Below are 71,590 nucleotides of genomic sequence, written 5' to 3'. Positions count from 1 at the left end.
CAGGGGAGGATGTTGCAGGAAGCCGGGCCAGCATGCGCAACGGCCCTGGGGCCTGGCGCAAGTTGATCTGTTTGAGATACAGAAGGAAGCCCAGGGCGCCCGCACTCCAGCGAATAAGCGAGATGGAGGAGCAAGATGAGGCTGGGAGGTGGGCTGCATCACCCATCATGCAAAACCCTCGGACTTGACTTTTCTTCTGAGCTCTAAAGAGATTTCAGCGTGACAGTGAAATAATCTGATTCTCATGTGCAAAACCCCACTCTGCCTTCTCTGTAGAGAGCAGGTGACCACAAAGAAAGAGTGGAATCAGGGAGGGCGGGGCATGGAGGGGACCATGGAGTGACCCGGGCTAGAGATGCCGAGGCTCAAACAGGTCTGGTGGCCATAGAGATGAGAAGCAGAAGTGCTGGGGACCTATTCTGGAGGTAGAGGTGACAGGGCTCGCTGAAGTGTCAGATGTGATGGGTGAGAGGAGGAACTGAGGGGGATTTCTGGGTTTCTAGACTGGTGGGTTGAAGATGGTGGCGAATTCTCTGCAGGGCCCTCCCTGGAGTCAGCAGCCTCGGGGACTGGTTGGTCCAACAAGAGACCATGTGACCTAGGCTGGTTTCCAGCTCAGACTGGGGAAGGGGCAGAGGACAGAGCCGGGGGACACTCCTCTATCAGAAAGTGGGCAGAGAGGAGGGAAGCGTACTGGAGGGGTCAGGGAGGAAGTGGGGTGAAGCCAAGAGAGTGTTTCAAGATGGATCGGGAACTGCCTGTGCAGAAGGCTGCCAAAGGTCCCGTAAGCTGAGGACAGAGACGTGTCCACCAGATTTGGTGGCAAGGACGTTGGGGCGACCTTGATGGAGCAGTTTGAGTGGAGGAATGATGACGGAAGCTGACTGACCTGGGCAGAACCACAAATAGGAGCCAGTGAACCAGAGAGAACAGCCCTTGGCCACGTTTAGGAAGTTGTAAGGCAAAGGGAAACAGAAGTGGGGCTTCGGCTGGAAGGAAATACGGAGGGTCAAGGGAGAGTTTTGTCCAAGTATGGAGACTATAATATCTTGTCTCCAGGCTGATGGCAAGGCACTGGGGAGGAACTGGTGATACAGAGGAAGGAGATTACCCAGGATCAAAGTCCTTGCTAAAGTAAGCGGGAGGGGACCTGGAGCGCAGAGCTGGCCTTCGATAGGAGTGGGGACAGTTGTCTGAGAGGCAGAAGAAGAGGAAGTGGATTTGTAGAATTAGCTATGCAAAGCCAAGGAAACCTCCTCTGATGGTTTCTATTTGGCCAATGGAGTGGAAGCAAGTTACAGCCAAAGCGGGGACAGGAAAAGAGGAATCAAGGATTAGATGTGAAATAGTTATCACAACCAAGCCCACTAGAGAAACAGAGTAGGATTTCCGGCGGGGCGGGGTGACCATTCCAAGCTGCTGATCATGAATTTGTGGTGACCCTGGCTTACCAATCTGTTGTGAATGTGTTTTCTGCTGCACACGGTGCATGTGCCAGGCATGGGCCTTTTCCCGGGTAATCCCATTAAATCAGTTGCGGGGGGGCGGGGGGGCGGGGGGTGGGGAAGAGTCAAGGCTCAGAACAACTTTCTGGCTTGGCCAAGGTTACACAGTAGAGCATGACCTTGAGCCCAATCCCCGAACATCTTTGCAGAGGCCAGAACTGTCCAAGGACTAAGTGAACTCTCGGGGTCGGGGGTTGGGGGGCGGTCGTGATTGTCCGTCATGGGTGCGAGCGGGGAAATGCAGGAGAGAGAAAAAGAGCTTTCCCTTTTCTGTGATATTTCTCTATGTCGGTGCTTGGGGCCAGTTGAGTGCAAAGGGCCCTGCGTGCTGCGTCCTTGCCAGGTCTGTTTGCTGAGTAACTGCCCTATTTCTTCGTCTCTATCTCTGTCTAAATGGCCAGCTTCTTTCAGTCCTGGGCCAGAAGTGCTAGATGTTTGAGATTAACCGCGCCCCCTCATCTCTTAATTATCCGCCCTCTTTCAACTCAGCATTACTTTCACCAAAGGGGGCTCCCCAGGGAGCAGTCAGCTTGGTGTTAGCACCAGCGAACATGTTAGAAAGTTGGTTCTGTCTTCCGGTGCCTGTTTATAGAAATTTTCCACACCTTGCTTGCTGTTTCCAGGAATTCCTGATCTTCCCAGCCAGGGATATTAATAAATAGGCCTTGAAAAGTACAAGAGCCTCTTCCGTGGCTGCAAGTACACTGAACATTTTTAGCTTTTAATCCCTAAGCAGAAAGACATAAAACCCTAAAGGTTGGGTTAAAAACAAAAAACAAAAAACAAAAAACACCCAATCAGATAGAAAGAGTCATGTATAAGAGCTAGGATTCAGGGGGAAATACTGTGATGTCACCTTAATATTTGTAATGGGTTGAATGGACCCCCCCCAAAATATGCCCAAATCCTAATCCCTAAAACCTGTGACGGTGACCTTATTTGAAAGAAAGAGCAGATAAATTAACACTCTTTAAAAAAAAAAAAAAGAATCTTTTTTTGTGTGTGGGGTTTTTTTTTTTTTTTGCCTTTTCTAGGGCCGCACCCGCGGAGGCTCCCAGGCTAGAGGTCTAATCAGAGCTGTAGTTGCCAAGCCTACGCCAGAGCCACAGTAATGCCAGATCCAAGCCGCGTCTGCAACCTACACCACAGCTCACGGCAACGCCGGATCCTTAACCCACTGAGCAAGGCCAGGGATTGAACCTGCAACCTCATGGTTCTTAGTCGGATTCGTTAACTACTGAGCCACAATGGGAACTCCAAAAAAAAAAAACTTGCTATGAGCTCATTCTGGCTACTTGTGGGGGCGGGGGGCAGTGCCAAATCTACTGACAAGTGTCCTTATAAGAGACACACAGAGGAAGAGGAGGCGGCAATGTGACCATGAAGACAGAGATTGGAGGATGTGACCACAAGCCAGGGAACACCTGGAGCCGCCGGAAGTTGGAGGCAAGGAACAGATTCTCCCCTAGAGCCTCTGGTGAAAGAATAGCCCTACTGATGCCTTGATTTTGAAGTTCTGGCCTCCAGAACTGTGAGAAAATATCATTCTCTTTTAAGCAGCCAAATCTGCGACACTTTGTGACAGCAGCCTTAGGAAACTAAGAGGCGGTCTTCCATTTCTAGGCTCTGTGAGGCCTGAGATCTGTGTGTCAATCAGAAAGTGCCAGATTCAAGGCTGAGGACAGACAGAGCCAGCACCAAGCAGCTCATGTTGGCAAGAGCAGGACAAACTGGCTCAGAGAGAATCGGCTCATCACAAAGTGGTTCAAACACTCATCAGCCGTGATAGAGCCTAACATCAAGGTTCAGAACAGACTCGGCCGCCAGAGGGAGCAGGTTCAAATCCTGGCTCCACTTCTCAGTAACCAGGAAACCCGGGATAGGTTTCTGTCATTGCTGTTGTTTTCTCTTTTTATGGCCACACCTGCGGCATATGGAAGTTCCCAGGCTAGGGGTCCAATCAGAGCTGCAACTGCCAGCCTACACTACAGCCACAGTAACACTGGATCCAAACCACATCTGTGACCTACGCCTCAGCTTGCAGCAACGCTGGATCCTTAACCCACTGAGCAAGGCCAGAGATGGAACCCACATCTTCATGGATACTAGTCGGGTTCTTAACCCACTGAGCCACAACGGGAACTCCCTGGGGCAGGTTTCTGAAGCTCTCCATATCTCAATTTTATGTCCTCGGCATAAATGAGGATGCTAATAGCAGTTTCCACACTCTAGGGTAGTTGTAAGAATTCTATGACTTAATTGATATAAAGCCCTTGGAATTGACCAGGCTGACATCACAAGTGTGTGAGTGTCTGCTGTTTGCGGGGAGGGATGCTGAGTAGTTAGGGGCTTTAAAAAAAACTTTTTGTTGAAGTATAGTTTATCTACAATGATTCAGATGTACAGCAAATTGATTCAATTATACATATATGTATATTTTTCAGATTCTTTTCCATTATAGGTTATTATAAGATGTTGAATATAGTTCATAACAGGTCCTTCTTGTTGTTGTTTTTGTTAATCCCAAAATCTTAATTTGTCCCTCCCCCCTCCCTTTCCCCTTTGGTAGCCATAAATTTGTTTTCTAAGTCTGTGAGTCTGTTTCTGCTCTGTAAATAAATTCATTTGTATCATTTTTTTTTAAATTCCACATGTAAGTGATATCATATGATATTTGTCTTTTTCTGCCGGATTTATTTCACTTAGTATGATAATCTCTAGATCCATCCTTGTTGCTGCAAGCGGCATTATTTCATTCTTTTTTACGACTGCAAGTCTGCTATTATTAAAATAACCCAAACCTGGAGTTCCCTTGTAGCTCAGTGGGTTAAGAATTGGCATTGTTGCTGCTGTGGTACAGGGTTTTTTTTTCTTGATAGCATCTTTTTTTTTTTTTTTTTTTTTTGTCTTTTTGTCTTTTTAGGGCTGCACTTGAAGCATATGGAGGTTACCAGGCAAGGGATCAAATCGGAGCTACAGCTGCTGGCCTGCACCACAGCCACAGCAACTCTGGATCCTTAACCCACGGAGCGAGGCCAGGGATGGAACCCACAACCTCATGGTTACTAGTCAGATTTGTTTCCACTGCACCATAACGGGAACTCCTGTGGTGCAGATTTGATCCCCGACCTGGTATTCTTCCCCCTGCCATGGGTGCTGCCAAAATTAAAATAAAATAACCCAAATCAAAAGAGCCACAAATGAACTATGAATGATCAAATAGATGCAAATGGGCTTAAGCTGACATAAATCACGACACACCAGTTAAAACCAGCTGAAACGAATGTAAACCTGCTCAAAACTCTTGGGTCAACCCATGCCAAAACCAGAGTATAGCCATCCAACAAGATTAGTGCAGGTCTGAGATCTGTACTCAGGTTTCATATGGGGGTCTCTGATCTCTGTGCCTGTCAGCTTGGACGGTAACAAACAGCCCTCCTTCCCCCAGGGGTGAGCAGTGACAGAAAGCAGAGGCTACAGAAGGAAGTCCACACCTAAGAGAGACCAAGATGTGTTTCCCTGTTGGAAGCCAATCAACATCTGATGTAAGAAACATATTATTAACAGAGGTCTAGCCTCAAATTCAAATATGAGCAACCAACCTCAAGCTAATTAGACTAGAAGTGGGATGTCTTGCTCTAGGATCCCAAGGAAACTCCTGAACCTCAGGGGCAAGAAGTATAGTCAGAGTCCAGGCGATCTAGAAGGTTGTCAGAACCTGAAGCTGCTCTCTTTGGCCCAGGGAAGGAGATGACTCCCCCGAGGCCAGTAGGATGGAGAGAGGGAGACCCTCGGGAGGTTGGGAGTCTCATGAGATCAAGAGTTGGAGATCTTGGAGTTCCCATGGTGGCTCAGCAGTAATAAACCTGACTAGTAGCCATGAGGACACAGGTTCAATCCCTGGCCTCGCTCAGTGGGTTAAGAATCCAGTGTTGCCGTGAGCTGTGGTGGAGGTCACAGATGCAGCTCAGATCTGGCATGGCTATGGCTGTGGTGTAGGCTGGCCATGGCAGCACTGTAGCCTGGGAACTTCCATATGCCACATGCCACGGGTATGACCCTAAAAAGACCCCCCCCCAAAATTGGAAGCCTTTGTGGGGCAGCTCCCTCCAGGGGTCACTAGGAGCTCCCCTAGCCCTTCACTGGCTCCACTCCAGCCCCAGGGTGGGGACTTTCTCCAGGGGACCCCAGTAATGCATCTGTGTCTCCTGCTAGAGGGGGACAGATGCTGGGGAGAGGCTGGGGGAGACACCTGTTTGCACTCAAAGCCTGTAGCGGGGCTGGAACCTCTAAACTCAAGGCTGGGGGAGTTCCTGTTGTGGCTCAGCAGGTTACAAATCTGACTAGTATCCATGAGGATGTGGGCTTGATCCCTGGCCTCATTCAATGGGTTAAGGATCCAGCGTTGCCATGAGCTGTGGTGTAGGCCAGCAGCTGCAGCTCCGATTTGACCCCTGGCCTGGAAATTTCCATATGCCGCAGGTACAGGCATAGAAAAAAAATACAACAGAAACCTGCCCCAGGTGTCCTAGTTACTAAGAAGTGGAGCCAGGATTTGAACCTGCTCCCTCTGGCGGCCGAGTCTGTTCTGAACCTTGATGTTAGGCTCTATCACGGCTGATGAGTGTTTGAACCACTTTGTGATAAGCCGATTCTCTCTGAGCCAGTTTGTTCTGCTTTGGCCAACTTGAGCCGCTTGGTGCTGGCTCCAGCTGCACACGGGAAAAACAAAAACAAAAACAAAAAAACTCAACGCTGGCGGGCAGCAGCCCTTCTGTAGTGACAAACAGAGGCAGGGGCAATAAGAGAGGCCCAGGGAGCATCTCCCCCAGGTCATCACACAGCTGCTCGCACACAGATGGGCTTGGGCAGGGAGAGGCATGGGGGCCAAGGGCCTGAGGGGAAGTCAGAGGCGTTCGGCATCCGTCCTGTGTGACCATGAACAGGTCGCTGCCCCAGCTGGGCCACAGGAACTCCTATCTGAAATAAGAAGGAGCCCTCCATGGTCACCAAGGGCCCTAAACTCATAAAGAGAGAGCTCTGAACACACAGGCAGGACACTCTCTGCTAGAAACCATGGCAGTATCTTTTCAGATCCACCTCCTAGAGTAATGAAAATAAAAACAAAAATAAACAAATGGGACCTAATTAAACGTAAAAGTTTTGCACAGCAAAGGAATAAACAAAACCAAAAGACAATCCACAGAATGGGAGAAAATATTTGCGAGTGAAGCCACGGACAAGGGATTAAGCTCCAAAATATACAAACACCTCGTGCAGCTCAATAGCAAAAACAAACAACCCCATCAAAAAAATGGGCAGAGGGAGTTTCTGCTGTGGCACAGTGGAAACAATCCAACTAGGAACCGTGAGGTTGCTGGTTCCACGCCTGGCCTCGCTCAGTGGATGAAGGATCTGGCATTGCTGTGAGCTGTGGTGTAGGTTGCAGACGAGGCTTGGATCCCGAGTTGTTGTGGCTCTGGCGTAGGCCGGTAGCAACAGCTCTGATTAGACCCCTGGCCTGGGAACCTCCATATGCTGCAGTTGTGGCCCTAAAAAAACAAAAAATAAATAAAAAGGGCAGAAGAGGAGTTGTTTTTTGTTTTGGGGGGGGGGGTTGTTTGCTTGTTTGTTTTTGTTTTTGTTTTTTTGCTTTTTAGGGCTGCACCTGCGGCATGTGGAAGTTCCCAGGCTAGGGGTCAAATTGGAGCTGCAGCTGTCAGCCTACACCACAGCCACAGCAACACCAGATCTGAGCCTTGTCTGTGGCCTACACCACAGCTCATGGCAACGCCGGATCGCCAAACCCACTGAGCCAGGCCAGGGATCAAACCCAAATCCTTGTGGATACTTGTCGGGTTCATTAACTCTGAACCACAATGGGAACTCCAGAAGACGAGTTCTGAGTTATGAATCAGCAGTAACAAACCTGACCAGTATCCAATCCCTGGCCCTGTCCAGTGGGTTGAGAATCCCATATTGCTCCGGCTGTGGCATAGGCTGGCAGCTACAGTTCCAATTCAGTCCCCAGCCTGGGAACTTCCCTATGCTGCAGGTGCAGCCCTAAAAAGACAAAGAAAAGGGGGGTAGCAGATCTAAATAGATATTTCTTCAAAGAAGACTTAGAGATGACCAAAAAAAAAAAAACCACATGAAAAGATGCTCAACATTGTTAATTATTAGAGAAATGCACATCAAAACTACTCTGAGGTACCATCTTACACCAGCCAGAATGGCCATCATCAAAATGTCTACAAACAAGGGAGTTCCCATTGTGGTGCAGGGGAAAAGAATCTGACTAGTATCCATGAGAACGTGGGTTCGATCTCTGGCCTCGCTCAGTGGGTCAGGGATCCGGCATTGGGGTAAGCTGTGGGGTAGGTAGCAGATATGGCTCGGATCTGGCATTGCTGTGACTGTGGTGTAGGCCGGCAGCTATAGCTGTGTTTTGACCCCTTCCATATGCCATGCAGCCCTAAAAAGCAAAAAATAAAATTAAATAAATAAATAAACAAATAAATAAATAAGTCTACAAACAATAAATGCTGGAAAAGTTACGGAGAAAACTGAACCCTCTTACACTGTTGGTGGGAATGTAAATTTGAAGACAGTATGGAGGTGCCTCGAAAAAATAAAAATAGAACTACTGTACGACCCAGCAATCCTACTCTTGGGCATCTCTCCAGAGAGAACCATAATTCAAAAAGATACATGCATCCCAATGCTCAATGAAGAGCTACAATAACCAAGACATGAAAGCAATATAAATGTCCACTGACAGAGGAGTGGGTAAAGAAGATGTGGTACATATATACAGTGGAATATTACGCAACCACGAAAAGAATGAAATAGTGATATTTTCAGCAACATTGTTGGACCTAGAGATTATTATATTAAGTGAAATAAGTCAGACAGTGAAAGATAAACATCATATGACATCACTTACATGTGGAATCTAAAAAAAGGATACAATGAACTTTTTTTTTTTTTTGCTTTTTAGGGCTGCACCCAAGGCATATGGAAGGTCCCAGGCTAGGGGTGGAATCAGAGCTACAGCTGCCAGCCTACACCACAGCCACAGCAATGCCAGATCCAAGCTGAGTCTGCGACCTACACCACAGTTCACAGCAATGTTGGATCTCCCCTCACTGAGCGAGGTGAAGGATCGAATCCACATTGTCACGGATATTAGTCGGATTCATTTCTGCTGTGCCACAACAAGAACTCCAAATGAACTTATTTGCAGAACAGAAACAGACTCACAAACTTTGGGGAAAAAAAAAACTTATGGTTATTACCAAAGAGGACAAGTTGGGAGGGGAGGGCTGGACTAGAGGTCTGGGATTAGCAGGTGCACCTGAGGCATATGGAGTGACTGGCCAACGGGGACCTGCTGTATAGCACAGGGAACTCTACCCAACATTCTGTGATGATCTATGCGGGAAAAGAATCTGAAAAAGAATGGATGTGTATATGCATAAAGTTATCACTTTGCTGTACAGCAGAAATTATCACCACATTGCGAATCAACTATACTTCAATAAAACTTGAAAAAAATGAAATAAATAGGAGTTCCCATCATGTCTCAGCAGAAATGAATCTGACCAGCACCCATGAGGATGCAGGTTCCATCCCTGGCCTTGCTCGGTGGGTTAAGGATCCGGTGTGGCCGTGAGCTGTGGTGTAGGTTGCAGACACGGTTCGGATCTGGCGTTGCTGGGGCTGTGGTGTAGGCCAGCAGCTACAGTTCCAATACAATCCCCAGCCTGGGAACTTCCATATGCTGCGGGTGCGGCCCTAAAAAGACAAAAGACAAAAAAAGGTAAATAAATAAATATATAAATACTTTTACAAACCATCTCAAAAAGAGTGAGAGTTCATTCAGGCCTCTCGTTTGTAACTGAAGAAACTGAAGAGGGAGGGAGGAATGGGGCCACGGTCACACGGTGAGAGGGCAATGAAGGAAGCTGTCCTTTCTTGTCCACCTACTATGTTCTCGATAAACCCCCTCTGAGATGAATGCTCGTCGTCCTGGCCAACGCCAATACCAGGATGTGGATGATTGCATTTCACCACCCAGCAAACCGCTGAGGTATTATCATCCCATTTCATAGATGAGAAAACTGAGTCCCAGAGGCAGGACTTGCTCAGACACAGCTCTTTGCATCTGTGTCTCAGTTCCCCCAGGGCAGAAGGGAGAATGAAGATGGAAAGCCAGAAGTCCAGGGTGCCATTGGAGGACATGTCCCAGAATCAACATTTTTTTTTTCCTCCCTTTTTTGGCCACCCCAAGGCATATGGAGTTCCCAGGCCAGGGATCAGATCCCAGCCAGAGTTGCAGCCTACTTCACAGGTGTGGGAACGCTGGATCCTTAACCCACTGGCCTGGGCTGGGGATGGAACCTGTGTCCCACAAGGCTCCAGAGATGCAGCCGATCCCATTGGACCACAGCAGAAACTCCCAGAATCTACTTTTGAGGGCAAGGCAAGGGAGCAGGGTCAGGCCCAGGAAGAAGCTGGGGGGACAGTGCCCCATCACCTCATTTTAAAACAATTAGTTTTGAGGCTTTCTGGTGGCTCTACAGGTCAAGGATTCAGTGGGGTCACTGCTGTGGCATAGGTTCGATCCCTGACCCTGCAACTTCCATATGCCACAGATGTGAACAAAAATAAAAATGAGTTTAATTTTTCATTAATACATTCTCATGATTCAAAAAATGTATAAAAAGCATACAGTGAAAAGTCTCACTCAGACACGTGTGCTTCACTTGTCCTATTCTGACTTCTGGTCCCCACCCCTATAGTTCACCCCTTTTGACTAATATCTCAGGTGTTCTTGTAGCGTTGTTTTATTCAAGTACAAAAAATGAATTTATGTTTCTAATGCCCCTTTTACATAAAAAGAAACAAACTACATATACTGTGCCATACTTTTTCCCACAAGTCACCGATCTTAGAGATTTTTATCAGCCAATAGAGCTTCCTTGTTCTTTTATATCACTGCCTAATATTTTATCATGAAGATTGAAATAATTCGTTTCACCAATTCTCTACCAATGGACATCTGAGTCCTTTCTAGTTTTTCTTTTTTTGGTATGACACTAATGCTGCAATAAACAACCGCGTATGTACATTGTTTTAATACATGCACAGGTACATTGGCAGAATTAAGTCCCAAAAGTGGACGCTGGGTTGAAGGCACTGCACTCTTTTTCTACGGCAGCATGACAGAGTGTCACAAACTCAGCAGCTTAAAACAACCCCTGTCTAGTAGTTAACAGTGCATAGATGGGTCAGATGTCCTGCCTGGTGGCAGGATGGAATCAAGGTGTTGACAAGGCTTAGTTCTCATTTGGTGCCTCAGGGGGGGAAATCTGTCTCCAAGCTCACTCCTCTGATTAGCAGAACTTGCTTCCTTGCAGTCTCTGGTTTCTTGCTGGTGATCAGCAGAGGGCCTCCCTCAGCTCCTAAAACATACCTACCTACTCTGTCATGTGGCTTCATCCAAAAGCCACGATGAGTCATTTTCGAGCTTCACATCTCTGACTTTTCCTTCCGAGACCAGCCAGAGAAGATTCTCTGCATTTAAAGAGCTCAGCTGGGAGTTCCTGTCGTGGCGCAGTGGTTAACGAATCCAACCAGGAACCACAAGGCTGCGGGTTTGACCCCTGGCCTTGCTCAGCGGGCCAAGGATCTGGCGTTGCCTTGAGCTGTGGTGTAGGTCGCAGACAGCTCCGATCCTGCATTGCTGTGGTCGTGGCGTAGGTCGGAAGCTGTAGCTCCAGTTGGACCCCTAGCCTGGGAACCTCCGTGTGCCACAGGTGCAGTCCTAAAAAGCAAAATAAGTAAGTAAATAAATAAATAGCTCAGCTGATCAGATCCAGCCCACTTAGGGTAATCTCTCTGCCTTCAAATCAATGGATTTGGGACCTTACTTACACCCGCGAAAATCTCTTTGGCCATTTAAAGGAACATAATCACGGAGTCTATATTTTCATCATGTTTACAGATTCTCCTCACCTGCAAAGGATCGCATCAAGTTGAAAGCCAAAGAGGGTCACCTTAGAGTTCTATAACAGGCGTATTTGTAATTTGGATAGATATTGCATCTGGTCCCCCTCGGGGGTTGTGCTGCGGGATTGCCCCTCCCCCACAGTGTCACATGAAGAAGACATCAAACTTCTGAATTTCCGCCAATCTGATAGGTGAAAATGGAATCTCTCTCTCTCTCTCTTTTTTTTTTTAAGGGCCACACTAGAGCCTTATGGAAGTTGCTAGGCTAGGGGTCGAATCAGAGCTGCAAACGCCGGCCTACACCACAGACACAATGACAGAAATGCCAGATCTGAGCCACGTCTGCAACCTACACTACAGCTCACGGCATGGGCGGATCCTTAACCCACTGAGCGGGACCAGGGATTGAACCTGAAACCTCATGGTTACTAGCGGGGTTTGTCACAAGGGGAACTCCCTCAACGTATTTTTAACATGTGGTTATCTTCTTATGAATAAGGCTGAGGATTTCTTCAACAGCTTAAAAGCCATTTATATTTCCTTTTCATTATGGCTTCTGGTTTTCAATCATAGAAAGGTCTAACTCCAAAGTTAATCAGAAGTCTTTCTCTGTTTTCTTCTGGTGATTTTATGGTTTCATTGTGTAGCCACAGTTCTTGGAACTAGAAGCTTCTCTTGTCATTTCCTCAGCAGCAAATGCAAAGCTGGATCCCAAAAGGCTTGGGGCTTGGTGTAGAGAAAGGCACTGCCATGTGGAGCCCTCTAGGTGCTGGGCTCCATGATCCCCCTCAGCTCTGTCAGAAATCCCAGCCGCGGGCCCTCCCTGCTCCCTCCCTCCAGCACTCACTGTGTCCTGAGCTGGCAGAGAGGGAGATGAGAGAGACCCTGCTCTGCCTGAGGAGTGAGACAAGGGCATGGCCAGACCAGGATGGAGACACAGAAGCAGGGCGGTGAGCACAGGGGAGGGAGAAGGGGGATTCTGATGGGAGCATCCAGGAGGCTCCAGGGAAGAGCTGGCATCTGAGCTGTGCATTAAGAATGAGGAGAGATGTAATAGCAGTGATGGGGACGGGAGAGGAGCTGGAGCAAAAACAGGGAGGTGGAAAAATCAGCCTGAAGTCTAGCTTGGAGAGAAGCATTGCGTGGACCATGAAGTCCTCAAGGGAAGGGACCGGGGATGACTTATCTCTGTGCACCAGCCAGAGTTTGTCAAATGAAATGAAGCAGAAGGGACGCGGGGCTTTGGATCCCAGGCAAAATCATTTTTCCCTTTACTCTGATAGTGAGAAGCAAAGACCTCCAGGAAGGAGCCCTTGGTTTGCCTTCATCTCAGAACCTGGGCGATCTCTGCGCACCACTGCCCTCTTGTGGCTGATCTGGGAATTCTCTGTGACTAGCCTCCGTAGGCAGGTCTAAACGGAGCCAATCCGGGGAACCCAAGACAGGGAGGACTGAAAAACCATGAAATTCTGTTCTCAATCTAATGGGCCCTCCGAGACCATCGTCTGACTTCATGACATATGAAGAAATCAAGTCTCAAAAAGGGTGCTGCCAGGGAGTGAGGGGGGTAAGACAGTCCTTGGTTGGCAGGCTGGCTCCACTTCTTCCTGGTTCCAGACCCAGTGGCCTCACCCCTGCTGATCCACGGTTCCCATCTCTGTCCAATGAAGTCGGGGATCTGGCAGACTTCTCTCTTCTGGTAATGTCAGGCTATTGCTCAGATCAATTCTCCCATTGAAAACAACTAAAAATGCTGGTATGCGGATGCTAGCCAGAGGGTGCAAAGTTACCAGAACAAACTGAAAGGAAATCAGAAACCTTGACAGACAACCCAAGCAGGAAAGTCATTTTCAGATTCCAGCCAACTTGAACTGTGCTCTTGCTGATGTCCCTGGGCCAGGGGCACAAAGAAAAGTTAGAACATACGGACGATCATACAGAAACGTTCCCACAATAAGCTGAGATTCCCCAAAACCCATGCTTCCTTAAGGAAGCCAACCCTAGATGGACCGGCAGCCCCAGTTGTATCTGCCGCATGGTCTGTAACCTCAAGTCTTGAACCAAGGTTGAGGTGCCCCCAGATTGTTTGTTCTTCTGGCCTTCTGGAAAAAAGAAATGAAAACTTTCTTTGGAGAGAGGGTTCGTTAACCCTAGATTTGAACAAGGTAAGCGTGCAGATTATAATAGCAAAACAATAATTAAAAGAACAGTATAATTTCCAAATCATGTAAGGGAAACGGAAGTTCCCTCTGGGTGAGGTCCACTAACCAAATACCTCTACATATTAACATCAGACAAAAGTGGGCTTTCAGGCCAGAAATACTATTAGAAATAGAGAGGACCAGTGTATAAATAATAAATAATAAGTTGAACAGGCGCTCCACAAAAGAGGAAAACCCAGTGATCGACAGGCATATGAGAAAGTGCAGAGCTTCACAATTAACCCAAAAAATGCAATTAAGACCACAATAAGGAGTTCCCATTGTGGTGCAGCGGAAATGAATCCAACTAGGAACCATGAGGTTGCGGGTTCGATCCCTGGCCTCACTCAGTGGGTTAAGGATCCAGTGTTGCTGTGAGCTGTGGTGTAGGTTGCAGGCACGGCTCAGATCCCGCCTTGCTGTGGCTGTGGCAAAGGCTGGCAGCAACAGCTCTGGTTAGAACCCTCGCCTGGGAACTTCCATGTGCTGCAGGTGTGGCCCTAAAAAGCAAAAAGTAAAAAAAAAGACCACAATAAGACACTCTTACACACTTACCACATTGGGATAATTTACAATTTGAACAATATCACATATCAGAGATTACTTGACATATAAAAAGGCAGGAAAACATGACTGGGAGTCAAGAGAAAAAAATGGGAAAGAGTGTCAGAACCACAGTGATTCACACATTGGAGTTAGCAGACAAGAATTTTAAAACAACTCTGATAATATGTTAAGGAACATAGAAGAAAAAAAGATTGACACAGTTGATATAAAATAGAAAGTGTCAACAGAGAAGTCGAATGTATTTTTAAAATAATCAAATATTCTAAAACTGAGAAATACGACACAAAATCAAGAACTTGTTGGATGTATTTAACAACAACAGCAACAATAAAAAGGATACAACAGAAGGACAAAAGAAAGGATTAACAAAGACAGTTCAATAGGAAACATCTGGGAGTTCCCGTTGTGGCTCAGTGGGTTAAGAATCCAACATGGTGTCTGTGAGAATGCAAGTTCAGTCCAGATCCTTAACCCACTTTGTGAGGCCAGGGATCGAACCTGCATCCTGATAGATACTGGTCGGATTTGTTTCCACTGTGCCACAATGGGAACTCCCTGTTAATTTTATTTTATTTTAGCCATTCTAGTGGTAGCAAATGTTTTTAGCAAACTCAGTGGGTTAAGGATCCAGCATTGCCATGAGGTGTGGTGTAGGTTGCAGATGCAGCTCGGATCTGGTGTTGCTATGGCTGTGGTGTAGACTGGCAGCTATGGCTCTGATTCGACCCCCAGCCTGGGAACTTCGTTATGCTGTGGTTGTGGCCCAAAAAAATAAAGAAAGAGAGAAAAGAAATGAAGAAAGAAGAAAGAAAATATCCGGGAGTTCCCGTCCGTGGTTCAGCGGAAATGAATCTGACTAGCATCCATGAGGACACCTGTTCAACCCCTGGCCTTGCTCAGTGGGTTAAGGATCCAGCATTGCCGTGAGCTGTGGTGTAGGTTGCGGATGCAGCTGGGATCCTGCATTTGCTGTGACCATGACCCCTAGCCTGGGAACCGCCATGTGCCATGCGTTCATCCCTAAAAAGAAAGAAAATCTCCAAGCTGAAACAGAGAAAAAATAAATGTCAGGAACAGAGCGTAAGAGGTTCTAACATTTGTGTAATTAGATTCCCAGAAATGGAGAAAAGAGATTTGGGACAGAAGACTATTTGAAGATTACTTCAAATGACTGGTAATTTTTCAAAATTGTTGAAAGATATCAATCCACAAATTCAAGAAGCTTAGTAAAACCCAAACAGGTTTCACTAAAAAAAACCCCACATAGATGTGTATTGTCAACAGGTGAAAACTGAGACAAAGAAAAAATCTGAAAAGCAGCTAGATAAGAGAAGACATATTATCTTAAAGTAACAGCAATAAGACCGATGTCTACATTGCAACAGAGACTATAAATCCAGAAGAAAATGGAATAACATTTTATTTTATTTTTGGAATGACATTTTAAAAGGTCAGAAATGTAAAAAAAACAAACAAACAAAAAAAAACCCCTGATAATCAATAATTCTGTACTGATTCTTTTAAGAATTAAGGTGAAACAAAGATATTTTCATACAGAGAAAAGTTGAGAAAATGCATTGCTGGCCAACCTGTACCACAAAAAATATGATAGGAAATTCTTCGGACTGAAGTAAAATGATCCCAGATGAAAGCACAGACCTTCAGAGAGTACTACAGGGCACTGGCAAGGACAAATGTGTGGGTAGACATAAAAGAATTGATGGAAAAATGATAATATAAAACAATAATAGAACTGTCTTATAGGGTTTGTCACATATATAGAAGTAAATAGTAATAGTACAAAAAGTGGAAGGGAATGGATGGAGCTGGACTGTTGTAAGTTTCTTGCAGTGTTAAAACAGTGGTAAACATATTAATTTATACCACGAAGAGTCTGTAATGCTGTGATGTGGGCTGAATGTGTCTCCCTCTTCGCCCCCATCTGTCCATCTCCACTCCTACATTGAATCTCTAATCTCCACTGTGATGGTATTTGGAGATGGAGCCTTTGGGAAGTAATTAAGTTAAGAGGCTAGAGTCCTCCTGGGATTTGTGCCCTTCTAAGACGAGAGGCAAGAGAGGTTGCTTCCTCTCTCTGCCTTGTTAGGACACCGCAGGAAGACAGCTGTCTGCGAACCAGGAAGAGGGCTCTCACCAGAATCTACTCACGCTGCTGCCCTGACCTTGAACTTCCCAGACCCCAAATTTCTGTTGTTTAAACCAACGGGTTTATGGTATTTTGTTAAAGCAGCTTGAACTGACTGAGATATGCAGTAACAGGTCGAGGATGCATATTTAAATCTCTAGAGGAAGCACTGAGGGAATTTTATAAAAATATATAACAAGAACCTAATAAAGAAAAACATAAAATAATAAAAATGACTTGATTATCCAAAAGAAGAAAACAGTGGGGGAATAAACGAACAAGAACAGGTGAGACAGAAAAACAAACAGCAAGTGGTAGACCTAAATCCAATTACATAGGAATTACATGAAATATGCATGGTTCAAACAAACTAAAAGGCAGATATCATTATAATGGATTCTTTTTAAGCTGAATTGTATTTCACTTATAAGAAACACTTTTAAAACACACACATATATAAAAACAGAGAAACACAAGAAAAAGCAATTGTATATATGGGGAGCTCCCATTGCGGCGCAGCAGAAACGAATCTGACCAGGAACCATGAGGTTGCGGGTTTGGTCCCTGGCCTTGCTCAGTGGGTTAAGGATCTGGCGTTGCCGTGAGCTGTGGTGTAGGTCGCAGACATGGCTCGGATCCCGAGTTGCTGTGGCTGTGGTGCAGGCCGGCAGCTGCAGCTCCGATTGGACCCCTAGCCTGGGAACCTCCATATGCCATGTGAGTGAGGCCCTAAAAAAGATAAGCAACAACAACAAAAACCCAATACCTCCCTCCATGTATTCACCTCCTTGCACAGCAACCTCTCACATTGACTCTGAGCCCTGACTTGTGATTTATCTTGGCCTGTGAGGCTTTAGCTAGAGAGATGCAGGAAAATAAGCTCTTGAACATGGGGCTTTGTTCTCTTCGAAGGCTTCGTCTTGAAACGCCAAGCCTCCATGTAAAGTGATCTCTCTACCTCGATTGGGAAACCATAGAGGTATCAGGCCAGCCTCCTGCTGTTCCCCCAGCTAAAGCATCAGACATGCATTAAGACACCTTTATTTTTCAGCCCCAGTCAAGCCTCCAGATGGCTGTCGTCAACATCAAAAGAGCTGCCCAAATCATAGATTTGGAGAAAACTACATTTCAAAAAGATACATGCACCCCAATGTTCATTGCAGCACTATTTACAATAGCCAAGACATGGAAACAACCTAAATGTCCATTGACAGAGGAATGAATGAAGAAGATGTGGTCCATATACACAATGAAATGCTACTCAGTCATAAAAGAAGAATGAAAAATGCCTTTTGCAGCAACATGATGGACCTAGAGATTATCATACTAAGTGAAGTGAGTCAGAAAGAGAAAGACAAATATCATGGTATCACTTATATGTGGAATCTAAAATATGACACAAATGCACTTATCTACAGAACAAACAGATTTGCAGACAGAGAGACCAAACTTGTGGTTGCCAAGGGGGGAAGGGGAGAAGGATGAACTGAGAGTTTGAGATGAGCAGATACAAACTTTTAGATGTAGAATGGATAAACAGCAGGGTCCGACTGTAGAGTTCAAGGAGCTATATTCAATATCCTGTGATCAACCCTCATGGAACAGAATATGAAAAAGAGGTGTGTATATATGTATAACTGAATTGCTTTGCTATAGAGCAGAAATGAACACAACATTGTCAATCAACTATATTTCAATAAAATAACATTAAAAAAAAAAAAGCTGCCCGGATGAACTCAATTCAGAGTGCAGAATAGTGCCCAAATAAATGGTTTTGACTTAAGCTGCTAGTTTTTGTAGTGGTTTGCTACACAGTAATGGATGATTGGAATGAGACTTGGACAGCTTTTTCACAAAAGAAGATACACACATGGCCAATAAACCACGTGTTGTTGTGTGGTTGTTAGGAAATTCCAGATTGAAGCCACAGTGAAAAAACATTTGCTACCACTAGAATGGCTAAAATAAAATAAAATTAACAGGGATTTCCCATTGTGGCGCAGTGGAAACAAATCCGACCAGTATCTCTGAGGATGCAGGTTCAATCCCTGGCCTCGCTCAGTGGGTTAAGGATCTGGCATTGCCATGAGCTGCGGTGTAGGTCACAGACAGGGCTTGGATCCCTCATTGTTGTGGCTGTGGTATAGGCCAGTAGCTGTAGCTCTGATTCCACCCCTAGCCTGGGAAGTCCCATAGGCAGAGGGTGCAGCCCTAAAAAGCAAAAAACAAAGGAGTTCCCGTCGTGGCTCAGTGGTTAGCAAACCATGAGGCGACGGGTTCTATCCCTGGCCTCACTCAGTGGGTTAAGGATCCGGCATTGCCGTGACCTGTGGTGTAGGTCTTAGACTCGGCTCAGATCCTCGGATCCCGAGTTGCTGTGGTTGGGGCATGGGGTGGTGGCTACAGCTCTGATTGGATCCCTAGCCTGGAAACTTCCATATGCCGTGGGTGTGGCCCTAAAAAGACAAAAAAAAAAAAAAAAAAAGATTAACAATGCTAAATCCGGGTGAGGATTTAGAGAAACTGGGAAATTCATGCATTGTTGATGGGAGTACAAATAGATATACCACCTCAGAAAACTCCTTAACAGCTTCTCAGAAAGTTCAACATTTATCTGTCTTACGAACTAGCAAGTCTACACCTAGGTATTCCCCCAAGAGGATATCAAGTCTGATTTTAGATCTGGGGTGGGAAATGCACACGATGAGAGAAGAGAACCTTGCAATGAGCTTCCTGATGATGACAAACACACATCACCTGTAAAAGTAGGATGTCAGAAAAATAAAAGAAATATGGATCTGATTAAGTCTCTGGATCCAATTACCAATTACCAGAAAATTCAAAGGCTAGAGGAACACGCTTACTGCACCGAGGGGATGCAATTAGCAATGACAGTGGGAAACTCTAGAAGACAAATGATCTGGTTTCATTAGCAAATAAATCACAAGAAGAAGAAAAAGATGGAAAGAGAACCAAAGACTAAGCAGAATTTAATGACCCTTTAAAATAAAGAAAAAACAGGCAAAGTACAAATCAGGATGCTGGTTGTTCTTAGGGGTGGAGGTGGGCAGGGGTTATTTGGGAAGGGGCACATGGAGAGTTTCTGGCGTGGGTGGCAAGGTTTTGCCTTTAGACATGAGTGATGGTTATTAGGGGAATTTGCCCACTTATGATTCGGTAATCTGTATGTTTAGTTTTTTGCTTTTGTTTTTTGTGGCAGCACCTGTGGCACATGGAAGTTCCTGGGCTAGGGGTCAAATTGGAGCCGCATCTTCAACCTCTCCACAGAAAAGGTAATGCCGGATCCTTAACCCAATGAGCAAGGCCAAGGATCGAACCCACATCCTCAGAGAGACAACATTGGGTCCTTAACCCACTGAACCACAGTGGGAACTCCTGTACATTTGTTTCATGTGGTTTTCTGTATTCGCGTTGTAGTTAACCATTAAAAGGGTTTAAAGAAATCATTCAGAACACAATGGATGCAAGTTTTTAGACGTCAGTTCCCAGAGATTCAAAATCTGAATGAAGCCTCCTAACCCATGATCTGTTAGAAACTTTCAGAGGTTTTTAGGTAACCCGTTGGAAGGTGCATTTTGAGAACCACCGGTGAAGGAATTAGGGAGCCAGGGAAGGTTTTGCAGCCAAAGGAAAAGTTGTTTTGACTTGGAAAAGTCCCTCTGCAACGTGGAGGATGGGTTGGGGGAGTCCGGAGGCTGACTCACAAGGTCAGAAGAGATGCAAAGGTCTGGCCATCAGAGCAGTGGTCCTGGGGATGGGGTGGGATGCAGAGTCGAGAGATGTTACAGAAGTAAAGCTTTAGACTGTTTCCAAATTCCCAACAGATAGCGATCTTTGGGATTTGGAGATGAGATCTCAGAATCCCAGGAAATTCTCAGGAGTTCCTGAAATCGTACACAATTCTGTATTTTCCCCAACACTTTATGTGTTTTGGAAAAATAATGATTGACCATAGTAATAAACAGTGACCATTTTTCTGCAAGAGGATTATACTAGACATTCCAGAGGGTTTCCGTTTAAAAAATCATAATCACAGATGCATGTTTTATTGTCAAGAGCCAATATAATATAACAGGATGGTATACAGAATTCCTCCCTCTCCTTAGCCATGGTTTTGCTTTCCACAGTTTCAGTTACCCACGGTCAACCATGGTCCAAAAATATTAAAATGGAAAGTTTCAGAAACAAACCATTCATACGTTGTGTGCCATCCTTAGCAACCTGACAAAATCTCTAGCTGGCCAGCTCCATCCCGATGGACATGAATCTTGCCTATGTCAGCAGAATTCTGCCCATGAGGCATGCAGTAGCCATCAGTTATCAGATTGACTGTTGTGGTATCTCGGGACTTGTGTTCCAATAACCCTTATTTTACTTAATAAGGGCCCCAAAGCACAAGAGTAGTGATGCTGGCAGTTCAGATAGGCAAAACGGAAGCTGTAAAGTGCTTCCTTTAAGGGAAAGGGTGAAAGTTCTAAACTTACAAGGAAAGAAAAAATGCTGAGGTTTGCTAAGATCTATGGTAGGAACAAATTTTCTTTCTTTTTCTTTTCTCTCTCTCTTTTTTTTTTTTTTTTTTTTTTTTTTGTCTTTTTGCCTTTTCTAGGGCCGCGCCCACGGCATATGGAAGTTCCCAGGCTAGGGGTCTAATCAGAGCTGTAGCTGCCGGCCTACGCCAGAGCCAAAGAAACGCCAGATTCAAGCCACATCTGTGACCTACAACACAGGTCATGGCAGCGCCAGAACCATAACCCACTAAGCAAGGCCAGGGATTGAACCCACAACCTCATGGTTCCTAGTCAGATTCGTTAACCACTGTGCCACGACAGGAACTCCAGGAACAAATTTTCTATCCGTGTAATTGTGGAAAAGAAAAAAGACATTCGTGCTCCTTTTGCTCTGTCACACCTCAAAGTGCAAACCTTTTGGTCACAGTTTGAGAAAAGTGAATCATTAAGGTGGCAAAGGCATTAAATTTTTTTTTTCCTTCTTTTTACACCCACATCTGTGGCCATGGAACTTCCCAGGCTAGGGGTCGAGTTGGAGCTGCAGCTGCCAGCCAACACCACAGCTTTCAGCAATGCCGGATCCCTAACCCACGGATCGAGGCCGGGAATCACACCCTCACCCTCACAGACACTATGTCAGGTCCTTAACCCACTGAGCTACAATGGGAACTCACAAAAAGGCACTAAATTTGAATGCTATGTTGAGAGTGACCACGTTCGCATGACTTTCATTACTAAGTATTATAGTTGTTCTGTTTAGTCAGTGTTAATTACCAGTGCCTACTTCATAAATTAAACTTTATCATAGGTAAGTACGTATGGGGGAAAAACATAGTACGTGGAGGGTTTGGTACACGCTGCAGTTTCAGTCACACACTAGGGGTCTTGGAACATACTGCCCTTGGATAAGGGGGGACCACTGTATTTCAATAACGTGTAAAAATGACTCTACCTCGTAGAGACATTTGATAGTAAAAAAGCATTATGAAAGGGGAACAGTAACTCAAAGTCATTGCCAGATGAAAGTTACTTAAAATATCACACGTTTACTATTAAAAAGCATCTTAAAATGAAAATTTAAAACCTGAAGTATAATTGCCTTTGATCTTTGTTTTTACGATAAATATTTCCGGTGTGGGAGAATTAATTTCATTTTGCACTGACACTGGCTAAATTAAGTGTGTTGGAGTTCCCGTCGTGGCGCAGTGGTTAACGAATCCGACTAGGAACCATGAGGTTGCGGGTTCGATCCCTGCCCTTGCTCAGTGGGTCAAGGTTCCGGTGTTGCCGTGAGCTGTGGTGTAGGTCACAGACGCGGCTCAGATCCTGCGTTGCTGTGGCTCTGGCGTAGGCTGGCAGCTACAGCTCCGATTCGACCCCTAGCCCGGGAACCTCCATATGCCGCAGGAGCGGCCCAAGAAATGGCAAAAAGACAAAAAAAATAAAAATAAAAAAAATAAATTAAGTGTGTTAAGGAGTTCCCTTAACAGTGGAAACAAATCCGACTAGTATCCACAAGGATGCGGGGTTCAATCCCTGGCCTCGTCCAGTGGGGTAAGGATCTGGCCTTGCCAAAATGTAGGTCGAAGACATGGCTTGAGTTGCTGTGGCTGAGGTGTAGGCTGGCAGCTGCAGCTCCGATTTGACTCCTAGCCTGGGAACCTCCATATGCCACGGGTGCTGCCCTAAACAGAAGAAAAAAGAAAGAATTGAGTGTGTTCAAACACGTCTTCACGTTGGGTATTGGGTCATGTTGCTTCACATAACTTTCCTCTTTTTTGTTTCTTGGCTGTGCCTTCAGCATATGGAAGCTCCCAGGTCAGGAATTGAACCCATGCCACAGCAGTCACCAGAATCACTGCAGTGATAATGTCGGATCCTTAACCACTGAGCCACAAGAGAACTCCACTTGTCTCTTTTTAATGATGAGCTGTTTTGCTTTACAAAGAACTGGAGTCGATAGCAAACATTCAAATACTAGAAAATACCAGCTAACGTAATTGGGTAGTATTTGAGTGTCAAAATTACCAAATTAAGGACTTGTTTTCCTTCCAAAACTTATTATTTCTTGGAACGCCACTCATAGATTTGAATAGAGCTTACTCATACTATATATATAAACTTATAAATATTCATTTCATCTGCAAGAATGGCTCACAAATTAGCGACAGACAGGTCCACAAACACATACTTATAACATGGCAACAGCTACAAGCAAGACTAATTACATCCCAACCAATTCTCTCCTACATGCTCTGGTCCCAGATTCCGGAAATGTCGACTTTGACCTTTGACTCCTAGTGCCAGTATTTCCTGTTCTAGCTTTTGACATGTCAGTGGATGCCTTCAAACCAGGGACTTCTCTATGCTTTAATTTTCAAAGGAGAATAATCATAGTGTTTCCTACCACCAGCAGTTGACATCATACAAACCGAGAGAGGAGAGAGGTTCAAGGAGGGAGCGGTCAGCTGTGGGAGTGGGATGGCTGCTGATGGAGGCTGCGGGGTGCTTGAGAGAAGATCAATGGCATGACCCTCCTGCTAGAAAGCACTGCTCTGACCTCTACGTGTTCTACGCAGGTAGCTGTGGTCTAGGGCACTGGTGGGCTCCACCTGCGTTGGAACCCCCGCAAACCTGTTGCAGCCTCAGCACCTTTGCAGTGCTGTTCCCCTTTCCTGAAGCATCTTCTCCCCCCCCTTCCAGACATTGGGTCTCTCCTCAAATGTCACCTCTCGCCACCCTCTCCAGGCACTCTCCTTTAACTCCTTCACCTCACCCATCACAATCTAGCATTATCTGGTTTCTTCACTTGTTTGCTACCTACCCTCCCATCCCCCGCACGGAACGTCAGCTCTACAAGAACTTTGATCTCTGTTGAATTCTAGTGTCTAGAACAGTGCCTGGCACAGAGGAGGTGTTCAATGAATATTGACTGAATGAACGAACGACTGAATGGATGGAGTAGGCAGGTGCAGATGGCTTTTTAAAGTCACCTCTCAGAGTTTCCATCATGGCTCAGTGGTTAATGAATCTGACTAGGAACGATGAGGTTTCGGGTTTGATCCCTGGCCTCCGTTAGTGGGCTAAGAATCTGGCGTTGCCGTGAGCTGTGCTGTAGGTCACAGACATGGCTCAGATCTGGCATTGCTGTGGCTGTGGTGTAGGCCAGTGGCTGCAGCTCTGATTGGACCCCTGGCCTAGGAACTTCCATGTGCCACAGGTACAGCCCCAGAAAAGACAAAAAAAGACCAAAAAAAACCCAAAAAACAAAAAAAACAACCAAAAAAAGTTACCTCTCTGTAGGAGTTCCTGTTGTGGCTCAAAGGAAACAAATCTGACTAGCATCCATGAGGATGCAGGTTTGGTCCCTGGCCTTGTTCAGTGGGTTAAGGATCCAGAGTTGCCATTAAGCTGTGGTAGATCACAGACGCTGCTCGGATCTGGCATTGCTGCGACGGTGGTGCTGGCCAGGGGCTACAGTTCTGATTGGACCCCTAGCCTGGTCACCTCCATATGCCGTGGGTACAGCCCTAAAAAGACCAAAAAAAAAAAAAAAAAAAAGTCACATCTCTGGGAGTTCCTTTGTGGCTCGGGGTTAAGAACCTGACTAGCATCCATGAGGATTAAGGTTCAATCCCTGGCCTTGCTCAGTGGCTTAAGGATCCGATATTGCTGTAAGCTGTGGCATAGGTGACAGATGAGTCTTGGATCCCCCTTTGCTGTGGCTGTGGTGTAGGCCAGCTGCTGCAGCTCTGATTCCACCCCTGGTCTGGGAACTTCCATGTGCCGCAGATGCGGCCCTAAAAAACAAAAAACAAACAAATAAATAAATAAAGTCATCTCTCTGGACTTCTTTCTCCTCATTTGTCAGAGGGGGATGAAAACTCCTCTCCAGCCCTTTTCATCAAGTCATTGTTGGACCCAGAACGGATTCCTTAGCTGAGCAAATGTGACGCAGGTTCGGCTTGGATGCAACACTGATAGTGGCCAGTGGGTGGCAGCAAACCACTATTGTTGAACCATGACAAAGCCCTGGCCATGCAGTGCTTGGAACACCAGAAGTTTAATCTCATAACAGCCAGGCTTGGTTGTTTTGTATTTTTTCACTTTTTGTTTGTCTGTTCTTCACCATCTGGGGTACAAGACTTTCTTAAACACAGTGTGTATACTTCTGCTGCCCTAAAGGGAAAACACTGAACTGCATTAGAAGTCAAATCCCTGTCTACCACTTACTGGCTAGGCGACTCCAGTGTTAGTTTCCATATGGTGAGAGTATTATAAGCTCACTGTGTTATTACGAGTCTCCAGCACGTAAAGGCTGTGGAAGGACATCATGTGGGCTCAGAAAAAAGCTTTGAGGACTGCAGGTAGAGTCTGGACCTCTAGGGACCCCCCCCCACCCCGCCACCATCTCATCCTCCAAGCCATTTCCACCTCCCTTGGCTTCCCCATTCCCACTCACCCCCACCTACTCCGCACCTGCACCCACACAGCTAAAGACAATATATCCGATGACAGGCTTCATTCTAAACTGTCCCCCACAAACCTCAAGTGGGCACCCATGCTGGCAATCCCACCCATTTCACTGATCCATTTACCCTCTCATGCTTGTTGTGACTTTCCCACTTGGCTTCTCTCCTGAAAACACCAGGACCCTCTCCTGCATCCTTGCCCCCCACCAGCTTGGTCTTGTTTCTTATTTAACTAAGGAAAAAAAAAAAACCTCCAGGAGTTCCCATTGTGGCTCAAGGGTAACAAATCCAGCTAGTATCCATGAGGGTGTGGGTTCAATCCCTGGCCCAGCTCAGTGGGTTAAGGATCTGGTGTTGCCTTGAGCTGCAATATAGGTCACAGACATGGCTTGGATCCCGTGTTGCTGTGGCTGTGATGCAGGCCAGCAGCTATAGCTCAGATTCAATCCGTAGCTTGGGAACAATATGCCATGGGATCAGCTCTAAATATGCCATGGGTTCAGCCCTAAAAAGACAAAGAAAGAAAGAGAGAGAGAAAGAAAGAAGAAAAAAAACCAGTGAGTAGAGGGCTCTGTGTTCTTCCAGTGACCTGGCCTTCTCAGTCTGTCTCCACAGAGACACTGTCCCAGTGCTCATTCGGACACACAGAACCCAACCCTTCACATTCACCCAAGGGTTTTGCTCTGCCACTCTCACCTCTCTCTTCTGCATCTTTTTTTTTTTTTTTTTTAATGGCTGCACCTGCAGCTTATGGAAGTTTCTGAGCTAGAGGTCAAATCAGAGTTGCAGCTGAAGCCTACACCACAGACACAGCAATGGTAGGTCTTTAACCCACTGAGCAAGGCCAGGGATTGAACCCACATCCTCACAGTCACTCTTCTGTGTTCTTAACCCACTGAGCCACAGCAAGAACTTCTCTTCTGCACCTTAGTTATCTTCCCCTCTATCAGTCAACACCATGAGCCTATAAACAAGCCATCATATCTCTCATCTTAAAATAAACCTTCCTTGTAAAAGTCTTAGATGCTGAGAACTATATTAACAATAATAAAGGAAATTGAAGATGATTCAAAGAAATGGAAAGATATCCCATGCTTCTGAGTGGAAGAATTAATACTGTTAAAATGGCCGTCCTACCCAAAGCTACAGATTCAGTGCTATCCCCATCAAATTATCCATGACATTTTTCACTGAACTAAAACAAATCCTAAAATTTATACAGAACCATAAAAGACCCAGAATTGCCAAAGCACTCCTGAAGAAAAAGAACGAAGCAGGAGGCATAACCCTCCCAGACTTCAGACAATGCTACAAAGCTACAGTAATCAAAACAGCATGGTATTGGCACAATAACAGACATATGGATCAATGAAACAGAATAGAGAGCCCAGAAATAAACACACACACCTATAGCCAATGAATCTTTGACAAAGGAAGTGAGAATACACAATAGAGAAAAGACAGTCTCTTCAGCAAGTGGTATTGGGAAAGCTAGACAGCAACATGTAAATCAGTGAGGTTAGAACACACCCTCACACCATACACAAAAATAAACTCAAAATGGCTTAACAATTAACTATAAGACATGACACTGTAAAATTCCTAAAAGAGAACATAGGCAAAGCATTCTCTGACACAAATTGTACCAAGGTTTTATTAGGTCAGTCTCCCAAGGCAATAGAAATAAAAGCAGGAATAAACAAATGGACCTAATCAAAATTATAAGATTTTGCACCACAAAGGAAACTACAAACAAAATAAATATTTTGTCCTATGGACTGGGACAAAATATTTGCCTATGATGCAACCAACAGGGCTTAATTTTTCAAAACATCCAACTCAATAACAAAGTCAAACAACCCAATCAAAAAATGGGCAGAAGACCTAGACATCTCTCCAAAGAGGACATACAGATGGCCAAAATAGGCATATGAAAAGATGCTCAACATCACAAATTATTAGAGAAATGCAAATCAAAAACTACAATGAGGTACCACTTCATACCAGTCAGAATGGCTATCTTTAATAAGCCCACAAATAGCAAATGCCAGAGAGGGTGTGGAGAAAAGGGAACCCTCCCACACTGTTGGTGGGAATGTAAATTGGTACAACCACTATGGAAAACAGTATGGAGGCTCCTCAAAACACTGAAAATAGGAGTTCCTGTCATGGCGCAGTGGTTAGTGAATCTGACTAGGAACCATGAGGTTGCAGGTTTGATCCCTGGCCTTGCTCAGTGGGTTAGGGATCTGGCATTGCTGTGAGCTGTGGTGTAGGTTGTAGACGTGGCTCAGATCCTGCACTGCTGTGTCTCTGGTGTAGGCCAGCGGCTACAGCTCTGATTGGACCCCTAGCTTGGGAACCTCCATGTGCCATGGGAGCAGCCCTAGAAAAGGCAGAAAGAAAGAAAAAAAAAACTGAAAATAAAATTTCCATGTGATCTAGCAATCTCACTACTGGGCAAATACCTGGACAAAACTATAATTCAAAAAGATACGTGCACAGTTCCCATTGTGGCTCAGCAGAAGCAAATCTGACTAGTATCCATGAGGACACAGGTTCAATCCCTGGCCTCGCTCAGTGGGTTAAGAACCCCACATTTCTGTGGCTGTGGTGCAGGCCAGTGGCTCCAGCTCTGATCTGATCCCTAACCCTAACTTACACATGCTGTGAGTGCAGCCCTAAAGAAAAAAAAAGGTACATGCATCCCTATCTTCATAGCAGCACTATTTGCAATAGCCAAGACGCGGAAGCAACACAAGAGCCCATCAAGAGACAACTGGATTAAGATGTACATAGGGAGTTCCCGCTGTGGTGTGGGAGGTTGAGGATCAGCATTGCCACAGCTGTGGCATAGGTTGCAGCTGTGGCTCAGATTCAATCCCTGGCCTGGGAACTTCCATATGTGTGGCAAAAAAGAGAGAGAAGATGTACATACATACAATGGAATATTACTCAGCCAGAAAATAGAAGGAAAAGATGCCATTTGCAACCACATGGGTGGAACTAGAGATTATCATACTAAGCCAGTCAGATAGAGAAAGACAAATGCCATATGACACCGCTTATATATGGAATCTAAAATATGACACACATAAACTTATCTTGAAATAGAAACAGATTCACTTATGGTTGCCATGGGGCAGGAGGGGCCGGAGGAAGGATGAATTGGGAGTTTGGGATTAACAAATGCTAACTATTTTATATCTATATGTATAACTGAATCATCTTGCTCTAGACCAGAAACCAGCACAACATTGTAAATCAACTGTATTTCAATAAAATAAATTTTAAAAAATAATTTTAAAAGCTCTCCCTCCTCAACTCTACAGGTGCCTCTTCCAGGTCCTCTCCCATTTCCTGCTCCTCTTACAACACAATTACAGCTCATGGGAAGAGGTGCTCACACCCCACCCTCTCTCCCATCCTCTCGCAGCCCCACTTCCACCAACCTTCCTTGGCCTTGAAACCAGCTGGGTAAGATCGACGACCTTCGTTTTCCCAATACCGTTCTGCCCTCACCTCACCCCCTCTGGGCAGAATTTGACACAGCTGAGGGCTCCCTCCTTCTAGGGATGTTTCTTCCCTCAGCTCTCATGATGTGTGTCTCTATGGACGCTCAGTTCCTGGATGGGCTGGGTGGCCCCAGGAAAGTCCAACCAGCGTGGACCACACACGATCCATGCTCGTATCTGCCATCCCAAGCACTGCCCTAAAATTCAGTGCTTGGATCTGACCTCACTTGAAGGTTGAATAGGCTTCTCAAACCTGACTTGTCCAAAGTGGAACTCTCCATTCTAATCCCTCCTAACCTGCTCCTCCTCCCAGCATCTCCATTTGTGTAGCAGCAGCTCCAGCCCAAAGCCCTGGAATTTCCTTGACTCCTTCTCTTTGCCTCTTAACCTCAGAAAATTCTCTCAACTTGACCTCTGCAGCCTGTGCTGACCCTGGCAGCTCTCACCACCTGCACCGTGACCATCGTGACCAGTGACCACGATCCTTTCCCAAGACTGACAGGAACCCCTCAAGGGCTCCCTGCATCCCTCACAGCCCTCACCTGCTCAAACCCACCAGGACCTCACCCACCCCCTAACTGGACAAGAGCAGCCCCCAACTCTCCTCCTGCTTCCTCTCCCAATACCTCCTCTCACATACCCTGCTCCCGCACACAGGGCTCTCCCCCTGCCTTTGAGGAACACTCTCCAGACCCTGGCCTTGGACTTGCTGTTTCCAATGCCTGGACTCTTTGACCCAGCTGACTACCTGCTCCCTTCAAGTCTCTGCTCACCTGCTACATCCTCAGAGAGATCTCCCCAGGCGCCCTCCCTAATACAGCGTTGTCCTCTGTCACTCACTTTTCCCCTTGCTTGTTTTATTTTTCTTCACAGCACGTCTTGCTTCCACTTCATTTTATCATTGATTTGTGTGTCTGTTTATACTCTTTTTCCAACTGGAAGGTAAGCTCTATGAGTGTGAATTCCTGCCGATCTTGTTTATCACGTGTCACCTGTGCCCGGAACAGTGCCAGGCATGGATGGATGGATGGATGGATCGATTGATCGATCGATTGATGGATCGATGGATGAATGGATGAGTGGATGGATGGATGAGTGGATGAATGAATATGTGGATGCATCAGTGGGTGAATGAATACATGGATGGATGCATGGATGCATGGAAGATTATCCACAAGTATATAGGACCACATCCAGAGGGCAAAAGACAAAACATACCAACATCTCTTACATCTGAATATAATTTTATTTTTCCCCTAAACCCACTCATATTCGTAATTCCAGACACCTCTGGGGAGGTAAGCGTGGATGTTTTCAGGCTATAGGAGGAGAAAAGTAAGTAACACATGATCTGAGAGCTGCAGATGCCCTTCCCTTCTCCTCAGGTGTCCAGGGAAGAAATTTCTCTAGCCCAAGGATACTGGCAGAGTCCTCTGATCTCGACCGAGATGGGGAGGCAGACGCAAGATTGGGAAGGCTGCTTCTGGCAGACAAGGCGGACCCTTTGCAGAGGCTGGGGATCAAAGAATGTCTTGTTTTTTTCAGGTGAAGCTTAAAAGGGATACACAAGGTGGGTGGCTTTAGCCCCTGGGGCCCACTCCCCCTTCTCTCCCTGTGGGAATGTGACTGGTCCTCCCGTTGTGTCCCTGTTCCCGCCCTTGTCAACATCCTTCCCTGGAAGACGACGTTCTCTTTTTGAGCTCAGAACTCTTCAAGTATTGTTGTTAAGGTTTTAGTGCACCCTGGGGACAGCAATAACTTTTGCCCTGTTTCAGCACTGGCTGGATCCATACCTTGTCCATCCACCCTCCCAACCTGGGCTCTTCTTAAAGCCAAAGCCAGCTCTGAGGCACACAAATAGCCCATTAACTATGTGGCCAGGAGTTCCTGTGGTGGCACAGCTGTAACGAACCAAACTAGTATTCATGAGACACAGGTTCGATCCCTGGCCTCACTCAGTGCGTTAAGGATCCAGCATTGTCGTGAGCCATGGTGTAGGTCGCAGCCATGTCTCGGATCCCATGTTGCTGTGGCTGTGGTGTAGGCTGGTGGCTACAGCTATGATTTGGCCCCTGGCATGGGAACTTCCATATGCCGTGGGTGTGGGCCTAGAAAAAGACAAAAGCTATAGGGCCAGATGCTGTGCATGCTCCCTGAGGATGCCCAGACAGGGGGGCAGGAGTGGCCTTTGAGTGGGCCAGGCCCAGAATCAGGGCCAACCAGAGGCAGGTGGTACATGAACTGACCTTGAACAAGAATCTGCATGTCTGACTTAATCCTCTCAACACCCCTGCAAGGGGGATGCTAAAATCCTCATTTCACAGATGGGGAAATGGTGGCTCTGATCACACTGCCAGTATGTGGTGAAGCCTGGATTCCTTCCAGCCCTGTCTGACTCCAACGCCAGGGCTCTCTGCACCAGAGTGGGTGCTCATGGTTCACGTAAACCTTTCTGGAACAATGCAGCAGCCACTAACTGGATGAAAGCAGGGACCAAAGCATCTTGAGGTTCTGGTCAAGGCCAGTTGCCTCACATTCCAGGGCATGGCCTCCAGGGGCACTTTTGTGACAAGCACAGGTTCCTTACTCAGCCCCACCCTGGGGTCTGGGGGGTAGGGAGTAGGGAGGGGGGGGTCTGCTGCCCAGAAGAGCTAACCTAGGCTTCAGGCCCACTTAGAGAGAAACAGTCGAGTCCTAGAGGTTGCCTCATCATTTCAGAGGCATCTGAACCTATGTCCTCCATGCTGGTCCCCTCCCAACCCCAAGTACATGCTGGTCCTCCCCCCAGTACATGCTGGTCCCCCCCCACAGTACTTGCTGGTCCTCCCTTCCAGTACATGCTGGTCCTCCCCCCAGTATTTGCTGGTCCTCCCTTCCAGTACATGCTGGTGCTCCCCCAGTACATGTTGGTCCTCCCTTCCAGTACATGCTGGTCCTCCCCCAGTACATGCTGGTCCTCCCCCCAGTACATGCTGGTGCTCCCCGAGTATCTGCTCGTCCTCCCCCAGTACATGCTGGTCCTCCCCAGTACATGCTGGTGCTCCCCCAGTACATGCTGGTGCTCCCCCAGTACATGTTGGTCCTCCCTTCCAGTACATGCTGGTCCTCCCCAGTACATGCTGGTGCTCCCCCAGTACATGCTGGTCCTCCCCACCAGTACCCCCCCAAAACATCCCCCCGTGGGCGCACCGAGATGTCAGAAGCGCCTCCATTCCGGCCATGTCCCAGTCTGCAGTGCGGACTCCAGCAGGCTCCTGTGGAGGGATGCGCCCGTAAACGCGTGCTCTAGAGCCGCCCCCCACTCCCCAGGAGGGAGACCCTAGGTTGGGCCCAGAAGGGATCCTGAGGCTGTGAGGGAGCCTGGAGCCAGTGGGGAAGGGACATCTGAGAAAGGAACGAGGAGAGCAGCCAAAATGATCAGTGCAGAGCAGGGGTGGGGATGGGGAGCCTTGGCCATGGGACCAAGGGTCAGTGGGGCTGCAGGGCCGCCTGTCTGCCCGCAGAGGCATCTAAGTGTCAGGGCTGTCAGAGCCGCCCAGGTGGGCCACCTTGGACTTTCCTGGGGAGAGCTTGTAACAGGGTCAACTCCCTAGGCAGAGGCCAGGGTCCAAGGTCTGCCTGACACTGTGGGCTTTGCTGGGGCCAGTGTGGGGAGTAGGGTATTTCCTGGGCCTGGGTTAAAGGATCCAGGGTTGCCACAGCTGTGGCTTGGATCCTGGTCTGGGAAGTCTGTATGCCTCGGGGTATCCACAAAAGATACCAACAAAAACAAAACCAACAAAAATTCCTCAGGCGTCTCCACTGTGCAGTCAAGTTTGAGGCCCAGTATTTTGAGCGATTATTGAATAAAATCTTCCCACTTTATAGTTGAGAAAACTGAGGTCCCATCTGCATCTGCACCTGTGATGCAACCATCAGCCACCCAAAACTCAGCCATCAGCTCCCCTTGCCAAGTTCAGGTCCTGGTGAGAGCCCCCCACTGCCCAGCCCCTTTCCTCCTCCGCACACCTGAGCTCAGGTCCCACGGTGCAGCAGATGGAGGCGGGAGGGAAGCCATTGAAAGTGGAGGTCATGACATTCGTGTAAGCGCCCATGGTGGGGAAGACCAGCCAGTCACCCACGTTCAGCTCCGGCAGCTGCAGCTCCTCCAAGAAGAGCTTGTCAAAGGCATCACACGTAGGGCCGAAGAGGATGCAGGAGAAGAGCGGTGGCTCCGGGCCGAGCTCCTGCAGGGACATGGCCGGGGGCGGGGGATGGGGGGGTCAGAGAAGGAAGAGCCCTCCCCTGCCCATCCCTCCACCCAGCTGGCAGGGTATGCCCTCTGTCATTCACCCACACTGACCAGTTCCTGGGTGGTCCCTATGTCTTAGACACTTCTCAACCCTGCCCTCATGGAGCTTGTGTTCTAGAGACATATTCCTGCCAAGTCACAGGTGCAGATGCAGATGGGACCTCAGTTTTCTCAACTATAAAGTGGGAAGGTTTTATTCAATAATTGCTCAAAATACTGAGCCTCAAACTTGGTTACACAGTGGAAACGCCTGAGGAATTTTCGTTGGTTTTGTTTTTGTTTTCTTTTTTGGCCACCCCCAGTCATATGGAGTTCCCAGACCAGGATCCCAGCCACAGCTATGGCAACACTGGATCCTTTAACCCACTATGCTGGGCAGGGGATGGAACACGTGTCCTAGTGCTACAGAGATGCCTCCGATCCTATTGAGCCACAGCGGGAACTCTTGCCTAAGGAGTTTTAACAAAGGACTGTGCAAGAGTCCCAACCCATGAGAAATTCTTTATCAATGGTCTGGACCATGGTCTGGGCATAGGGGTGTTTTAAAACTTCCTAGATGATTCGAAGGTGAAACAAAGTTTGAGAATCTCTACCTCCTAAGTTTCCTGCATCTCCAAGATTCAAGGACTCTTAGGAGTTCCTATTGTGGCTCAGGGGCTTAAGAACCTGACTAGTATCCATGAGGATGTGGGTTCAATCCCTGGCCGTGCTCAGTGGGTTAAGGATCTGGTGTTGCTGCTAGGTCACAGAGGCAGCGCACGTCTGGCATTGCTCTGGCTGTGGCGTAGGCTGGTGGCTATGGCTCTGATTAGACCCTTAGGCCGGGAACTTCCATTTTAGAGTATGGCCCTTAAAAAAAAAAAAAAAAAAGTTGAGCCAAGATTCAAAGACTCTGGAGTTCCCACTGTGACACAGTAGAAACGAATCCGACTAGAAACCATGAGGTTGCGGGTTCAATCCCTGGCCTCGATCAGTAGGTTAAAGGTCTGGCGTTGCCGTGAGCTGCAGTGTAGGTCGCAGATGCAGCTTGGATCTGGCATTGCTGTGGCTGTGGTGTAGGGCAACAGCTGTAGCTCTGATTTGACCCCTAGCCCGGGAACCTCCATATGCCGCAGGTGCAGCCCAAAAAAGCAAAAAAAAAAAAAAAAAAAAAAAGATTCAAGGATTCTGGATCCAAAAATGCAGTGATATAGAGGGGGTGTACATGGGAACACACACAGCCAAACAGATGCACACACACACCCCTACAGACTCATGGATCAGACGTCCGCCTTCCTGCACAGGTGCACATGGACAGGTCCATGCAGAGAAACACACACACAGAAGAGCGTATGCCAGTACACACGGGCACACATGCACATCCCAGTACATGCACATGCTGTGGCCATCTGCCAGAGCACTGATAACCTGAGCTCCTCCACCTCTCCCCCTCGCAAGCAGGAACCTGGCCTCTTGGGGCAGGGGGCTGGACCCAGTAGTCTCAGGTCAGGTCCAGGAGGCACCAGGACCCCACAAAGCTCTCCGAACCTTCACCACAATGGGTATCTTGGGTTCAGGATCCCGGAGGAAGACACGGAAGTCGCCGTAGTAGCCATCGTTGAGATAGTATAGCAGCTTTCGGTGGCCTCCTGTGAGCAGGCAGAGGTGAGCTCAGCCGGGTCTCAACGCCGATCCTCAACATCCGAGCCCAGCACCCCTGGGGGAGGCCTGACCCTCTGCCCAGCACTGGATAACCCGTTTTCTGCTCCAGACGTCGTGCCTGAAGCCATGCACAACTGGGGACTGTCTCCCATAAGAATGTTCCTCTCTGCTTCCCCCATAAGAATGTTCCTCCTCCTCCTAATAATAATTATAATGATAATATAACTAACATACCATGAGATATAAGCCCAGGCATCGTTCTAAGCTCTCTACATGTATTAAACTACTTAATCCTTTTAACTACACTCTGAGTACAGTTGAGAAAATGGACTTTCATCAGAAGTCACACAGGAGGTTGTGGCAGGGCTGGGATTTGTCCCCAGGACCCAGGGCTCAGGTTCTCTGCCCTCACCTTAGACCAGCTTCCCCGAGCACCTGCTACATGAGCCAAAACTGGGAGCAATAGTTTTTTCGTGACACGATTCCGTCATGCTTTTTCCTACAGATGGGCTGATTTGCCAGTTTTCTTCCTCAAAGGGGTACCCTCTAAACCACATTTTCTTATGTTATGTATTCTTTTTTTTTTTTCTTTTTTTAGGGCCACACCTGCAGCATATGGAATCTCCCAGGCTAGGGGTCAAGCCAGAGCTTCTGCTGCCTGCCTATGCCACAGCCACAGCAACGTGGGATCCAAGCCACATCTTCAACCTACACAACAGCTCATGGCAAACACCAGACCCTTAACCCAACAAGCAAGGCCATGGATCAAATCTGCATCCTCACAGACACTCTGTAGGGTTCTTAACCAGTTGAGCCACGATGGGAACTCCATTTTATTTTCTTTTTATGCTTTTTAGGGCTGCACCTGAAGCATGTGGAGGTTCCCAGGCTAGGGGTCGAATTGGAGCTACAACTGCCAGCCTACGCCACAGCCTCAGCAACGCGGGATCCGAGCTGCGTCTGCAACCTACACCACAGCTCATGGCAACGCCAGAGCCTCAACCCACTGAGCGAGGCCAGGGATCGAACCCGCAACCTCATGGTTCCCAGTCAGATTTGTTTCTGCTGTACCATGATGGGAACTCCGGGAACTCCATTTTCTGTATCCTTGATGCTCTGGCACCGGGGGCCCTGCTGATCCTGGAGAGACTGCTCTTCCCTGGGCTGGTTATTTCCTAGAGGTAGCAAACAACTGCCTTACACATGTGCCTTTCTTGTGCAGGCCAAGCAATCTAGCGCCCATGCCACAAACAGCCTCTTGGATGGAGTTCCCCTAGCTCGAGCCAAAACCCCTAAGGACCCCAGGGCAGTCTTTACACCCGCCACCCACCCACCAAAATTACTCAAACTGGCCAAAGCCAAACCTGCCTTTCCAGCTCACCCTGCCTCACCGCACCTCATCCATTCCTTCCCAGTAAAACCACAACAGAGGCTATCACCAGGCTTTCCCCTTGATGCTTCTGTGTCCTGACAGGCATGGCCCTTCCTCTCACTGCCCTGCCCACAGGGCCAGGCCTCTGGTTTCTAGGAATTGTGAGCAAAAATTTGTCCTTCGTGACAGTTATTTCCTGGTCTTACACAACCTGACCAAACAAACCCCAGGTACACTGAAAAACAGTACCCGACTCTGACAAGCAAAGGATGCAGCACAGTTGTCACCCCCCTCCGTTGAAACACTCTACCTCTGTGGATGTTGCTGAAGTAAGTGCAAGGCAGCTTTCTCCCCAGCTCCATCCTACTCCTGGTGTGGTTTGAGCTGGTGATCACCTATGACCCCCAGATCCTTTGGATGGGATCTACTGCCCAGCCAGTGTCTTCACAGCCATGCTCCCTTTGTCCTTAGAACATCTAAACTTGGGACTTTGCACTGATTGCTGTTAACACCGGGGGCACCGTGTCGCATTTGGGCATTTAGATGCCCAGATCTTCCTGAATATTGATGTTCTCCCTCTGGGTCTACTTCCCACCATCCCCTCCCCTCTTCCCAGCGTCTAGCACTGATCCCGTCTCCTGCTGCCACAGCCCCGAATTGGCCCTAAGTCATGAGAGGGAGTCAAGACATCCCCGAGGTCAAGAGCTCAGCTCTGCTTGGCAAGTTCTGCAAAGCCAAGGGCACCAGCCTTTGCGTCAGACTCAGGTCCAGCTGCCCTATCAACTAGGTGCGCTGCCTCCGACAAGTCACTTTCTCTGTCTGAGCCTCAGTGTCTCTCTCTCTCTGCAAAATGGGAATGACCTCAAACTACCTCACAGGGCTGTGGAGCAGAAAGGAGATAAAATATGTATTTCACACATAGTAGATACGTAATAATCGGCAGCTCTTGTTATTGTGCGAATAAAAATAATAAGTCCCCTCAATGCTACAGTTAGAGGATGGCTTGAAACCTTCTGCTTCCTCTCGCCATGTTCCTTCATGGGACATTTTGCGAAGAAACGCAATCAGCTGACACAAGTGCCTTCGGGATTACAAAGCTGTGGGCCAATCATTTAACAAAAGGACAAGGGAGGGAGTTCCCGTCTTTGCACAGTGGAAACGAATCCAACTAGGAACCATGAGGTGGTGGGTTCAATCCCTGGCCTCGCTCAGTGGGTTAAGGATCTAGCATTGCTGTGAGCTGTGGTGTAGGTCACAGACACAGCTCGGATCTGGCATTGCTATGGCTCTGGCGTAGGCTGGCAGCTTTGGCTCTGATTAGACCCCTAGCCCAGGAACCTCCATATGCCACAGGTGCAGCCCTAAAAAGACAAAAAAAAAAAAAAAAAGGATAAGGGAGGAGAATAAAGGAAGTTATAAATATTTAGATATCAGTTATCAGAAAGCCACAGAGAATAAAGAGGACTAAGCCAGCGAGGGAGATCTCTTCACACTCTCTATCTCGTCATGAAATGTAGTTTCTGATTAGCTCGCTTTGTGAGAGGAGCAAACCCAGCCTACCCCTGCCACAAAAATAACAATCATAAACTCTTCTAGGAGTTCCTGCTGTGGCACAGTGGGTTAAGGATCTGGCGTTGCCACAGCTGTGGCATAGGTCACAGCTACAGCTTGGATATGATCCCTGGCCCGGGAACTACCACATGCTACAGGTGCAGCCGAAAAGAAAAAAAAAAAAAAAACCACCACCACCAACCAAAAAACCTCTTCTGCGGTGGTTGACCTCTATTGTCAAAGGTTGACCCTGTAGGTGTCACCCTTAACCTTCAAGCCATGATAACATTATAGCCTTCTGATTTGTTGTAAGAATTTGTATTTACTCATTATACTTTGGGGTGTAAGAATTTATACCTGCTAGAAAACGCTTACTGGGCAAGTTTAAGTTGCACACTAGCACAATGGTGTCCATGAACCTCATGGGCTGTTTTCTGTGACTTCCCCTCCATAAACGAAATAGAAATCCATTAGCTACTTAAGAAGAATGAAGACCCTCTGTCTTGGTTCTCACCTCTCAGTCTAGTTGAGAACAACAAACTAGTGATACTAGGAGTTCCTGTTGTGGCTCAGTGGTTAACAAATCCGACTAGGAACCACGAAGTTGTGGGTTCAGTCCCTGGCCTCGATAGGTGGGTTAAGGATCTGGCATTACCATGAGCTGAGGTGTAGGTTGCAGACACGGTTCGGATCTGGCGTTGCTGGGGCTGTCGTGTAGGCCAGCAGCTACAGCTCCAATTCGACCCCTAGCCTGGGAACCTCCGTATGCCGTGGGTGTGGCCCTAAAAAGCAAAAAAAAAAAAAAAAAAGTGATACTAACAGGTTCATTCCTATACCCCTTTGAAGCTTCTTTCCTGCTAATTAGGCACTCCAGGGTGGAGCCCGGACCCTCTGCCCACCCTCCTCCGCCCCCCAAAGGCCAGGGGACACTTAGACATTGGCCTGCCCACCCACCGGGCTGCACCACAGCCTTCTTGGCAATGATGTTGACAGCGATCGTGCAGACAGGCGCTGCGTAGAAGCGACCAGGCTCCGCGATGATTTCGACACCACTGCCCTCGGGGAAGTCCTGGGCCAGGGTGGCGTTGATCACTCCTGCCATCTGCAAGGACAGACACAGCCCCTAATGTGGCCAGGCCCTATGCAGGGGCTTTACCTGCATTGTCTCCATTCCCTGGACTGCACTGTGGGGACGTGTTATCATCTCCATTTTGCTAGGGAGGAAACAGGTAGAGACTGTGGCCCAGGGAGTTCCTGTTGTGGCTCAGTGGTAACGAATCCAACTAGTATCCATGAGGACATGGATTCGAAGCCTGACCTCACTCATTGGGTTAAGGATCCAGTGTTGCGGTGAGCTGTGGTGTAGGTCGCAGATGTGCTCAGATCCCACATTGCTGTGGCTGTGGTGCAGGTCGGCAGCTGCAGCTCTGATTGGACCTCTAGCCTGGGAACTTCATATGCCATGGGTGCAGACTTAGAGAGACAAAAAAAAAAAAAAAAGAAAGGAAGAAAGGAAGGAAGGAAGGATAGGAAAGGAAGGAAAAAAGGAAGAAAGAAGAAACTGTGGCCCAGAGAGGGGAAGTAACTCATTCAAGGGGAAACAGCAAGTGTATAGGCTATAGCACCCTGAGTTGTCTGAATCTGGACCCATTTAAATTAACACACAGTCAGCAAAGACGTCATGGCTCAGTGGTTAATGAATCTGACTAGAAAACATGAGGTTTCAGGTTTGATCCCTGGCCTCACTTAGTGGGTTAAGGATCCAGCGTTGCCTTAAGCAGTGGTGTAGATTGCAGATGAGTTGCTGTGGCCGTGGTGTAAGCCAGCAGCTGTAGCTCCGATTAGACCCCTAGCCTGGGAACCTCCATATGCCATGGGAGCAGCCCAAGAAAAGACTAAATAAATAAATAAAAATAAAAATAAGTTAATACACAGTCAGCAAAGATGAAATGTTCCCAGTCTCAGGGACAGCAAACTCCTACCTGACTATAGCTTAACTGGAGACAGCAACTAATGTGTCTAAAGAAAGACACGGAGCCAGATACACACGTCTTCTCATATATGCTCATAGACCGTGTAAATATTGTCAGACAAAGAGCTCTCAAAAAGACAAATCCAGCTACATACACACGTACGACTCACTGTTACACAAGCTCCCAGTGCACAAACACACAGACTCTGTCCCCTAATCCCAGGCTGAGGCACCAGCTCCCTCTCATCCTCCCCTTACTTCTTCAAACTTAGGGTCGAGGCCCTCCTCTCCAGGGAAGCCCCCTCCGATGTCCAGGAAATTCATGTCATGCCCGATCCTGAGGCCCATCTCAAACAAACACCGGCAGTCGGCAATGGCCTGCTTGAAACTGTTGGGTGTCTGGCAGCTGGAGCCAACGTGGAAGCTGAACACATGTCAAGTGACATGCAGAGAAGCACACATGAAAACACAAGGGTCAGTAGGAAGAGAGGCACAGTCAGAAACATCGATGTATGGTCACCCTTGAGTCGTGGCACTCATGGTGAACTTGAGTGGTGGTCACCTCTCTTAGCTGCCCCCTCCAAGGGCCCCATTGCAGGGGCTCCCCTCCTCTTCCCCCCTGGAAGGTATGTGCTCAGAATCCCAAATCCCCACACCTACGAGCAGGGCGGGCAGAGGAACCTATTAGGGCCAGGTGGGGTATAGCCAGTGCAAAAGTCCTGGGGGCACCGTAATACTAAGTAATCAAGATAAATAACATTTAATGCCATAGCTGTAAAGAGCAAAATTTATTCAAAAACACCCATAATGAATGAAATATTATGAATGTAAATAAAGATAAGATTGGTAACAGTGATTGGAACACTGAAGAACAAGGAAAAATCAGAAACCCCCCATCCCGTCTTTAGTTCAAATTTTGATGTTTTCCTCCTCATGAATTTTTTTGCATTACTTCTGAATTTTTTCAGGAGTTCCCATTGTGACTTGATGGGTTAAGAAGCTGACATAGTATCCATGAGGTTGAGGGTTTGATCCCTGGCCTGGCTCATTGGGTTAAAATCCTGCGTTGCTGTGGCTGTGGTGTAGGCTGGCAGCTGCAGCCCTGATTCTACACCTAGCTGGAAACTTCCATATGCCACAGACACAACTGTAAAAAAAAAAAAAAATTCAAATATGGTATTAAAATGTTATTCATCTATGAGTTCTAAGTTTTTTGGCATCCCCTTAAATTTTGCTCCCAAGGCTAGTGCCTCCTTTGCCCCACCCTAGTCCCAAATAGCACTCAGCTTCTCACTGAGGACAGATGTGCATCTTGAGGTCCAGAGGCACCAGTACTGAGTGAAGGGCACTCAGTGAGTTGAAGGCTGGAGACAGGCCGTGGAAACCAGGTAGGGAAAGCCAGCGCACTTACCTGGTTCCAACCACCGCCACCCCCAGGTCTCTGGCGGACTTGAGCAGATGTTCACATAGCTCCAGCCTGGCCCCAAACTTGGTGCTCAGAGAGAAGATGCTTTCGCTGTCCTGGGTCCACAGCCGGAGGACCAGCCTGGGACAAGGGCATGAGGGAACCGAGGGTTTCTTAGGCACATGATCCCAGAGGCCTGGATGTGTTCAACCCCATCCCCAATTCCCCTCCATCTTCCCACCCACCCCTGCCTAGTTCCTCCAGACTGACCAGCCACAGTGTCCCAAGGAATGAATGCCCACTAATTGAAGACTTTTGCCCAGGCAAGAAAAACAGGAAAAGGACACAATTATAAATATACCTTCCACATGCCTCCATGCCACAGGATCAGCTATTTAAATAACTTTCCCAAGACCACACAGCATGTGACAAATGAATCTGAAATGGGAGCCCTGGTCTCCCCAACTCCAGGGGGAGAGCTTTTGCCATGAGGTCGCCTAATGCCAGACCCCCTAATGCAAGGCTCTGCCCAGGGTCCATGCAGACATGGGCACCAGTGTGCAGCAGGGAAGGCATCGGGCCACTGACCCAAATCCTTGTTCTTTGCTCCTGGGGGCTGGTGCCAGTCACTGCATGGGACCACCTCCACCTGGTTCCTGCAGCTCAACCCCATCTCCGGAGCCCCAGACTTGCTGTGTCTGCTCCGCCTGTCCACACCCCACTGCTGGTCTCACCTGGCCCCCGGGTAGTGCTGAGCCACCTTGATTAGCTCCTCCTCGCTGTCAAAGGTCAAGAGCTGCACCCCGTGGTGGGCGGCGTACAGGATGTGCGAGACAGGTTTGCAGGGGTTGGCGTAGATGATGCGTGAGGGGGGCACGCCCAGACCCAGCACCTGCTCCAGCTCCCCCTGGCATGGGTGACAGCCAGAGTAAGGGGCTGCCCCACTGCCTCTTTACTCTCTGGGGGCAGGAACCCTGGGTATGAGCGAAAGGGGCTGCCCTTGACCGAACCCCTACTGTGCAGAGTACCGAGCACAAATCACGCTCTTTAGGCTTCTAGACTATTCTAAGGAAAGTATAGTTGTTCTTATTTTATTTTACTTTTGTTTTTTAGGGCTGCACCTGCAGCATATGGAAGTTCCCAGCCTAGGGGTCGACAGCCACAGTAATGCAAGATCTGAGCCGAGTCTGCGACCTACACCACAGCTCACGGCCATGCTGGATCTTTAACCCACTGAGCGAGGCCAGGAATCGAACCCATGTCTTCATGGATACTAGTCAGATTCGTTTCCACTGCGCCGCAACGGGAACTCCTGTCCCCATTTTAAAGATGAGAAAACAGAAACTCAGGTGAAATGGCTATGCTGGGACAGGGGACTGTGGCTTCAAGCTTATGCTTTCCCTCATTCCCTTAGCCTGTCTGCCTTAGTCACCTGGACCAGAGGAAGGTGAACCACTCATAGTTCATTCATGTATTCCTTCCAAAACAAGTGAGGATCACACGTATCAGCCACTGTTCTTGGCATTGCAGGCCCAACTCCGGGATCCTGGCCACTGGCTTTTGTTCCCCAGGAAGGGTCGGGTCTGTAAACGAGGCAACCAGCTGAGCCCAGGCTCACCTGACTGGCACAGTCGAAGCCGGTGCCCAGGGCGGCCAGGACACGCAGCACCCAGGGGTTGTTGTTGCACTTCACAGCATAGAAGGGTGAGACCCTCGGCAGGGCCTGGTGGAAGAGCTGGTGGCGTCTGGGCAGCACGTCCAGGTTGGCCACCATGAAGGGGTCTTGGACATCCTGCCAGGACAGGGAAAGAGGGAGGGCAGGCTGGGGAGTGGCTTGTCTCATCTAATCCTCAAAGCAACTCTATGGGGTAAAAACCATCACTGTTGCCATCTCAAAGGTGGGGAAACAAAGACTCAGAAAAAGGACATCACTGGCTCAAGGTCACACGGCAAGTACAGGATCTGATGCCAGACCTTCTAGCTCTTAAAGCAAGGGGACAGGAGTTCCCGATCTGGCTCAGTGGTTAACACATCCGACTAGGAACCATGAGCTTGCGGGTTCGATCCCTGGCCTCGCTCAGTGGGTTAAGGATCCGGCGTTGCTGTAAGCTGTGGTGTAGGTTGCAGATGCGGCTCAGATCCCACATTGCTGTGGCTGTGGCTGTGGCGTAGGTGGCAGCTATAGCTCTGATTAGACTCCTAGCCTGGGAACCTCCATATGCCACAGGTACAGCCCTAGAAAAGACAAAAAATAAAATAAAATAAAAGTGGGGGGGGACAAAAGGGCCACAAGAAGTTGGATTTAACCCTCAACCTACTGGCTTGGCAGTGGGTAAAACTCCTAGTGATGGGGTGGGGAGGGAGCTAGAAGGGGACAGAATTGTATCATCATCCCCAGTACAACGGAGCCTAGGAATAAGACGCAGGAAACTGACATAAAACCACAAAACAGAAAGTCTTATTTTTTGCCCACCAGAGTAGGGTCGGAGACTCACCCTCTCCCCCGCTGCCCCTCCCGACACATCCCTCCTACCCCATCGGAGAGCTCCCTGATCTTCTTCAGAACCACCTGCCAGGCAGTCTCCCCAGGCTCCAGGAGGATGAGATCCTTTGGCCACATGCTTCCAGGGCTTTCTCCACTCTCCTTTGAGGTCCCAACAGGGGCGCTCATCCCGAGCACTCCACCTAAGCCCTCGGCCAGGCACTGTTCCGACATCCTGGAAAGGGCTTGCTCTGAGGACCCAGCCTCTTCCCTCCGCCTCGCTCCCCGCTGGCCCTGAAGCCAGAATTCCCAGGCCAGTAAGCCTCCCACTGAGCCACACAGAGCTCCATGGAGCGCTGGTGAACGTTCCCATCTGCAAAATGGGCTACTGGCCCTGCCCAGCCTGCTTCAGAGATGGGGAAGGGGACCAAGCAAGATGTTCAGGCCGTGCACACAGAGCAGAGGGTTGGATTCCTTTTTCAGGCTCCTCCACACAGGTGCTCCTGTTCATAGATGAGAAAACTGAGGCGCAGAAATGATACATGTCAAGTCCAGGATCTTCAGATTGTAGGGCTCAGAGCCAGGACCTATGAGATGATCTAGGTCCAAAGTCTCCATTCTACACACAAGGACGAGAGACCCAGAGAGAGGAAGGGACTTTCTGAGGCCACCCAATGGTTGGTGGCAGAGCTGGGACTGGCACCTGGGCTCCCTAGAGCAGCCACTGGAACTGCTGCCAGCCACGCATCCTTGAGACCTAAGCGAGGGCGGCCTGCAGGCAGAGTCCTTCTGCTTCTGCACTTGGGACTGTACCCCCGTGGCCCTCACACCACAGCCACACCCACCTGGTGCCGATCATGACCTGCTTCCTCAGGCACAGCCCAGGCGACTGGTATCTGCAGGGTCTGGGCTTCGGTGAAATCCCACAGGAAGAGCAGAACCCCTGCCCCCATCTCAAGGCCCAGAGCAAGTACCAGCCCAGGCCATCCCTCCAAACCTTGGGCAGCCCTGCCTGCTCAGCCCAGACCCCCCAGGTCCCAAGAACTAACCCTCCCCTGTCACCCACGCGACAGGATCACCGAGCGAGGTCAAACTCCTGTTGCAAGGGAAGGTCAGCAAGAGTCAGAGTAGCCCCCCCCCACCGGGAACCCTGTCATCCACACTTCCCACCGCACAGACAGAACCCCCAAGGGCCCCGAGGTCTCCAGAGGACTCAGCAAACCTGGAGGAGGTCTGGGGGTAGAACCGGGCCTCACACTCCAGTCCCAGGCTGGTTCCACTGTCTCAGAGCGAGAGCTGCTCTCTCCTGGTGCTGCGCCTCTTAAATATCCCTCGCTGGAAGTTTCTCTGAATGGACAAGTGAGCTGTCTGTGTCACCCAGTGTCTAGTCATATCCCCCTCCTTGGCTCCACCTCCTCTTTATGTGGGCTGACAAGGTCTCTGTGACATGCTGGCCCTCTCAGCCTGAAGCCATCATCTTGGGGCCAGCTGGCCTCTGGCATGTTGCCTGACATCTCCTGACAACTCACACCCACCTCTGTGCTGGACCCACTTTCATGCTGGGACCCACCTCTGTGCTGGACCCACTTTCGTGCTGGGACCCACCTCTGTCCTGGACCCACTTTTGTGCTGGACCAACCTCTGCACTGGACCCACCTCTGTGCTGAGACCCACCCCTGTGCTGAGACCCACCCCCTCTGCCAGCCTGCTCCTGCCCTGACTCCTCTCTTCTGCCAGCCCTGCCTTGGCATTCTGCTCCCTGGGGCCCGCCAACCCTTTTCCCTCCCACCAGAGCCAAGGTCCCCCACCTCACCCCCGTCACCCTCAGGCTCTGAGGCCTGAGACATCTAGGAAAGAGCAACAGGTGGAGCCGGGATTGCGGTGAGAGACTCGCTCTAGGACCAGGAGTAAATCCCTTAAACTCTAGGGGCCTTATTAACCGCATCTGTAAACCGGTGGGTGAGAAGAATGAGCTGGATAAGGCCTTCTTTCTGTGATTCCAAACAAGATGGTGCTGTCCAGGCTTTTCTAGAGCTTCCCCACACACACCCTCACCCCAGATCAATTTAGGTAGGACCGACTTCTAGTTCTGCCTCTTAGGCGCTGTAAGACCTTAGGCAGATGACCTTGTCTCTGGGGGCCTCAAGATAGAGGGGCATAACATCCATATGGACCAACAGGGTGGGCAAGAGGATTAAATGAGATGAACAAGCTAACAATGCCTGCAAAGAGTTTAGCCAAGTGCCAGCATATAACAGTTATGAAAATAACAAGAATGGCGGGGCGGGGTGGGGGGGGAGGTGGGAATTTGCTGAGCTTCGAAGGCAATGTAACAGTGTTCCTGTTGTGGCACAGCAGAAATGAATCCGACCAGAATCCATGAGGTTGCATGTCTGATCCCTGGCCTCTCTCAGTGGGTCAGGGATCCTGTGTGGCTGTGCGCTGTGGTGTAGGTCGCAGACACAACTCGGATCTGGCATGGCTGTGGCTGTGGCTGTGGCTGTGGCCAGCAGCTGCAGTTCCATTTGACCCCTAGCCTGAGAATCTCCATATGCCACGGGCACGGCCCTTAAAAAAAAAAAAAAAAGTATAATACATGCCAAATGCTAGTATGATTTTATAGATGTAAAAATGGGAAATGGGAGCAAAGTGTGGCATCCAGAAAAAAAGGAACCCTTCTAATAAGATGATCTCAAATCCAGTCCTGATCTCATGCAAGCACTTGGACATGGAAAGGAATTCTGTTCTGTGCCAGCTTCCCCTTTCCTCCCACGTACACAGCCCTGAAGGATGCTCCATTTCTCAACCCCTCCAGATATGTACCCAGCCTGGTTAACTCCGTCTCTCTCCAAGGCTGCGGTGCTTGCTTGCCTTTCTTTCTTTCTTTTTATTCTTTTTGGCTGCGCCATGTCATGTGGAAGCTCCCCTGGCAGGGATCAAACCCACGTCACACCAGCGATCTGAGCCACAGCTGGATCCTTAACCCACTGCTGCTACAAGAGAATTCACAGTGCTTGCTTTCTTTTGCTGGAAACACTCTTCCATCACCTGTTCAAATCATGCATCCTTTTGCTCATGGGAATCAGTGGGTAAGGGTTAGATTCAAGGGTGGGTCCGCTAAGCTGCAAAGGCACCAAACCACCAGCAAATGCAAGGAGAGGTGAAAAGCCAGAGAAGAAAATTGAGCATCACCAAAATTCAGCCCGAGATTAGGAGTCAGACTTCAGTATATAACACGGGGTGAGATGATACTCATGTTATCACTTCTCATGATCGGCCTGGCTTTCGGAGCAGGCGGGCCTGATACACTAGAGGGCCTTTGCTTTGCAAGAAAGCCTGCAAGTCTGGGCAGAACTGAATTGCTTAAGACAGAAAGGAGAGGTGAGGTCACCAGCAGGGCCTCCTGCTACCAGCAGGCTCATACTTCTACTCTCTCTCTGCACAACTTCCCCCTGAATGAATGTTCAAAAGATATTTAAGGAATATGGATTTAATGCTGGACCAATGGGATGCCCGCATGTAAAACTTCACACCATACAGGCAGGTTAACTCAAAACGGATGAAAGACCCAAAATAAGAGCTCAAACTATAAAACACTTAGAAGACAAGATAAAAGTTTATTCATGTCCTCAGGTTAGCAGTGGTTCCTTTTTCTTTTTCTTTTTGGCTGTGCCTGAGGCATGTGGAAGTTCCTAGGCCAGGGTTTAAACCTATGCCACAGCAGTGACCCAAGCCACTGCAGCAGCAATGCCAGATCCTTAACCTGCTGCTCCACAAGAGAACTCCTAGGCAATGGTTTCTTAAATATGACACCAGAGGCAATGGGAAGAGAGTGTTAGTGAGTCCAGGACTCATTTTTGGAGTGACAAAAACCTTCAAACCTCAGTGATGGCTACACAACTCGGTGAAGATACAAAAACCCATGGAAGGGTATACTTTAAATGAGTGAAATGTCTGGTATGTGAATTAGATCTCAAAATACGTTTTTAAAAGAGACTATTGGAGTTCACGTCTTGGCTCAGTGGTTAACGAATCCGACTAGGAACCATGAGGTTGCGGGTTCCATCCCTGGCCTCACCCAGTGGGTTAAGGATCTGGTATTTAGCGTGAGCTGTGGTGTAGGTCACAGATGTGGCTCGGATCTGGTGTTGCTGTGGCTCTGGCCTAGGCCAGTGGCCACAGCTCCAATTAGACCCCTAGCCTGGGAATCTCCATACGTCCTGGGTGCAGCCCTAAAAAGACGAGACAAAAAATTAATTAATTAATTAATTAAAAGAGACTATTCATTTAAAGAGACATTGCAACAGTACTAAAATGCAGTGGGTCCATGTGTGTCAGTCCAGCCCTGGGTGAAGCAGTCAGAACACAGATCTTCCAAACCTGAGTGTGAGTCAAATCCAGAAACCTAGAAACTTTCTCTAAGCTTCTCTAACCTCAGGGCTCTCACCTAAAGAAAGGGCATCATGAGAGTTTCTGTTGTGACTCAGTGGGTTAGGAATCCAACAAATATCCTTGAAGTCACCAGTTCAATCTCTGGCCTCGCTAAGTGGGTTAAGGACCCAGAGTGGCCATCAGCTGTGGCCTAGGTTGTAGATGTGGCTCAGATATGGTGTTGCTATGGCTGGGGTGTAGGCCGGCAGCTGCAGCTTCAGTTTGACCCCTAGCCTGGAAACTTCCATATGCTGCAGGTGAAGCCCTAAAATAAAAAATAAAATTTTTAAAAATCTGTTGGGAATCCCAGGTCCAGCAAATGAAATTCCAAATATCTTAGAGTCAGCCAAATAGAAACTAACTTCCCCTTCATACCATACTGTGTTCTTGGTTCCAATGAACCTGAAATCCTGAGCCACAAGGAGCCCTTTTGTCCCAGTTCATTACCATGCCAACCGCTCCTCTACATTTTCTTATTCTCATCTGAAGGTGGGGGGTCTTCACTCACCTAGTAGCATCTGATCCCCAGAGCTGGTAGAGTCCTCCTAGGCCAGAGATGTCAATGGGGGTTCTTACCCCCTGCCCACAGCTGAACCCCTGCTGGAGCAACCAGGGGACTGGGGTTGAAGTTCAATTGTCTCTCTTAGGGTAGAAGTTCAGGGTCTGTGGTGACGTGGCAGATTCCTTTTACTTGAGCTGGGACGCTGATGTGCACACACTTGAAGGCAAGGTGGACACTAACAGAGCCCTTAGCCAGCGTGGTGACAAAACCAGAGGACGTTGATGGGGAGTTGTAACCACCCCATAATTAACCAGCAGAAAGGCATCCAACAAAGGGCCTTGAGACCACATAATTCTCCCCATTAGTCTTCAGCTGACCTCAAAAAGGGAACCGTAGCCCTTGCATAAGACGCAGGATTACAATAATCACTCATAATCTCTTAATTCCACCTGCTTCCCCTGTAGTGAGAAAATTCTTACTTGACTGTGACAGGGAAGAACATATTAGGCATATGCAGGGGCTTTCCTGTAAGAGTTCCTTGTGCTGTTTCAGCTTCGGTTTCCTCATCTGCAAAACTGGGTTGATAAAAGTTACCTGGCAGCCAGGCAGAGGCTATTTACCCACCCTTAACAGAGTGTGGATTACGTTTTTTGCATTTTTTACTATTACAGCAGAACTGCAATAAACACCCTTGTACGTGCCCCCTAGGTTTCTCTGATCATGGGTGTTTTCATCTCCAAGCTTATCCAATGTTGCCACATTTCCCTCCAAAGTGATGGCGCCAATGTATACTCCTGCCAGAAATAAGGGGGTTCCTATTTCTGGAGAATCAAGTAAAAGTTATTACTTCCTTCTTTCTCTTATCAAAAATTTTTGCAGGCTAAGAATGTACTCTCCCCCAGTCATTCCATTTCTAGTTAGGAAAACTGAGGCCTTTGCCCCAGATTTGCTCCCAGCATGGAAAGGTCCTCTGCTAAGCCTGCAGTGTTCAGGAAGCATCTGTGTCTGCTCTCTGACAGCTCAAGGCTGTCCCTGGTTTTATATTCTAAAAGGAAGAGAGGTGGGATTTCCTGTTGTGGCTCAGCAGTATTGAGATCAACTGGTACCCACAAGGATGCAGGTACGATCTCCGGCCTTGCTCAGTGGGTTAAGGATCCAGCATTGCTGTGAGCTGCGGTATTGATCACAGACATGGCTCAGATCTGGGCGTTGGCTGTGGCTGTGGCAGAGGCTGGTGGCTGCAGCTCTGATTTGACCTCTAGCCTGGGATCTTCCATATGCCGCGACTGGGGCCCTAAAAAGAGAAAAATAAATAAAAGGAAGAGACGATCTTACGACGCCCTCATGACCTGCAAGTTGCATGTGGTCAGTTGAAATGACCTTACAAGTCCTTGAGAATAAAACCCAGATGGACCAAACTGGAGCACAAAGACAGTTTCCTGGATACTATAACCTGCTCTCTCACACAAAACGCTCCCCCCTGCCCCCTTAAGTAGAATTTCAGATAAATGAGGCCAAATTCCTGAACTCATGGAGGCCTGGAGGTACAGAGAAGGCTGGATGAGTACAGAAACTGTCCTGGTTTGCTCAGGACTGAGGGGGGCAGTCCCAGGATGCAGAACCTTCAGCGGTAGAACCAGGATCCATCTTAACACATTCCTGGAAAGAGCCAAAGAAGTGGGATGCAGTGGACAGTCCTTGGTGGCCTCCCAGCACCCATCGCCTATCTTCCCCATCATATCAGAATTTCCCAGCCATTAGAAGTTGAGTAATGCTAGAAGTTCCCGTCATGGCTCAGTGGTTAATGAATCCGACTAGGAACCATGAGGTTGCGAGTTCGATCCCTGGCCTTGATCAGTGGGTTAAGGATCCAGCGTTGCCAAGAGCTGTGGTGTAGGTCACAGATGCGGCTTGGATCCGAGTTGCTATGACTCTGGCGTAGGCCGGCGGCTACAGCTCTGATTAGACCCCTAGCCTGGGAACCTCCATATGCCGCGGGTGTGGCTCTAGAAAAGGCAAAAAGACAAAAATAATAATAATAAAGAAGTTGAGTAATGCTAATCTTACCTCTGGGTGGGGTGCCCATGGATGATGTCCCTACTTGACCTGAGGACCACAGAGAGAATTCAGAAAGTTCATGAACTCACATCGGAAAGTAATTACATTTTTATTTTTACCAGCTTCCTACTGAAATGTATCTTTCTCTCCAATTATGAATGTAGGTAGCAAACCACAGCCACATGAGCCGGTGTCTTTGCCACCAGTGGAAATCACAGATGTTCATATCACATCACCGTGGTTGCAGACATCTCTAAATTAGGGTAATTATTAAATTGGCTGCTCAATATATGTGGATCAAAATGTTCTCCTCTGATTCTCCTGCTAGACTGCTCGCCAATAGCAAGCAACTCTGTGCCCAGGAGATGTCCCGGCACCAGTGAGGGCTCCTGTTCTCACACTGGAGACCCACGTTCATCGCTTTCGAAAATCCTTCCGCCCCATCGTCCATTGATCAACAAGTGGGAGTAGGTAAGTCAAAGATCACTTCACTGTCAAACATTCTTTTTCTTTGGGTTTTTTGTTGTTGTGTTTTGTTTTGTTTTCTTTTGCTGCACCCACAGCATCCGGAAGTTTCTGGGCCATGGATCAAACTAGCTATGCCACAGAGATGAGCCGGATCATTAATCCACGCCATCACTGGGGGAATTTCAGGTGTTTAACAATCTTAAAACTAAGCAGGAGTTCCGCTTGTGACTTAGTGGTGACTAGCCCGACTAGTATCCGTGAGGACAAAGGTTTGATCCCTACCCTCAATCAGCTGGTTAAGGATCCAGCATTGCCAGGAGCTGTGGTGTAGGTCATAGGCTTAGTTCGGACCTGGCGTTGCTGTGGCCATGGTGTAGCCGGCAGCTACAGCTACCCTGGGAACTTCCTTTTTAAAAAGTTTTTTTGGAGTTCCCATTGTGGACAGCAGAAACAAATCCTATTAGGAACCGTGAGGTTGTGGGTTTGATCCCTGGCCTCACTCAGTGGGTTAAGGATCCGGCATTGCCATAAGCTGTCGTGGAGGTCACAGATGTGGCTCGGATCTGGTGCTGCTGTGGCTCTGATTAGTCCTCTAGCCTGAGAACCTCCATATGCCGCGGGTGTGGCCCTAAAAATCAAAAAATTAAAAAATAAAATAAAAAGTTTATTTTATTTTTTTATTTTTTATTATCTTTAATTGCAGTATAGTTGATTTACAATGTTGTGTTCACCTCTGCTGTACAGCAAAGTGACTCAGGTTTTTAAAATATTCTTTTACATGTTTTTCCATTTTGGTTTACCACAGGCCATTGAATATAGTTCCCTTTGCTGTATAGTAGGGCCTTCTTGTTTATCCATTCAGTACATTAGTTTGCATCTGCTAACCCCAAATTCCCAATCCGTCCCCCACCCCCCACCCCTGGCCCCCTTGGAACCAAAGTCTGTTGTGTCATAGAAAGGTTCATTCGCGTCATATTTTAGCCTCCACATCCAAGTAATATATTTGTCTTTCTGACCTACTTCCCTTAGTATGATGGATCTCTAGATCCATCTATGTCGTTGCAAAATGCCATTTCAGTTTTTTTGTGTGTGCCTGGTGGCATATGGAGTCTGCATGGCCAGGTGTCACATCTTAGCCGCAGTCTTGATCTAAGCCACAGCTGCAGCAACGCAGAATCCTTAATCCAATTTGGGATTTTACCTGCCTCCCAGCCTTCCAAGATGCCTCTGCCAACCCTGTTTGTGCCACAGCGGTAACTCCCTCATATCAGTCTTTGTCACAGAGCTTATTTACTTCAAGCACAGCTTCTAATGAACAGGTACTGCTTTCACACCAGAGAAAAGTCGAAAAATCATTAAATCCCAACCACCAGTCCTTAGTGAAACATTAGTGAATGTGTTCTATTTGTGAGTCACTAGGTTAACCACACAACACTTAGAGTAAAAAAGGCCCTTAACTGCACTCACTGTGACCTTGGTAATGAAATCAAAGGTACTTTTTTTCTCAAACAATAAAAACCTTGTTAATTCACTTCCTCAAGCTCAAGCTGCAGAGATGCCAAGTTAAGAAACCCATTTTTCAGTGGAGCTTCTGTTGCAGTGACAAAAAACCAAAAAACAAACAAACAAACAAACAAAAAAAACCCTCCAAAACATGGCTTACTTTTAACTGGAAAAAGAAATTTCAACAGGACGCTTACAAACACTGAAATAAAGTTTGACTTTCTGTGTGGCCCCAAGAAGCAGAACGGCCCCCAAAAGTTTACGGTACAGAAGAAGCTTAGAGCAAGTAGATGTCAACTCGGAACAAAACACGCTCCTCGTCCAAACAAGGTTTCTAACAGTTAAAGCTGGTTTGAACACGGCAGCCGCTGCTCTCAGGTCCAGGTGGAGGGAAAGGGGCTCTGCGATCCGCGGACGGACCTTTCCGCCGGGGTCCACACCTGACATCACTCTGTCGAGGTCCTCACACAACAAACCCGAGTAGCGCGTTCTCCGAACGCAGGCCTCCAGGCCGGGTTCCTGCCGGTTCGCTGCCGGCGGGTTGGCCCGGAAAGGGAACCGCGGGCACGGGATGCGCTTTCCGCTGGGGGCTCGGAGATGAACCCGGCCGCGGGTCCTGCAGGCCGCTTTCCCCGTCGGGAACGCGGCCGCGGCGCAGAGGACACCGAGGGGTCGGAAGCGCCCTCGGGAGAGGCGGCGGGCAAGCGCGCCGGGTCGAGCTGGTGCCAGGGAAGCAAGCGCCCGCCGGCCACCCTGACCCCGCGACCTCGCGACCTATTTTTATTTTTATTTTTAAGGCCACACCTGTGGCATATGATAGCTCCTGGGCTAGGGGTCGAACCAGAGCTGCAGCAATGCCAGATCTGAGCCACATCTTCGACCTATGCTGCAGTTTGTGACAATGCCAGATAACCCACTGAGCGAGGCCAGGGAGCAAACCTGCATCCTCATGGATACTAGTTGGGCTCTTAACCCTCTGAGCCACAACAGGAACTCCAAAAGTTGATTTTATTGTAGTTGATTTACAATGTTGTGTTAATTTCTAGTGTATAGCAAAATGATTCATTTATACACACACACACACACACACACATATTCTTTTTCGAATTCTTTTCCATGATGGCTTTATCACAGGATATTAAATACAGTTCCCTGTGCTGTATAATAGGACCTTATTGTTTATCCATTCTATATGCTAATCCCAAACTCCCGATCCGTCCCTCCACCTCCCCCTTCCTCCTTGGCAGCCACAAGTCTGTTGTCTACGTCTGTGAGTCTGTTTCTTTTTTCGTAGATAAGTTCATTTGTGTCATAGTGCAGATTTCATGGTGTGTCATTTCAAAATAAAACTTTGACTTATCCATATTTAAAATATCTTATTTTGTTACATAGTAATAAAAATACATATATTACTCTATCATAAGTTTGTTTATTAATTATTTTAATATAATTAGTTACCTTTGTAGTCTTATATATTTTATTTGGTGCATTTAAAACATTCGGAGAAGGGGTCCTTAAGCCTCACCAGACTGTCAGAGGCCCGTGGCACCAAAGAGATTAAGAACCACTGGTTGGCCCTGCCCCTTCCATCCTGGGTTTTTGCACTTTTTTTTTTTTTTTTTTTGGTCTTTTTGGGGCTGCACCCACAGTACAAGGAAGTTCCCAGGCTAGGGGTAGAATCAGAAATGTACCTGCCAGCCTACACCACAGACACAGCAACATGGGATCCGAGCCATGTCTGCAACCTGCACCACAGCTCACAGCAAAGCTGGATCCTTAACCCACTGAGTAAGGACAGGGATCGAACCTGTGTCCTCATGGATACTAGTCGGGATTGTTACCACTGAGCCACGATGGGAACTCCCTCCATCCTGTTTTGTTGTTGTTGTTTGTTGTTTTTTGTTTGTTTTGTTTTTATAAATTCATTTTATTATTATTTATTTATTTACAGTCTTTTTTTTTCTTTTTGTCTTTTCTAGGGCCTCACTCGCAGCATGTGGAGGTTCCCAGGCTAGAGATCAAATCAGCACTGTAGCTGCTGGCCTACACCAGAGCCACAGAAACGCCAGATCCAAGCCGCATCTGTGACTTACACCACAGCTCACAGCAACGCTGGATCCTTAACCCACTGAGCAAGGCCAGGGATTAGATCCACAACCTCATGATTCCTAGTCAGATTCGTTAACCACTGAGCCACAACGGGAACTCCCATCCTATTTTTTTTTTTTTTGTCTTTTTTTTAGGGCCACACCCACAGCATTTGGAGGTTCCCAGGCTGGAGGTCAAATCAAGAGCTGTAGCCACCAGCCTACACCACAGCCACAGCAAAGCCAGATCCAAGCCACATCTGTGACCTACACCACAGCTCATGGCAATGCTGGATCCTTAATCCACTAAGTGAGGCCAGGGATTGAACCTGCATCTTCGTGGATACTGGTCAGATTCGTTGTTGCTGCACCACAACAGGAACACACTTTAAGTATTTTTTAATTAATTATTTATTATATTATTCCTCTTTTATTTATTTTTCAAAGCATGTGTCCCTTTTGGGTTTTTTGTTGTTGTTTTTGTTTTTGTTTTTTTTGTGTTTTTTTTTTTTGTCTTTTTGCCTTTTCTAGGGCCACACCTGCGGCATATGGAGGTTCCCAGGCTAGGGGTCTAATCGGAGCTGTAGCCTCCAGCCTATGCCAGAGCCACAGCAATTCGGGATCTAAGCCACATCTGTGACCTCCACCACAGCTCATGGCAATGCTGGATTCTTAACCCACTGAGCAAGGCCAGGGACTGAACCCACAACCTCATGTTTCCTAGTCGGATTCGTTAACAACTGTGCCATGACAGGAACTCCAATTTTTAATATACTATATAGTTCACATTTTGAAATCATCTGTTTAGCTTCACTAGAAAATAAAACCCATGATGACAGGAATTTGGATCTACTTTGTTCACTGTTACCCTCCCTAGAGGGTACACATCAGCCTTTAATAAGTACTTGTTGGCTGAAAGGATGAATAAATGAATGAATGAACACACACAATATTAGCTGTTCTGTGGATTAAAGACCTAGATATAAGACCAGACACTATCAAACTCCTAGAGGAAAACATAGGCCAAACACTCTCTGACATAAACGACAGCAACATCTTCTCAGATCCACCTATCAGAGTATTGACAACAAAAACAAAAATAAACAAATGGGACCTAGTCAAACTTCAGAGTTTCTGCACAGCCAAGGAAACCCTAAACAACACAAAAAGACAACCCACAGAATGGGAGAAAATCTTTGCAAGCAAATTGACTGACAAGGGATTAATCTCCAAAATCTATAAACAACTTCTGCAGCTCCATACCAAAAACACAAACAAGCCTATCAAAAAATGGGCAGAAGATCTAAACAGACAGTTCTCCAAAGAAGACATACAGATGGCCAAGAAACACATGAAAGGATGTTCAACATCACTCATTATCAGAAAGATGCAAATCAAAACCACTATGAGGTACCACCTTACACCAGCCAGAATAGCCATCATCCAAAAGTCTACAAACAATAAGTGCTGGAGAGGGTGTGGAGAAAAGGGAACCCTAGTACACTGTTGGTGGGATTGTAAATTGGTGCAACCACTGTGGAAAGCAGTATGGAGATTCCTCAGAAAACTAAACATAGAACGACCATTTGATGCAGCAATCCCACTCCTGGGCATCTACCCAGAGAAAACCACGACTCGCAAAGACACATGTACTCCGATGTTCACTGCAGCACTGTTTTCAATAGCCAAGACCTGGAAACAACCTAAATGTCCATCGACAGAGGAGTGGATCAAGAAGATGTGGTACATATACACCATGGAATATTACTCAGCCATTAAAAAGAATGAAATACCAGCATTTTAGGCAACATGGATGGACCTAGAAACTATCATGCTAAGTGAAGTCAACCATACAATGAGACACCAACATCCAATGCTTTCACTGACATGTGGAATCTGAAAAAAGGACAAACTGAACTTCTTTGCAGAACAGATACTGACTCACAGACATTGAAAAACTTATGGTCTCCGGAGGAGAGAGTTTGGGGGGAGGTGGGGGGATGTGCTTGGGCTGTGGGATGGAAATCCTGTGAAATCAGATTGTTATGATCATTATACAACTACAGATGTGATAAATTCATTTGAGTAATAAAAAAATTTTTTAATTAAAAAATAATATTAGTTGTTCTGGTTAGCTCTCTTAGTGAGGAGTAAGTGGAGATGGATAAAACACTGATGAATAATTCAAAATATTCTTTAAGCTCTCCAAGAGAATGTTCCAGTTCCCACTGTGGTGCAGCAGTAACGAAACTGACTACTACCCATGAGGACTTGTGTACAATCCCTGGCCTTGCTGAGTGGGTTAAAGGATCTGGTGTTGCCGGACCACATGCTGAGGGTGTGGTCCTAAAAGACAAAAGCATAAATAAATAAATAAGAAAGGTATATAATATCTACTTAACAGAGTTATATGAGGATTTAATGAGAAGTTATATAAAGAGCTTATATAACACAGTACTGACGCTTAGATATTACTCATTAAATGGCAGCAGTTATTATGTAGAGCCATATATGCTATATAGTGTTTGTTAATATATAATACATAGATTTAGTCATAAAATCCTGAATTTAAAATTAAGAAGAGGGAGTTTCCTGGTGACCCAGTGGGTTAAGGATCCAGCAATGTCTCTGCTGTGGCTCTTGTCACTGCAGTGATGTGGGTTCAGCTCCTGGCCTGGGAACTTCAAGAGCAGCCAGAAGAAACCTAAATTAAATCAAGGGGGAAAAAAATGAAGCCAACATTGGAGAAATCAGACCAGTGAGATGATAAGAAATTAGACTCTTGGTGACATTGTTGGAGAGCTTGATCAAGCCTCACCTGCTGCCAGACCTACTTCTGACTTTCTTACTTACATGAACAAATAGAATCTCTTTATTTTTTTAACGCATTTGAATTGGGCTTTCTGTTGGAAATAACTAAAAGTATCCTAAAAGATACACAGGTAATAAGCAGAGACACATTTAACCAATTCATACAGCAAAGATTTAACCAGCCCCTACACTGTTCCTAGCCAGTGGACAGTCACAAAAGTTAATAGAACCTCCTCTCCTAGAACTCATCGCATTCAGTCAAAAAGATAGAAGAGAACACATGTATCACAATACTGTATCTGATGGATAGAGTGAGTCAGTACCCCCCATCCAGTAAGCTCCCAGGTCCCCTGGCAGCCAGGGATTTATGTTTGGCCCCTCAGATTCACTCAGACAGGATTTAGAAAAACAGAAGAGAGGTGGAGGCCAGCTTCCCATTGCTGCCAGAAATAAAGTGTGAAAACATTGGGTTTTTCCGAAGCAAGTTAGTAAAGATGTGGTTTCCCTTGCTTAGGGGACCTTAAGAATAAGATTGGGGAGTTCCCGTCGTGGCGCAGTGGTTAACGAATCCGACTAAGAACCATGAGGTTGTGGGTTCGGTCCCTGCCCTTGCTCAGTGGGTTAACGATCTGGTGTTGCCATGAGCTGTGGTGTAGGTTGCAGACGTGGCTCGGATCCAGCGTTGCTGTGGCTCTGGTGTAGGCCAGTGGCTGCAGCTCCGATTCAACCCCTAGCCTGGGAACCTCCATATGCCGCGGGAGCGGCCCAAGAAATAACAACAACAGCAGCAAAAGACAAAAAGACAAAAAAAAAAAAAAAAAAGAAAAGAATAAGATTGGACTCTGAGGAGTTCCCGTATGGCGCAGTGGTTAACAAATCCGACTAGGAACCATGAGGTTGCTGGTTGGGTCCCTGCCCTTGCTCAGTGGGTTAACGATCCGGCGTTGCCATGAGCTGTGGTGTAGGTCGCAGACGCAGCTCAGATCCAGCGTTGCTGTGGCTCTGGCGTAGGCCGGTGGCTGCAGCTCCTGTTCAACCCCTAGCCTGGGAACCTCCATATGCCGTGGGAGCGGCCCAAGAAATAGCAAAAAGACAAAAAAAAAGATCGGACTCTGGTTCATCTGCTGCCACAGATTGTGGCAGGCATGGTTGGTGCATCAGTAGCAGCTTCTGAGCTATGGTAATGATGTGATTATGGAGCCTCATCTTTCTGGTTAGAGCAGCGTTCTTTTTTTTTTTTTCCAGATTTTTTTTTTAATTTTTGAATTGTAACCAATTGTTATTTCTCCAATACATTTTTTTCTACTGTACAGCATGGTGATCCAGTTACACATACATGTATACATTCTTTTTCTCCCATTATCCTGCTCCATCATAAGGGACTAGACATAGTTCCCAGTGTTACACAGCAGGACCTCATTGCTAATCCATTCCAAAGGCAATAGTTCGCATTTATGAACCCCAAGCTCCCAATCCATCCCACTCCCACCCCCTCCCCTTTGGCAACCCCAAGTCTATTCTCCAAGTCCATGAGTTTCTTTTCTGTGGAAAGATTCCTTTGTACCATATATTAGATTCCAGACATAAGTGATATCATATGGTGTTTGTCTTTCTCTTTCTGACTTACTTCACTCAGTATGAGAGTCTCTCGTTCCATCCATGTTGCTGCAAATGGCATTATTTTGTTCTTTTCTATGGCTGAGTAGTATTCCATTGTGTATATATGCCAATCTTCCTGATCCAATTATCTGTCATGGACATTTGGGTTGTTTCCATGTCTTGGCTGTTGTGAACAGGGCTAGAGCAGTGTTCTTGATCCTCTAGTTCTGCGGGGTCATTCCTGAAAATCTGACCTGGAGCCTGATCCTTCAGCTCATGCAGTGATTCTGTGAGGCACTTAACATCTTTATAAATACCTTCCTGCTTCAACTGGCCAGCATGCAACTGAATCCTAATTGAAACACTAAGTGTTCAGTGATATAACTGCCTTTCTTTGGTTTTGTTTTGTTTTGTTTTTTTGTTTTTCAGGGCTGCACCCTTGGCATACGGAGGTTCCCAGGCTAGGGGTCGAATCAGAGCTGTAGCTGCTGGCCTGCACCAAAGCCACAGCAACGCAGGATCTGAGCTGTGTCTGAGACCTACACCACAGCTCACAGCAACGCCAGATCCTTAACCTACTAATTGAACCTGCATCCTCATGGATGCTAGTCAGATTAGTTAACTGCCGAGCCACAATGGGAACTCCAATATAACTGCATTTTAAATGTCTAGAGTGGTCACAGTGTTCCAAAGACTATGATGGGGAGTTCCCTGATGGCTCAGTAGGTTAAGGATCCAGCCTTGTCACTGCTGTGTTGTGGGTTCGATCTCTGACCTGGGAACTTCTGCATGCCGAGGTCATGGCCAAAAAAACAAGGAAAAGATAATGATGGAACCAGGCTTTGAAGGACAAGGGTTGATAAGACAAATAATAGTAGTGGTCATACAAGCCAGATTATAGACCTAAATCTGAAAAGTAAAACAACAAAGTTTCCAGAAGGAAAAATTTTAAAATATATTTCTGAACTTGGAGGAGGCAAAAATTTCTTAAGAAGGCAAAATAAGCATTGCAAAAGAAAAGGCTAATAAACTGGACTCCATTAAAATTAAGAACAGCAGTTCATCAGAATATAACAGTAAGAGAGTGCAAAGATATGACAGATTGGTAGAGTTCCCACTGTGGCACAGCAGGTTTAGGATCCAGCATTGCCATGGTTGTGGCATAGGTAGAAGCTGTAGGGCAGATTCGATCTCTGGCCCAGGAATCTCCATTTGCTGTGGGTGTGGCAAAAAAAAAAATTTTAAGACAGAGATTGGTGAAGATATTTGCAATATATGTATCAAGGTAGCTCCTACAAGTGAGATCATCCAACTTAAAAATGGGCAATACAGGAGTTCCCTGGTGATCTGGTGGTTAGGACTTGGCACTTTCACTGCTGTGGCCTAGGTTCAAACCCTGTTCTAGGAACTGAGATCCCACCGCAAGCTGCTGTACATTGCAGCAAAAAAAAAGGAAAAAAAAAAAAAAGATGAGGTGACTAACAAGCTTATTCAGCTAAAAAATGGACAAGCCGGATGAAAATCCAGACCTGCCTGGCTCTATTCTTTCTGCAGCACAACCTTGTCTCTCCCTGAATGTTCCATCAAGAAAACAAAAGCCAGAATTCCCACTGTGACATGGCAGATTAAGGATCCGGCTTTGCTGCAGCTGGAGCATAGGTTGCAGCTGTGGTCTGGATTCGCTCTCTAGCCTGGGAACTTCCATATGCCATAGGTGTGACCAAAAAAAGAAAAAAAAAAAAAAAAAAAAAAAAAAAGGCAATCTAGGAATTTCAAGCAGGAAGGGATTTTTTTTTTCTTTTTTTGTTTTTTTTTAGGGCCTAACGCATGTCATATGGAGGGTTCCAGGCTAGGGGTAGAATCAGAGCTGTAGCTGTCAGCCTACACCACAGCCACAGCAATGCTGGATCCTTAACCCACTGAGTGAGGCCAGGGATCGAACCTGCAGCCTCATGGTTCCTGGTCGGATTCATTTCCGGAGTGCCATGATGGGAACTCCATCAAGCAGGAAGGAATTTAACACAGGGAATTAGGTGTTTGCAGAGGGAACTAGGAGTGCAGTCAGATAGGAGTACTATCTTTTAGGGTCAAGAGTTCCCATGTAACTGTGAAGAGTCAGAATGCTGTTCCTGCCACCTGGAGTCAAGAAACTACAGGAAGAGTTCCCTTGTGGCGCAGGGGTTTAAGGATCTGGTGTTGACACTGCAGAAGCTTGGGCTCTGCTGTGTCGCCGGTTTGATCCCTGGCCTGGGAACTTCCACATGCCAGAAGTGTGGCCAAAAAGAAAAGAAAAGAAAGAAACTACAGGAAATCCTGGCCCATGTTGCAGTCAGTGCTGCCCTGCTGTCTGGAGACAGGAGATTAGCAGGGGGATGGAGTCATCCAGCCTCTGCAAAAGCTCATTATCTGCAGAAGCCCACCCAACTATCACGGCTGCCAAAGGAGGAAGAATGGATTCTACCCCTCTTGCACCTTCCAAATACCATGTAAGCACATTTCTTCAGAACACACTGAACTATATCCATAATCTTGCCAGTAAAAAATCTGGAACATGTATGTAATTCCTGAGTTTCCAGCTCAGGAACCCAGTGAGAACACAGAATGGGGTGGCGTGGCTGCCGGCCACCAACATTCAAGTTCACGCACAAGGTCCAAGGCCAGGCCTGCTTTGTGACCACCTCTGAGCTAGACACATATCCTTTTATTCTTTCAATGACCACTGGTATTTACTGAGGACCTACGATATGCCAGGCCCTGCACTAAAGCCCTAGGAATACAACAATGAAAGGGTCCAAGCCCCTGTGCCATCCATGTCCCATGGTCAAGAGAGGTGGGACTCCATCCAGGAGACAGACATGGTCAGACAGAGTCTGGAGTTTTCTGTCCAAGGAAATTCATCCAAACAACACACATTCATTGAGCACCTACTATATGCAGACTGTGTGAGGTCTGGGCACAGAGTGGTGAATATGGTGACATACCTGTCCCTACGCATTTCCACATTCTCCCCCAGAAAGAATCATCCAGTCTAGCAATTGTACATGTATCTTTTATAAGTCAACAGCTCCAGCCCTGGCCTCTCTCCTAAGATCTAGACGCTTATCTATCTCACTGCCGGGTTGGCCTCCTCTGGATCAAAATCAGCATCCCAACAATGACCCATTTCATGCAGAGTCATACCAAGCCCTGGACACAGTTTCATTCACTTCACCCTCATTAATCCTATGAAATGAGTACCGTAATTATTTCTATTTTACAAGCGATAAAATGAAACCCTTGGCTTAAAATAGATTAAAGTAACGTGAAAGTTATTAAAGGGCCAGAATTCCAACTCAGCCGGTCTGGCTCCAGAATCGTGCGCTCAGCCCCTGAGCCCTGAAGCTCCCCTTGGATGCTCTCACGAGCATCGCAAACAGCAAGTCTGATGACCGCTCCGCTCTGGCTCCAGCTGCCGTCATCCACATCGTGAGAGATGACATTCCCCCAGTTGCTCAAGCCAAAAGCCAAGACTCATTCCTCTGTTTGTCTGTTTTTGTTGTGTTTTGTTTGTCTCTTTGCTTTTTTGTATTTTTACATTAGAGTTCATTTACAATGTTCTGTGCATCTCTGCTGTTCAGCAAAGTGACCATGTCATACAAACATATACATGCTTTTTCTCATATGATCTTCTATCATGTTCTATCACAGCTGACTGGATATAGTTCCCTGTGCTGAACAGCAGGACCTCAAGGCTTACCCATTCTAGATGTAAGAGTTCAGGACTCCTTCTTGATTCTTCTCGTTTATTCACATCCCTGTGTTTAACCCATCAGCCATTTCTACTGATTTTACCTTCAAAACATCTTCCAGCTCTGCTCACACTGTACCATCTCCTCTGCTGTCACACTGGTCAGTCATCTCCTGCCCTGACTACTATGGTCACCTCCCAAATTGTCACCCTGCTCCTGCTCTGAACTTCGTCCATCCCTGATAACATCCTGTGTCTTAAAACATAAATCGGTCACATCATGTCCCTGCTGAAGGGCCTCTGATGGCCTTTCATTGGACTCAGAATAAAAACCGACCCCTTAGCCTGGCCTCCACGGCCCTGCCCCATGTGGAAGCCCACATCTTCACCTCTCTCCGTCACTCACTCTGCTCCAGCCACACTGTCCTGACGGCTAGTCCTCAAACATTCCATGCTCCTTACATAGCCCCAGGGCCTCTGCATTTGCTTGGAATTCTCTGCCCCAGACCCTCCCATGCCTGGCTTCTTCTCATTTAGGTCTCAACTCAAACGTCATCTCAATTCAAAGAGGCTTCCCCTAGCCCCTTCCTAACCCTGGCTCAGAAAGGTATCATTCCAACTATCTATCCATTCCATTACTCTTCTCTATTTTTTTTTTTTTTTTTTTTTTTGGCTTTTTGCTATTTCTTGGGCCGCTCCCGCGGCATATGGAGGTTCCCAGGCTAGGGGTTGAATCGGAGCTGCAGCCACCGGCCTACACCAGAGCCACAGCAACGCTGGATCCGAGCCACGTCTGCAAACTACACCACAGCTCACGGCAACGCCGGATCGTTAACCCACTGAGCAAGGGCAGGGGCTGAACTCGTAACCTCATGGTTCCTAGTCGGATTTGTTAACCACTGCGCCACGGTGGGAACTCCACTCTTCTCTGTTTTTGTAGTGGTTTTCATTACCTGAAATTACCTTATTTATTAATTTGTTGAGGAGTTCCCATCGTGGGGCAGTGGAAACGAATCCAACGAATCCAACTAGGAACTATGAGGTTGCAAATTCAATCCCTGGCCTTGATCAGTGGTTAAGGATATGGCGTTGCTGTGAGCTGTGGTGTAGGTCACCGACACGGCTTGGATCTGGAGTTGCTGTGGCCCTGGCATAGGCTGACAGCTGTAGCTCTGATTTGACCCCTAGCCTGGGAACCTCCTTATGCCATGGATGTGGCTCTAGAAAGACAAAAAGACCAAAAAAAAAAAATTTAATTTGTTGACCTGTTTGTGTGTTAATATTTACTGACCCCCTACTTTGTGCCACCACATTGTTGACCTTAAAAATAAAACAGTCAGGGAGTTCCCATTGTGGTTTAGTAGGTTAAGGACCTGACGTTGTCTTTGAAGATGCAGGTTTGACCTCTGGTCAGGCCCAGGGGGTTAAGGATCTAGTGTGGCGCAGGTCACAGCTCCAGCTCAGATTCAGTCCTTGGCCTGGGAACTTCCATATGCCATGGGTGCAGCCAAAATAAATTTAAAATTAAAAATTAAAGTCAATTATTTTAATAGCAAAAGTGGGTTTATTTGAAACTAGCAGATAACTGCAATTCCAGAAAAGCAAGCCACAACAAATACCACAGACAAGAAAGACAAACAAAGGCAAGGAATACAATCTAATCTTATTTATAGAGATAAAGGAGAAAGTTGAGAGGGGTTGTTTTGAACTAAAATTCATTGGAGAAAACTGAGAGTTCAGGGTGATGATGGTTTCTCATTGGCTGAGTTGGTGGGGTAGTTGATTTCTTGCAGGAGATGCAATGTATATCTTTTCCTGTTGCAGCCTGTAATTGATGATTTGATTATTCTTTTTTTTCTTTTTTTTTTTTTTTTTTTTTTTTGTCTTTTACCATTTCTTAGGCTACTCCCACGGCACATGGAGGTTCCCAGGCTAGGGGTTGAAACGGAGCTGTAGAAACGGAGCTGTAGCCACTGGTCTACGCCAGATCCAAGCTGTGTCTGCGACCTACACCACAACTCACGGCAACACCAGATCCTTAACCCACGGAGCAACGCCAGGGATTGAACCCACAACCTCATGGTTCCTAGTCAGATTCGTTAACCACTGAGCCAAGACGGGAACTCCGATTTGATGATTCTTCTGTGTTGATTTTTCAGATAGGCTCTGTAATTTGAACTGGAGTGGTACTTCAAGAGCTCCCCCTTCTGGCCTCTCAACTCCATTTCAGCGAGGTTTCCCTATTAATTTTCAGTGGGAAGGTGTTCCAGCACCAAGACCAGAGCCTACACTTGATGAGGCTAAATAAACTGTTGAGAGGATGTGCATTTAGTCCAGGCTCTGAGAGAACGGACACTAGTCAAATGTCAGATGTAACTGTATAATGGAAAGCACCTAACTAGAATTCAGTCTAGCTTGGTGATCCTGAAGCTAAGATTTAGGACCTGCAGAGAACAGAAAGTATTCAACCTAGTTTAAACAGGAAGGAATCTATTACAGAGTGTTCTATGTTATAAAAAATCAGGAGATCTTAAAAATGGGGGGGGCACAGTCTTTAAGGCATTAGCCTGCTGTGGCCCCCTTTGCCTAGCAAAGCAATCAAGCTATCTTTAAAAAAAAGAAAAAGAAAATCAGGAGACCTGAAAGAAACAAATTTTAGATTGAGCTTTCAGCACTGACTCCCAGAATCACACCATGGAAGCTGGTTCCCAAGAGAGCTGCCCCTGGCTCCAGATCCTCACCACCCCTGCTGAAGCCACCAGGATCAGGGAGCTCTTGCTGCCACCCCTGCAGAGCCATGCTGTGCCTGTCACAATGGATTGGCATTGCCAGCAGACCCACCAGCAGCAGCTGCCCAGCCCCACCTCTCACCCTACCTGAACCTGATACCTACACACTAGAAAGGGCCATAGACAAGAACAAATATGTGCAAACAACGCTTGTCAGCAGAAACTTACGTCTCCCTTCCAAAGGTCATGTAAGCGTCTCCAATTGGCTGAAGCTAAGTCACACCCAGAACTCAAGCTCTGAGTGAAAGGGAGTTTGGGAAATGTGTTTTCATTTTTCCAGCTCTGCCGAAAGGCAGACCCAGAGAGGAAGAGCAAATGGATACTGAGGGACTGTCTGCTGTATGCATCACCATGCAGGTGCATGTGTGTGCCTTGTGTGCACACGTGTCTGTCTGTGCATGTACAAGTGCTATGGACATGTTTGCATGTATGTGTGTTTGTGCTTGTGTGAATGTGTGTGTATGCATGTGTACACATTTGTGTGCATGTGTGTGATGGGGGGGCATTTGGAGGAGTAGCAGACATCAAGACCGGAGAGAAGGAGGCATTATCAAAAAGACCATCACACGGAGTTCCCGGCGTGGCACAGAGGAAACGAATCCGATTGGGAACCATGAAGTTGCGGGTTTGGTCCCTGGCCTCGATTAGGTGGGTTAAGGATCTGGCATTACCGTGAGCTGTGGTGTAGGTCGCACACATGGCTCGGATCCCAAGTTGCTATGGCTCTGGTGTAGGCTGGCAGCTGTAGCTCTGATTGGACCCCTGGCCTGGGAACCTCCATATGCCATGGGAGCAGCCCTAAAAAAAGAGGGAAAAAAAAAAGACCATCACAGACACTTCCTCTGTGAGGACCTGTACCAGAGCTCCTGAGAGTCCTTCAGCCAAGCTAGGAGAACAGGCTTTAACTGTCCAGTGGTCTAGTTCTACCTCCTTACTTTCACTAGTAGGGAAAACAAAGCCAGAGGAATTCATGTCCTCACCTAAGGCCATACTGCAAGTTGAAGCATTGGCCTAAACCCAACCAGGTCCCCAAGGGGTAAGGCCTCTGTTCTTCACTTGGTGACCAGGTGCTCAGGGAGGGTTTCACCTGAAGGATCCTCCTGTACTGGGCGCCCGGTCACCAAGACGCCAGGGGGCGCTGCCTTTCCCTTGCTCAGCAGGACTCGTCTCTGGTCCTTCTGGGGCAGGCTCTGCGGTACCTCAACGATAGCAAATATTTACAGACACCTGCTGTGAGCCGGGCAGTGTGGCAGGTGGCGGTGGGAGGCGGATGAACACGTAGGTTATAATGCCTCCCTCCAGCAATGCCCAGTCCTCTGGGTGAGTCAGGTGAACAATCAAGAGGCCAGAGGGAGGGAGGGGGCACGGAGGAGCCATCCTAACTGTTGTCAACAAGGAAACTGAGACTCAGAGAGGATCCCTGACTTGGCCAAACTTATGCAGCCCCTCAGTGGCTGAGCCCAGATTTTGAATGCAATATATTTTGTTAACCTGAAACAATAAACAAGCCTGTTTTTTTACCAGCAAAACAGGTTTATCTGGGAGCAGCAAAGAATTGGAACTGTGGAAGACCACATCCAAGTCCAGTAAAGGAGAGGAAACCTTATATAGAGAAGGGGAAGTCGGAAGGGGCTGTTATAAACAAAAGGTCTATTGGAGAAAGCTGGGATTTTGAAGTATAGCAGCTTTTCATTGGCTGAGCTGTGACAAGCTCTCACTGGTTAAGCTGTTGCCAGTGGAGGAGAAAATCTTTCTTCCTCCTGCTGAAGGCTGTAAAGTAGTTCACTTCCTGCTGGAGATGCAAGGTATGTCTCTTCCTATGGGTTTGTGGTTTTGGTTGGGTTTGGGGTTTTGTTTGGGGTTTTTGGTTTTTGTGTTTGTTTCTTCCCGCTGGGATCTGTATTAATGCCTAGTGGACTTTCATAGAGTTCCCCCTTCTGGCCTCTGGCTCCACCTTAGGGAGGTTTTCCTTCATTAATTTTTCACTCTTTAAATCCAAACCCATGATTTTATAATATAGGAGGCAGGATAGCAGAGAGGGTGGGCTTAGATGTCACCCAGACCTGTGTCCAAATCCTAGGCCGAGCCCTTTATCAGCTGTGTGTCTTGGGTGAGTTACAAACCTCTCCTCGCCTTGGTTTTCTCACACATAAAACGAGGCCATGAATATTTCTTCCTTGTGGAAAAGGAGGGAGAGTTAGATGAGATAATGCATGGAAATGGCTGAGCCTGTTCTGCAGCACATAAGAAATCCTCAGTAAGTGGAATACTATTCAGCCATTAAAAAGAATGAAATAATGTCACTCACAGCAACATGGATGCAACTAGAGATTCTCATACTAAGGAAAGTAAGTCAGAAAGATAAATACCATATGATACCGCTTATATGTGCAATCTAAAATACAGCACAGGGAGTTCCCGTAGTGGTGCAGCAGAAACAAATCCAACTAGGAACCATGAGGTTACAGGTTCAATCCCTGGCCTCGATCAGTGGATTAAGGATCCAGCGTTGCCGAGAGCTGTGGTGTAGGTCACAGACACAGCTCAGATCTGTGGCGTAGGCCGGCAGCCATAGCTCTGATTTGACCCCTAGCCTGGGAACCTCCATATGCCACGGGTGTGGCCCTAAAAATCAAAATAAATAAACAAATAAATAAATAAAAATAAGATATGGCACAAATGAACCTATCTACAAAACAGAAACAGACTCACAGACGTAGAGCACAGACTCGTGGTTGCCAAGGTGGAGGGAAGGGGGAGGGGGACGGACTGGGAGTTCAGGGTTAGTGAATGCAAACTATTACATTTAGAATGGATACACAATGAGGTCCTGCTGTATAGCACAGGGAACTGTATCCAATCTCTTGGGATAGATCATAATGGAAGATAATATAAAAAGGGAATGTATATGTATGTATGAGTGGGTCCCTTTGCCATATAGCAGAAATCAGCATGTCGTGAATTGACTATAATATAAAATAAAGTGGAGGAGTTCCCATCGTGGTTCAGTGGTTAATGAATCCCACTAGGAACCATGAGGTTGCAGGTTCGATCCCTGGCCTTGCTCAGTGGGTTAAGGATCTGGCATTGCTGTGAGCTGTGGTGTAGGTCACAGACATGGCTCGGATCTGGCATTCCTGTGGCTCTGGCCTAGGCCAGCCGCTACAGCTCCGATTTGACCCCTAGCCTGGTAACCTCCATATGCCGCAGGAGCAGCCCTAGAAAAGACAAAAAGACCAAAAATAAATAAATAAATAAAATAAAGTGAAGGTGGTCGGGCGGACTGTGTTCCCTCTACCAGGGCAAAGGTTAGTTGATTGACTGACTGACCATCTGAATGAATATTGGTTGATTCTGGAGCAGCTGTGAGAAGGCAAAGGGGATGGAGAGTTGATAGCAGTGGTTGAGGGAGCCCTGGGCTTGGGTTGAGAGACTTGGGTTCAGGTACTGAATGTAAAACCGTACACCTCAGTTTGGAACTTGAACTCACGTGCTGGGACTCTAACCCAGCTAAGACTCAGATCGGTACTTGAACCCATGGGCCAGGACTCAAACCCGGCCAAATCCCAGACTGGGACTTGAACTCATTGGTTTTTTTTTTTGTTGTTTTTAATTAAATTCACACACCTAGTCCCGGGGACGTACTGAAGTGCCGTGGATGTCTCAGCACAGAAAGAATTCAGTGAGCGGCAAAGTGATAGGGAAGAAGCAGCTTTACGGAGAGACAGAGTGTGGGCCATCTCAAAGGCAAGAGGCCCTGAAATGCAGGGTAGTGAGTTTTTCTGGGCTGGCGATTTCATAGGCTGATGAGTGGGAGGATTAATTCAACTATTTCTGGGAAGAGGAGGGGGTTTCCAGGAATTGGGCCACCACTCACTTTTTGGCCTTCTGTCTCAGAACTGTCACGGTGCCTGTGGATGCTGTGTCATTCAGTATATGCCAGGGTATTACAATGAGCATATAACGAAACTCCAGGTCCACTGAAAGTCAAATCATAAACCACCTTGGACCTAGTTGGTTGTAAACAGTTCTTACCATATCCTGAAGGACTCTGTCATTCTTTCAAGGTTTGTGCCCTGCCTCCTTCCCTCCCGTTTCAAATGTGCAGGGTGAGAGGAAGGGGCTGATGGGGGAAGAGCACAGGGAGAGTGACCAGGGCAGAGGCCCACATGGTTCTGCAGTGAGAGGACAGGACCACCCAGGAGCTGGAGCTCCTTGGTGAGGGGTTAAGTGCCAGAGGTGGGGAGGTCCAGGCTATGGAGTTCAGAGGTCACCAACTGGAAACCTGAGTGCATGTCTGGTTTGGCCACTGCTGTGTTTAAAACAACAGGAACCTTGGGGGTTTCCACCATGGCACAGTGGGTTAGGAGTCCAACTTCAGCCGCTCTAGTAGCTGCTGAGGTGTGGGTTCAATCCCCAGCCTGGGTGGTAGGTTGCAGGTGTGGCTCCGATTCAATTGGATTCAGTCCCTGGCCCAGGAACTTTTATATGCCATGTGTCATTATCTCTTCATCAGGCGTGTTCTAGGCACCAGGAAAATGATAATTAACAAGAGTAGGTTCTCGTCCTCCTTGACCTTAGGGGGAGTCAGACAATGCAGTGATCATCACAGAGAGGGTTACACCATCCCACACAGCAATAAAGGCTGTTCGGAGAAATACAGTTTCTAAGAAAACTAAGAGAATGGGGGGGGGCTAATTTAGACTGGGGATCAGAGAGGAGTGGGGAGTCAAGTCCCCATCTTCCTTTCATTTTAAGAATTTCTTTCCCTGTGCACTAACCCACTTGCTCTGTTGGCATTAAAGCTCCTTGCTCCAGCCTGGGGACACAGAAACCATTCAGTAAATACTGGCTCCTGTTATCATTGTTTTTCCCCACATCCTGCCACCTGTCATTCACACCCTCCTCCAGAGGAGCAAAGGGCAAGTGTCCCTGCAGGCAGAGGGAAGGCTAAGTGCCCTGATTTGTTGGCCTAGGCTTTTGTCACAAACCCTGAAGACTGATGGCCAGGAAAGAAAGGAGGCATCCTTTCTCTGGCTCCCACAGTGGGCTGAGTGTGGCGCCAGGGCCTTTACAGACATGCCTTCACTAACGTGGCACCATCCCCATTTTACAGATGGGGAAACCAAAACCCAGGGAGACCAGGGCAAAGCAGAGATAAAAACCTAGAAGATCTTGGCTTTGAAATGCACGTTCTTCACGCCACACAGCAAGCTGCCAGAAGAAACACAGTGGCTGGTGGTAGGAAAAACAAAATCAGACCAACAAAAAAAAGAAAACCACTGAGGAGTTCCCGTCGTGGCTCAGTGGTTAACGAATCCGACTAGGAACCATGAGGTTGCAGGTTCGATCCCTGGCCTTGCTCAGTGGGTTAAGGATCCGGCGTTGCCGTGAGCTGTGGTATAGGTCGCAGACGCGGCTCGGATCCCGTGTTGCTGTGGCTCTGGCGTAGGCCAACAGCTACAGACAGCTCTGATTAGACCCCTAGCCTGGGAACCTCCATATGCCGCGGGAGCGGCCTAAAAATGGCAAAAAGACAAAAAAAGAAAAAAGAAAAGAAAACCGCTGAAAACCATGTAGATGCACATCAATTGAGGATTAGCTAAATTCAGCATGGAATATTCACTCAATAGAATCCTGGTCTGCTGCTTGAAAAAATGAAGTAGATGAATGGCTTTCATACGTCTGTATCGTTTTCTAGTGGGAGGGAGTTGCCATAAGTGTGCCTTATATCTGTAATTATTTTAAAGTGGATGTCAAGCTCAATTCACAGGTGTGCAAGAAACAGAGCATCTGCTCATTTGCTTTATTATTTATTTATTTAGGGCTGCACCTGCAGCATGTGCAAGTTCCCAGGCTACGGGTTGAATCGGAGCGCCCTGTGGCCTCCACCACAACCACAGCAATGCCAGATCTGAACCACATCTGCAACCTACACCACAGCTCATGGCA

General features: G+C 47.4%; 1 protein-coding gene and 1 long non-coding RNA gene across 2 annotated transcripts; one reads left to right on the top strand and one right to left on the bottom strand.

Moving 5' to 3' along the window:
* Positions 1–32,145: 32,145 nt before the first annotated feature.
* Positions 32,146–50,707, bottom strand: LOC100520618 (ornithine decarboxylase). Its single transcript, XM_084965705.1, has 10 exons — positions 50,664–50,707; positions 43,715–43,898; positions 42,800–42,973; positions 41,916–42,088; positions 41,188–41,322; positions 40,035–40,200; positions 38,759–38,906; positions 34,768–34,868; positions 32,958–33,175; positions 32,146–32,203 (listed from the first exon to the last, which is right to left on the bottom strand). Exons 2-10 carry the CDS (start codon positions 43,895–43,897, stop codon positions 32,146–32,148), a joined length of 1,356 nt encoding a protein of 451 aa, XP_084821831.1. The 5' UTR covers position 43,898; positions 50,664–50,707.
* Positions 50,708–65,914: 15,207 nt separating this feature from the next.
* Positions 65,915–70,917, top strand: LOC146402654 (uncharacterized). Its single transcript, XR_014807432.1, has 2 exons — positions 65,915–66,286; positions 67,163–70,917. It is a non-coding gene; the product is annotated as an uncharacterized LOC146402654 (long non-coding RNA).
* The last annotated feature ends 673 nt before the right edge of the window (positions 70,918–71,590 follow it).

The sequence above is a fragment of the Sus scrofa genome, chromosome 6, assembly GCF_054392235.1.
Source record: "Sus scrofa isolate SSC_HxYL_T2T_F1_AM1 chromosome 6, Sscrofa_HxYL_maternal_Yorkshire_Landrace_v2.0, whole genome shotgun sequence".
NCBI lineage: Eukaryota > Metazoa > Chordata > Mammalia > Artiodactyla > Suidae > Sus > Sus scrofa.
The sequence above is the reverse complement of the archived record's forward strand: the minus strand, read 5'-3'. Positions and strand labels throughout refer to the sequence as shown.

Coding starts and splice junctions, on each gene's coding strand:
- LOC100520618 (XM_084965705.1), bottom strand. CDS start 43,897: ATGTCGGAACAGTGCCTGGCCGAGGGCTTAGGTGGAGTGCTCGGGATG. Junction 42,974..43,714: donor TCAGGGAGCTCTCCGATGGG/GTAGGAGGGATG, acceptor CTGTCCTGGCAG/GATGTCCAAGACCCCTTCAT. Junction 40,201..41,187: donor GTGGCGGTGGTTGGAACCAG/GTAAGTGCGCTG, acceptor ACATGTGTTCAG/CTTCCACGTTGGCTCCAGCT.